Genomic DNA, 72,089 nt, shown 5'->3' with positions numbered 1-72,089 from the left:
GACTGTCTCCATTTGTTCAGTGATATGTCTGATGATGAACTCACTACCAAGACAACCCCCAAGAGAAGCACTTATGAACACAACAATCATCAGTGTCTCCATTTGAGATGATCTGAATATGATTACAATGACATCCATCTTCAGTTTAGTCTGTAGCATGTCATGTTCAACTGCCCCAACAATAGCACTTACTGATTCAACAATCAAGTCAATGCTAAAGTTAGAGTAATAGGAATGACTTAGAAAACATTTCAGCATTGTTCAACCAGTAAACAAGGATAATATCTTTTTACAACTTTCTTCTTGGAGGAAATCCTGGACTTCAGAGGTCAGCAAAACTACCCCAACAAGTAGCACTTACTGCATACATAACTCAAGTCAGTGCTTGTGTTTGGGTTTCGGGTGCCAGATGAATGCATTTTACTAGTGTTGGGAAGAATTGTGAAATAGCCTGTCTCTGCATTTGTTCACATATGTCTGATGATGAACTCACAACCAAGACAACCCAAAGAGAAGCACTTATGAACACAATAATCATCAGTGTCCCGTTTGAGGTGATCTGAATGTGATTACAATGACATCCATCTAAAGTTAGTATTTAGCATTGTCATATTCAACTGCCCCAACAAGTAGCACTTACTGATTCATAGTCAAGTCAATACTAAAGTTAGGGTAATAGTACTAACATTTTAGCATTGTTCAACCAGTAACCGGAAGAATATCCTTTTACAACTTTCTTCTTGGAGGCAATCCTAGAATTCAGAGGTCAGCAAAACTACCCCAACAAGTAGCACTTATTGCATACATGATTCAAGTCAGTGCTTGTGTTTGGGTAGTTTTGCTGTCAGATGATTTCATTTTACTAGTGTTGGGAAGAATTGTGAAATAGACTGTCTCTGCATTTGTTCAGTGATATGTCTGATGATGAACTCACAACCAAGACAACCCCAAAGAGAAGCACTTATGAACAACCCAAAGACAAAGAGAAGTACTTATGACCCATTAATTATCGTTCTCTATTTGAGATGATCTGAATGTGATTACAATGACATCCATCTTCATTTACAGTCTGTAGCATTGTCATGTTCAACTGCCCCAACAAGTAGCACTTACTGAATTCAACAGTCAAGTCAATGCTAAAGGTAGAGTAATAAGAATGACTTACCAAAACAATCATTTACCCAGAGACACAATCTAGAATGATTATATCACATTTTAGCATTGTCCAACTAGTAATACAACGTAAAATAGCTGTTACTGTTAAGTCTTTCGATAATATACTGGGAATCAGTTCTCAGAAAAACAACCCCATAGATTAGCACTAACTAAAATCAATCCAATGCCATGCTTGAGTTAGACCAACGTCAAAGTCTTACAGTAAGCAACCTTCTTTGCCCATGATCTTCTCCATAGTCCCAATGTTTCTTCTGGCATCTTCTGTGTTGTGGAAGTGGTTCCTTACACAGATGTGCCATCTTAAATACTGAATGCAGCCATTTTCACTCAACCACACCTCTTTTTGATCAAGTTTCAGTGGTCTTGTCTATTGTAAGTAAGGAATGGCTTCATGAATAGACAACCATCATCCCAACGTATGCCATTAACAGTCTATGAGTGGTCAATTAGAGTCCAATAACTTTCTTTGGGGCAACTCCTTTTTCCTCCAGATCGAGCTCATTCAGCATTAGAAAGTACCAGTTAGTGCTGAATATCTATTCCAAAACCCCCATTCTTTTATTTCTTTAGCTAGCGGTGGGACAACTGGTGAAATGTACTTGTTCTGCATGTGTTAGTGTTGGTGATGAACTCACTACCAAGACAACCCCAAAGAGAAGCACTTATGAACCCATTAATCATCAGTGTCTCCATTTGAGATGATCTGAATGTGATTACAATGACATCCATCTTCATTTACAGTCTGTAGCATTGTCATGTTCAACTGCCCTAACAAGTAGCACTTACTGAATTCAACAGTCAAGTCAATACTAAAGTTAGGGTAATAGTAATAACATTTTAACATTGTTCAACCATTAACCAGAAGAATATCCTTTTAAACATTTCTTCATGGAGGAAATCCTGGACTTCAGAGGTCAGCAAAACTACCCCAACAAGTAGCACTTACTGCATACATGACTCAAGTCAGTGCTTGTGTTTGGGTAGTTTTGCTGTCAGATGATTTCAGTTTACTAGTGTTGGGAAGAATTGGGAATAGACTGTCTCTGCATTTGTTCAGTGATATGTCTGATGATGAACTCACTACCAAGACAACCCCAAAGAGAAGCACTTATGAACACAACAATCATCAGTGTCTCCATTTGAGATGATCTGAATATGATTACAATGACATCCATCTTCATTTACAGTCTGTAGCATTGTCATGTTCAACTGCCCCAACAAGTAGCACTTACTGAATCAACAGTCAAGTCAATGCTAAAGTTAGAGTAATAGGAATGACTTAGAAAACATTTCAGCATTGTTCAACCAGTAAACAAGGAGAATATCCCTTTAAACATTTCTTTATGGAGGAAATCCTGGACTTTAGAGGTCAGCAAAACTACCCCAACAAGTAGCACTTACTGCATACATGACTCAAGTCAGTGCTTGTGTTTGGTAGTTCTGGTGCCAGATGAATGCATGTTACGAGTGTTGGGAAGTATTGTGAAATAGCCTGTCTCTGCATTTGTTCAGATATATGACAGGTGATGAACTCACTACCAAGACAACCCCAAAGAGAAGCACTTATGAACCCATTAATCAATGGTGTCTCCATTTGAGATGATCTGAATGTGATTATAATGACATCCATCTTCATTTACAGTCTGAAGCATTGTCATGTTCAACTGCCCCAACAAGTAGCACTTACTGAATTCAACAGTCAAGTCATGCTAAAGTTAGAGTAATAAGAATGACTTACAAAACAAGCATTTATCCAGAGACACAATCTAGAATGAATTATAACACATTTTAGCATTGTCCAACTAGTAATACAACGTAAAATAGCTGTTACTGTTAAGTCTTTAGATAAAATACTGGGAATGAGTTGTCAGAAAAACAACCCCATAGATTAGCACTAACTAAAATCAATCCAATGCCAAAACTCGAGTTAGACCAAAGTCAAAGTCTTACAGTAAGCAACCTTTGTTGCTCATGATCTTCTCCATAGTCCTAATGTTTCTTCTGGCATCTTCTGTGTAGTGATATAGAAGCAGTGGAAGTGGTTCCTTACACAGATTTGCCATCTTAAATACTGAATGCAGTCATTTCCACTCAACTCCACCTTCTTTTTGATCAAGTTTCAGTGGTGTTGTCTATTGTAAGTAAGGAATGGCTTCATGAATAGACAACCATCATCCCAATGTATGCCATTACCAGTCTATGAGTGGTCCAATAACTTTCTTTGGGGCAACTCCTTTTTCCTCCAGATAGAGCTCATTCAGCAATAGAAAGTACCACTTAGTGCTGAATATCTATTCCAAAACCCCATTCTTTTATTTCTTTAGCTAGCGGTGGGACAACTGTGAAATGTACTTGTTCTGCATGTGTTAGTGTCTGGTGATGAACTCACTACCAAGACAACCCCAAAGAGAAGCACTTATGAACCCATTAATCATCAGTGTCTCCATTTGAGATGATCTGAAAGTGATGACAATGACATCCATCTTCAGTTAGTCTGTAGCATTGTCATGTTCAACTGCCCCAACAAGTAGCACTTACTGAATTCAACAGTCAAGTCAATACTAAAGTTAGGGTAATAGTAATAACATTTTAGCATTGTTCAACCAGTAACCAGGAAGACTATCCTTTAACACTTTCTTCTTGGAGAAATCCTGGACTTCAGAGGTCAGCAAACTACCCCAACAAGTAGCACTTACTGCATACATGACTCAAGTCAGTGCTTGTGTTTGGGTAGTTCTGGTGCCAGATGAATGCATTTTACTAGTGTTGGGAAGAATTGTGAAATAGCCTGTCTCTGCATTTGTTCAGAGATATGTCTGATGATGAACTCACAACCAAGACAACCCCAAAGAGAAGCACTTATGAACACAACAATCATCAGTGTCTCCATTTGAGGTGATCTGAATGTGATTACAATGACATCCATCTAAAGTTAGTATTTAGCATTGTCATATTCAACTGCCCCAACAAGTAGCACTTACTGAATTCAATAGTCAAGTCAATACTAAAGTTAGGGTAATAGTACTACTTTAGCATTGTTCAACCAGTAACCAGGAAGAATATCCTTTTACAATTTCTTCTTGGAGGCAATCCTAGAATTCAGAGGTCAGCAAAACTACCCCAACAAGTAGCACTTATTGCATACATGATCAAGTCAGTGCTTGTGTTTGGGTAGTTTTGCTGTCAGATGATTTCATTTTACTAGTGTTGGGAAGAATTGTGAAATAGACTGTCTCTGCATTTGTTCAGTGATATGTCTGATGATGAACTCACAACCAAGACAACCCCAAAGAGAAGCACTTATGACAACCCAAAGAGAAGTACTTATGAACCCATTAATTATCAGTGTCTCTATTTGAGATGATCTGAATGTGATTACAATGACATCCATCTTCATTTACAGTCTGAAGCATTGTCATGTTCAACTGCCCCAACAAGTAGCACTTACTGAATTCAATAGTCAAGTCAATGCTAAAGTTAGGGTAATAAGAATGACTTACCAAAACAAGCATTTATCCAGAGACACAATCTAGAATGAATTAAAACACATTTTAGCATTGTCCAACTAGTAATACAACGTAAAATAGCTTTAACTGTTAAGTCTTTAGATAAAATACTGGGAATGAGTTGTCAGAAAAACAACCCCATAGATTAGCACTAACTAAAATCAATCCATGCCAAAACTTGAGTTAGACCAAAGTCAAAGTCTTACAGTAAGCAACCTTTGTTGCTCATGATCTTCTCCATAGTCCCGATGTTTCTTCTGGCATCTTCTTGTAGTGATATAGAAGCAGTGGAAGTGGTTCCTTACACAGATTTGCCATCTTAAATACTGAATGCAGTAAATTCCACTCAACTCCACCTTCTTTTTGATCAAGTTTCAGTGGTGTTGTCTATTGTAAGGAAGGAATGGCTTCATGAATAGACAACCATCATCCCAATGTATGCCATTACCAGTCTATGAGTGGTCCAATAACTTTCTTTGGGGCAACTCCTTTTTCCTCCAGATAGAGCTCATTCAGCATTAGAAAGGACCATTAGTGCTGAATATCTATTCCAAAACCCCCATTCTTTTATTTATTTAGCTAGCGGTGGGACAACTGGTGAAATGTACTTGTTCTGCATGTGTTAGTGTCTGGTGATGAACTCACTACCAAGACAACCCCAAAGAGAAGCACTTATGAACCCATTAATCATCAGTGTCTCCATTTGAGATGATCTGAAAGTGATGACAATGACATCCATCTTCATTTACACTCTGTAGCATTGTCATGTTCAACTGCCCCAACAAGTAGCACTTACTGAATTCAACAGTCAAGTCAATACTAAAGTTAGGGTAATAGTAATAACATTTTAGCATTGTTCAACCAGTAACCAGGAAGAATATCCTTTTACAACTTTCTTCTTGGAGGAAATCCTGGACTTCAGAGGTCAGCAAAACTACCCCAACAAGTAGCACTTACTGCATACATGACTCAAGTCAGTGCTTGTGTTTGGGTAGTTCTGGTGCCAGATGAATGCATTTTACTAGTGTTGGGAAGAATTGTGAAATAGCCTGTCTCTGCATTTGTTCAGTGATATGTCTGATGATGAACTCACTACCAAGACAACCCCAAAGAAGCACTTATGAACACAATAATCATCAGTGTCTCCATTTGAGGTGATCTGAATGTGATTACAATGACATCCATCTAAAGTTAGTATTTAGCATTGTCATGTTCAACTACCCCAACAAGTAGCACTTACTGAATTAACAGTCAAGTCAATGCTAAAGTTAGAGTAATAGGAATGACTTAGAAAAATGTCAGCATTGTTAACCAGTAACCAGGGAGAATATCCCATTTAAACATTTCTTTGTGGAGGAAATCCTGGACTTTAGAGGTCAGCAAAACTACCCAACAAGTAGCACTTACTGCATACATAACTCAAGTCAGTGCTTGTGTTTGGGTAGTTCTGGTGCCAGATGAATGCATTTTACTAGTGTTGGGAAGAATTGTGAATTGGCCTGTCTCTGCATTTGTTCAGAGATATGTCTGATGATGAACTCACTACAAAGACAACCCCAAAGAGAAGCACTTATAAACACAATAATCATCAGTGTCTCCATTTGAGGTGATCTGAATGTGATTACAATGACATCCATCTTCATTTACAGTCTGTAGCATTGTCATGTTCAACTGCCCCAACAAGTAGCACTTACTGAATTCAACAGTCAAGTCAATGCTAAAGGTAGAGTAATAAGAATGACTTACCAAAACAATCATTTACCCAGAGACACAATCTAGAATGAATTATAACAGATTTTAGCATTGTCCAACTAGTAATACAACGTAAAATAGGTGTTACTGTTAAGTCTTTCGATAAATACTGGGAATCAGTTGTCAGAAAAATAACCCATAGATTAGCACTAACTAAAATCAATCCAATGCCAATGCTTGAGTTAGACCAACGTCAAAGTCTTACAGTAAGCAACCTTCTTTGCCCATGATCTTCTCCATAGTCCAATGTTTCTTCTGGCATCTTCTGTGTTGTGGAAGTGTTCCTTACACAGATGTGCCATCTTAAATACTGAATGCAGCCATTTCACTCAACCACACCTTCTTTTTGATCAAGTTTCAGTGGTCTTGTCTATTGTAAGTAAGGAATGGCTTCATGAATAGACAACCATCATCCCAACGTATGCCATTAACAGTCTATGAGTGGTCAATTAGAGTCCAATAACTTTCTTTGGGGCAACTCCTTTTCCTCCAGATAGAGCTCATTCAGCATTAGAAAGGACCAGTTAGTGCTGAATATCTATTCCAAAACCCCATTCTTTTATTTATTTAGCTAGCGGTGGGACAACTGGTGAAATGTACTTGTTCTGCATGTGTTAGTGTCTGATGATGAACTCACTACCAAGACAACCCAAAGAGAAGCACTTATGAACCCATTAATCATCAGTGTCTCCATTTGAGATGATCTGAATGTGATTACAATGACATCCATCTTCATTTACAGTCTGTAGCATTGTCATGTTCAACTGCCCCAACAAGTAGCACTTACTGAATTCAACAGTCAAGTCAATACTAAAGTTAGGGTAATAGTAATAACATTTTAACATTGTTCAACCATTAACCAGGAAGAATATCCTTTTAAACATTTCTTCATGGAGGAAATCCTGGACTTCAGAGGTCAGCAAAACTACCCCAACAAGTAGCACTTACTGCATACATGACTCAAGTCAGTGCTTGTGTTTGGGTAGTTTTGCTGTCTGATGATTTCATTTTACTAGTGTTGGGAAAAATTGTGAAATAGACTGTCTCTGCATTTGTTCAGTGATATGTCTGATGATGAACTCACTACCAAGACAACCCCAAAGAGAAGCACTTATGAACACAACAATCATCAGTGTCTCCATTTGAGATGATCTGAATATGATTACAATGACATCCATCTTCAGTTAGTCTGTAGCATTGTCATGTTCAACTGCCCCAACAAGTAGCACTTACTGAATTCAACAGTCAAGTCAATGCTAAAGTTAGAGTAATAGGAATGACTTAGAAAACATTTCAGCATTGTTCAACCAGTAAACAAGGAGAATATCCCTTTTAAACATTTCTTTATGGAGGAAATCCTGGACTTTAGAGGTCAGCAAAACTACCCCAACAAGTAGCACTTACTGCATACATGACTCAAGTCAGTGCTTGTGTTTGGGTAGTTCTGGTGCCAGATGAATGCATGTTACGAGTGTTGGGAAGTATTGTGAAATAGCCTGTCTCTGCATTTGTTCAGATATATGACAGGTGATGAACTCACTACCAAGACAACCCCAAAGAGAAGCACTTATGAACCCATTAATCATGGTGTCTCCATTTGAGATGATCTGAATGTGATTACAATGACATCCATCTTCATTTACAGTCTGAAGCATTGTCATGTTCAACTGCCCCAACAAGTAGCACTTACTGAATTCAACAGTCAAGTCAATGCTAAAGTTAGAGTAATAAGAATGACTTACCAAAACAAGCATTTATCCAGAGACACAATCTAGAATGAATTATAACACATTTTAGCATTGTCCAACTAGTAATACAACGTAAAATAGCTGTTACTGTTAAGTCTTTAGATAAAATACTGGGAATGAGTTGTCAGAAAAACAACCCATAGATTAGCACTAACTAAAATCAATCCAATGCCAAACTCGAGTTAGACCAAAGTCAAAGTCTTACAGTAAGCAACCTTTGTTGCTCATGATCTTCTCCATAGTCCCGATGTTTCTTCTGGCATCTTCTGTGTAGTGATATAGAAGCAGTGGAAGTGGTTCCTTACACAGATTTGCCATCTTAAATACTGAATGCAGTCATTTCCACTCAACCCCACCTTCTTTTGATCAAGTTTCAGTGGTGTTGTCTATTGTAAGGAAGGAATGGCTTCATGAATAGACAACCATCATCCCAATGTATGCCATTACCAGTCTATGAGTGGTCCAATAACTTTCTTTGGGGCAACTCCTTTTTCCTCCAGATAGAGCTCATTCAGCAATAGAAAGTACCACTTAGTGCTGAATATCTATTCCAAAACTCCCATTCTTTTATTTATTTAGCTAGCGGTGGGACAACTGGTGAAATGTACTTGTTCTGCATGTGTTAGTGTCTGATGATGAACTCACTACCAAGACAACCCCAAAGAGAAGCACTTATGAACCCATAATCATCAGTGTCTCCATTTGAGATGATCTGAAAGTGATGACAATGACATCCATCTTCATTTACACTCTGTAGCATTGTCATGTTCAACTGCCCCAACAAGTAGCACTTACTGAATTCAACAGTCAAGTCAATACTAAAGTTAGGGTAATAGTAATAACATTTTAGCATTGTTCAACCAGTAACCAGGAAGAATATCCTTTTACACTTTCTTCTTGGAGGAAATCCTGGACTTCAGAGGTCAGCAAAACTACCCCAACAAGTAGCACTTACTGCATACATAACTCAAGTCAGTGCTTGTGTTTGGGTAGTTCTGGTGCCAGATGAATGCATTTTACTAGTGTTGGGAAGAATTGTGAAATAGCCTGTCTCTGCATTTGTTCAGAGATATGTCTGATGATGAACTCACAACAAGACAACCCCAAAGAGAAGCACTTATGAACACAATAATCATCAGTGTATCCATTTGAGGTGATCTGAATGTGATTACAATGACATCCATCTAAAGTTAGTATTTAGCATTGTCATATTCAACTGCCCCAACAAGTAGCACTTACTGAATTCAACAGTCAAGTCAATACTAAAGTTAGGGTAATAGTAATAACATTTTAGCATTGTTCAACCAGTAACCAGGAAGAATATCCTTTTACAACTTTCTTCTTGGAGGCAATCCTAGAATTCAGAGGTCAGCAAAACTACCCCAACAAGTAGCACTTATTGCATACATGACTCAAGTCAGTGCTTGTGTTTGGGTAGTTTTTCTGTCAGATGATTTCATTTTACTAGTGTTGGGAAGAATTGTGAAAAAGACTGTCTCTGCATTTTTTCAGTGATATGTCTGATGATGAACTCACAACCAAGACAACCCCAAAGAGAAGCACTTATGAACACAATAATCATCAGTGTCTCCATTTGAGGTGATCTGAATGTAATTACAATGACATCCATCTTCAGTTAGTCTGTAGCATTGTCATGTTCAACTACCCCAACAAGTAGCACTTACTGAATTAAACAGTCAAGTCAATGCTAAAGTTAGAGTAATAGGAATGACTTAGAAAAAATGTCAGCATTGTTTAACCAGTAACCAGGGAGAATATCCCTTTTAAACATTTATTTATGGAGGAAATCCTGGACTTCAGAGGTCAGCAAAACTACCCCAACAAGTAGCACTTACTGCATACACAACTCAAGTCAGTGCTTGTGTTTGGGTAGTTCTGGTGCCAGATAAATGCATGTTACGAGTGTTGGGAAGAATTGTGAAATAGCCTGTCTTTGCATTTTTTAAGAGATATGTCTGATGATGAGCTCACTACCAAGACAACCCCAAAGAGAAGCACTTATGAACACATAATCATCAGTGTCTCCATTTGAGATGATCTGAATGTGATTACAATGACATCCATCTTCAGTTAGTCTGTAGCATTGTCATGTTCAACTACCCCAACATGTAGCACTTACTGAATTCAACAGTCAAGTCAATGCTAAAGTTAGGGTAATAGGAATGACTTACCAAAACAATCATTTACCCAGAGACACAATCTAGAATGAATTATAACAGATTTAAGCATTGTCCAACTAGTAATACAACGTAAAATAGCTGTTACTGTTAAGTCTTTAGATAAATACTGGGAATCAGTTCTCAGAAAAACAACCCCATAGATTAGCACTAACTAAAATCAATCCAATGCCAATGCTTGAGTTAGACCAACGTCAAAGTCTTACAGTAAGCAACCTTCTTTGCTCATGATCTTCTCCATAGTCCCGATGTTTCTTCTGGCATCTTCTGTGCTGTGGAAGTGGTTCCTTACACAGATGTGGCATCTTAAATACTGAATGCAGCCATTTCCACTCAACCCCACCTTCTTTTTGATCAAGTTTCAGTGGTCTTGTCTATTGTAAGTAATAAATGGCTTCATGAATAGACAACCATCATCCCAATGTATGCCATTAACAGTCTATGAGTGGTCAATTAGAGTCCAATAACTTTCTTTGGGGCAACTCCTTTTTCCTCCAGATAGAGCTCATTCAGCATTAGAAAGTACCAGTTAGTGCTGAATATCTATTCCAAAACTCCCATTCTTTTATTTATTTAGCTAGCGGTGGACAACAGCTGAAATGTGTCTCCATTTGAGATGATCTGAATGTGATTACAATGACATCCATCTTCATTTACAGTCTGTAGCATTGTCATGTTCAACTGCCCCAACAAGTAGCACTTACTGAATTCAACAGTCAAGTCAATGCTAAAGTTAGGGTAATAGGAATGACTTAGAAAACATTTCAGCATTGTTCAACCAGTAACCAAGGAGAATATCCCTTTTAAACATTTATTTATGGAGGAAATCCTGGATTTCAGAGGTCAGCAAAACTACCCCAACAAGTAGCACTTACTGCATACACAACTCAAGTCAGTGCTTGTGTTTGGGTAGTTCTGGTGCCAGATGAATGCATTTTACTAGTGTTGGGAAGAATTGTGAATTAGCCTGTCTCTGCATTTGTTCAGAGATATGTCTGATGATAAACTACCTACAAAGACAACCCCAAAGAGAAGCACTTATGAACCCATTAATCATCAGTGTCTCCATTTGAGATGATCTGAATGTGATTACAATGACATCCATCTTCATTTACAGTCTGTAGCATTGTCATGTTCAACTGCCCCAACAAGTAGCACTTACTGAATTCAACAGTCAAGTCAATACTAAAGTTAGGGTAATAGTAATAACATTTTAGCATTGTCCAACCAGTAACCAGGAAGAATATCCTTTTAAAACTTTCTTCTTGGAGGAAATCCTGGACTTTAGAGGTCAGCAAAACTACCCCAACAAGTAGCACTTATTGCATACATGACTCAAGTCAGTGCTTGTGTTTGGGTAGTTTTGCTGTCAGATGATTTCATTTTACTAGTGTTGGGAAGAATTGCGAAATAGACCGTCTCTGCATTTGTTCAGTGATATATCTGATGATGAACTCACTACCAAGACAACCCCAAAGAGTAGCACTTATGAACACAACAATCATCAGTGTCTCCATTTGAGGTGATCTGAATGTTATTACAATGACATCCATCTTCAGTTAGTCTGTAGCATTGTCATGTTCAACTGCCCCAACAAGTAGCACTTACTGAATTCAACAGTAAAGTCAATGCTAAAGTTAGGGTTATAGGAATGACTTAGAAAACATTTCAGCATTGTTCAACCAGTAACCAGGGAGAATATCCCTTTTAAACATTTATTTATGGAGAAATCCTGGACTTTAGAGGTCAGCAAAACTACCCCAACAAGTAGCACTTACTGCATACATAACTCAAGTCAGTGCTTGTGTTTGGGTAGTTCTGGTGCCAGATGAATGCATTTTACTAGTGTTGGGAAGAATTGTGAAATAGCCTGTCTCTGCATTTGTTCAGAGATATGTCTGATGATGAACTCACTACCAAGACAACCCCAAAGAGTAGCACTTATGAACACAATAATCATCAGTGTCTCCATTTGAGGTGATCTGAATGTGATTGCAATGACATCCATCTTCAATTAGTATTTAGCATTGTCATGTTCAACTGCCCCAACAAGTAGCACTTACTGAATTCAATAGTCAAGTCAATGCTAAAGTTAGGGTAATAAGAATGACTTACCAAACAATCATTTACCCAGAGACACAATCTAGAATGAATTATAACAGATTTTAGCATTGTCCAACTAGTAATACAACGTAAAATAGCTGTTACTGTTAAGTCTTTAGATAAAATACTGGGATTCAGTTTTCAGAAAAACAACCCCATAGATTAGCACTAACTAAAATCAATCCAATGCCAATGCTTGAGTTAGACCAATGTCAAAGTCTTACAGTAAGCAACCTTCTTTGCCCATGATCTTCTCCATAGTCCCGATGTTTCTTCTGGCATCTTCTGTGTTGTGGAAGTGGTTCCTTACACAGATGTGCCATCTTAAATACTGAATGAAGCCATTTTCACTCAACCCCACCTTCTTTTTGATCAAGTTTCAGTGGTCTTGTCTATTGTAAGTAAGGAATGGCTTCATGAATTGACAACCATCATCCCAATGTATGCCATTAACAGTCTATGAGTGGTCAATTAGAGTCCAATAACTTTCTTTGGGGCAACTCCTTTTTCCACCAGATAGAGTTCATTCAGCATTAGAAAGTACCAGTTAGTGCTAAGTATCTATTCCAAAACCCCCATTGTTTTATTTATTTACCTAGCGGTGGGACAACTGGTGAAATGTACTTGCTCTGCATGTGTTAGTGTCTGATGATGAACTCACTACCAAGACAACCCCAAAGAGAAGCACTTATGACCTAAATAATCATCCGTGTCTCCATTTGAGATGATCTGAAAGTGATTACAATGACATCCATCTTCAGTTAGTCTGTAGCATTGTCATGTTCAACTGCCCCAACATTAGGGATGAGCGAGTACAGCATTATCTGTATCTGTTTACCACATGAATTATCTGTATCCGTATCCGTACTTGGACTGGGCGGGGCCTAACCCGAAAGTGGTCAGATTCAACCCGGAAGTAGGTCGGGTTGTCTTGAAATGGGCGGGGCTTTAACCGGTTTGTTATTTTAAGCATGCAATTGATATGGGTTGATCAGAAATTGTTATATTTTTTGCTGATTTGAAAACTATTTCCGTGACAGCATCAGCATTGAGCTTCAGACCAGTGGTGTTGTCATGGTAACAAACAAACTATATAGGCCTACAGTATATAAAAAGTTTTAAGTAAATTGTAATGAACAAGAGTTTTCATACTCAATAATATAACTTTCTTTTTTTAACTCTTAATCATTTTTTGGGGGGGGGGTTCTTTTTCATTTTCACAGGTTTGTGTGAGTGTGTGTGTCTATGAGTGAGTAAGAGATACAGAGAGAGAGAGAGAGAGAGAGAGAGAGAGAGAGAGAGAGAGAGAGAGAGGGGGGCGGGGGGTTGAATGTGTTTGTGTGTGTATCTTAATTTATAATATTATTCATTTATACCGCAACTGCCTTTTATTTTTTTTATAAAACACAGCAAGAAAGTTTCAGACACTCAAAAAAACTGGTTAGAGCATGCAGGCAGTTTAAAAAAAAAAAAAAAAAAAAACTCCGACGGCAGAGATGCGTTCTACCAAGCACTATGTCTGAACAAACCCTACGTTTACCAGAAATCTCCTGGTTGCTAGGTACTAGTTTGAACCGAAGTATAAAACAAACCTGAAGCTGAAGAAACCCTAAATGTTAACAGAAAAGCGCGCGGACCTGAGAAGAGAGACGTTCACTTCTCTGTGTCCTGAGCGTGTGTGAGCAGGGCCGGTGGGACACAACAACAGGAGGAATCTTTGTGTGTAGGGTGGGACGCTGGGACTAGCCTATCACAGAATAGTGTAGGGGAGGGACGCTGGGACTAGCCTATCACAGAATAGTGTAGGGGAGGGGCGCTGGGACTAGCCTATCACAGAATAGTGTAGGGGAGAGGCGCTGTGACTAGCAGTTTGACTAGCCTATCACAGAATGGAGACACAGTCAGTGGAGACTTATTCAATCCGAGCACGGATATTGACTCGTATTACTCGTATTATACTTCTACTCGGCAAAAGTGCTTTATCCGTACCGGATACTCGTTTCAGCCGAGTATTCGGCTCATCCCTAATATACACATCAACTTTCTTTAAGATTTATGGATATACACATCAAATTACTTTTAGATTTATGCATATACACATCACCCTTCTTTTTGATTTATGCATATACACATCAACTTTCTTTTCATTATATAACCCCCATTCCTTCTATCATCATCAAAATTCATCTCATTCAGCCTCTCCGGGAACCATTACCTTATCGTGCTGGAGAGGTTTGTGTGTCCCTATGAACCTGAGGGCTGTGTTGTCTGGAGCTTTGTGCTCCTGGTAGGGTCTCCCATGGCAAAGTGGTCTCAGGGGAGGGGCCAGACAAAGAATGGTTCAAAAACCTATTGGTCCGGTGGAAGCCCGGGGACCCCGTCTGGAGCCAGGCCTAGACGGCGGGCTCGTAAGCGAGCGCCTGGTGGCCGGGTTTGCCACGGAGCCCGGCCGGGCACAGTCCGAAAAAGCTACGTGGCACCTCTCCCTCCAGCCCATGGGCCCACCACCTGTGGGAGGAACCAATGGGGTCGGATGCGTTGCCGTAAGGGTGGTTGAAGGTCAGGGGCTTCGAAAGACCAGACCCGGGCGGCAGAGGCTGGCTCTGGGGACGTGGAATGTCACCTCTCTGTGGGGGAAGGAGCCGGAACTTGTGCGGGAGGTTGAGCGCTACCAGTTAGATCTGGTGGGGCTCACCTCTACGCACAGTCTCGGTTCTGGAACCGTACTCCTGGATAGGGGTTGGACTCTGTCCTACTCCGGAGTTGCCCATGGTGTGAGGCGCCGGGCGGGTGTGGGGATACTCACAAGCCCCCGGCTGAGCGCCGCTACGTTGGAGTTTACCCCGGTGGACGAGAGGGTCGCCTCCCTACACCTTCGGGTGATGGGGGGAAAACTCTGACTGTTGTTTGTGCATTCCTGCATGCATGCCTTCTTGGAGACCTTGAATGGGGTCCTGTATGGGGCTCCAGTAGGGGACTCCATAGTTCTGCTGGGGGACTTCAACGCACACGTGGGTGATGATGGAGATACTTGGAGAGGCGTGATTGGGAGAAACGGCCTCCCTGATCTAAATTAGAGTGGTTGTCTGTTGTTGGACTTCTGTGCTAGTCATGGACTTTCTTAGGTGCCTCAAGGGGCGGTAACCCACGAACACCCTGGTGGACACCGGTGGTCAGGGAAGCCGTCCGACTGAAGAAGGAGTCTTTCCGGGATATGCTAACCCGGAGGACTCCGGAGGCAGTTGCAAGGTAACTTTCTTTTAGATCAATGCAAATACAAATCAACTTTCTTTTTAATTATTGCATGTACACAACTTCCTTTTAGATTAATGCATATACACATCAACTGCAACTAGACCTCTGCAAACATGCCTAAGATTCACCCTGAGACTAAAGTTTGGATTATCAAGAGGCTGAAGACCAGATCCACTGCTGATGTGGCAGACACCTTCAATGTGTCTCAGCGTCAAGTACAGAGGATTAAAAAAACATTTGAAGACACTGGAGATGTTTTTGACAAGCCCAGGTCAGGCAGACCCCGCAAGACAACTGCTCGAGAGGACCGTTTGTTGGCTCGAAAATCCAAGGCCAGCCCGTTTTCCACTGCAGCAGAGCTCCACAAGACCTGGTCCCCGGAAGTCCCTGTGTCAACCAGAACAGTTTGTTGGATTCTGTCTCGAAATGGCCTCCTTGGTCGAATCAGTGCCCAGAAGCCAGCACTAAACAAAAGACAATTGAAAAACCGTGTGCTATTTGCCAAGGCCCACAGCCTGCTAAAAGGATGGACGCTGGAGAAGTGGAAGAAAGTGGATTTTTCAGATGAATCTTCTGTTGAATTACACCACAGTTGTCGCAAATATTGCAGGAGACCTACTGGAGCCCGCATGGATCCAAGATTCACCCAGAAAACAGTGAAGTTTGCTGGCGGAAAATCATGGTCTGGGGTTACATCCAGTATGGGGGTGTGCGAGAGATCTGCAGGGTGAAAGGCAACATCAATAGTCTCAAATACCAAGAAATCTTAGCTACCTCTTATATTCCCAACCATAAAAGAGGCCAAATTCTCCAGCAGGATGGTGCTCCATCGCATACTTCCATCTCCACTTCAAAGTTCCTCAAGGCGAAGAAGATCAAGATATGATCCATCCAGATCATCTCTCACCAGACATGAACATCATGGAGCATATGTGGGGTAGGATGAAAGAGGAAGCATGGAAGACCAAACCAAAGAATATTGATGAACTTTGGGAGGCATGCAAGACTGCTTTCCTAGCTATTCCTGATGACTTCATCAATACATTGTATGAATCCTTGCCAAACCGCATGGATGCAGTCCTTCAAGCTCATGGAAGTCATACAAGATATTAAATTTGAATCTCACAGCACCACTATTTAATTTGCTGACATATTTTAGTATTTGCAGTAAATTTGTTCAATTTCTGTATAGGCGACAAAACTTTTGTCTTGCCAAAATTTGACCTTTCTGTCTTGTTTAAATAATAAAGCTTGTTTCAGTGAAACTAATTTATTTCAGTGCATTGAACATCATTTGGGAGGGTTTTAGCTTTTCATATGAGCTATTTCTTACACCAACTGATTAATTAAAAGTCAGGTTAATAGCAGGTGTTTCTACAAAATAGATAAGCGACAAGACTTTTGTCAGGGACTGTATATAAACATATAGCCTATTTATATTGACAGAGACTGGGACTCCAGGTTAATAAGATTCTGACCGAGTAGCAAGATATGAATTCAAGTGTGATTTTGTGAGAAGTCTGTGTATGTTCCAATTTAATTAGATTACATTTTTTTTTTAAATAATGGTAACTCCAGGGAAATTATTTGAAATTTAGTGAGGACTAGATTAGAACTGGATTTAAAGCTAATTGTGGTTTCCAACTTCGGCCCAGGTGTGTCTGTTAAAACACAGACGGAGACAACTTCTCTCTGTTGATTTATTACAATCAATCATCAGTATAAACATGGGGGGGGGCAGCTCTGCTATGAATGTGTGTGTGGTAATAAATGAAATAAACAACATTGTAAAGGCTACCATACACAATGTATAGGAATCATATATGCTAGTAAATAATAACAATAAACCAACTACTAATTACATTATCTTAATGAGCAAGGATGTTCAACAATCGCCATTATATCGAATCAACAGCCAGGTGTATCCTAGCCAACAGTAGAAGAACGTAAACAAGGTAACTTTTAAATGTACCAGAACTACAGACCAATTCAACAACAGGCTTACATGAACTGACAACATCAGTTCTATGACTTACAGTTCTCAAAGACGCACACGATCTCAACTGGTTATCCTCCAGACAGCTAGTCTCTTTTTCTTTTCTCTCACTTTTGTCTCCGTGTGCCGTGCGCGCCTGCTCGTGGTGTGAGGCGCGTGTCCGCGCTATTCTCCGACATGGACTCACAATCACACCTGATAGACAACCTTTAGCACAAAACTAAAGTAACAAGCCAATTTTGTAAAATGTAGGGAGTAGAAAGTACCGATATTGTGGTAAAATGTAAGGAGTAAAAGTAAAAAGTCGCCAAAAAAATAAAGAGTAAAGTAAAAATATCCGCAAAATCTACTTGAGTACAGTAATGAAGTGTTTGTACTTCGTTATTTTGTTAACAAAGCATTTGTACTTCGTTACTTCCCATCTCTGATGACTGTAAAGATGACTATGTACATGGTTTCCAGAACTGTATCTTCTGATAGACATAAGGCTTTGGGTTATCTTTGGGATGCTCTATAGTCCCCTGAAGAAGGATAAATCCCAGAGTTGGCTCACTCCAGATTATTTAAGCAACAAACGTCCCTGGGTGGACTTGAACCACCATCCTTTCGGTTAACAGCCGACTGCGCTGACCTATTGCGCCACAGAGACTGCATATGTCTGATGTTTTTTTTATTTCTGATTCTGATGTAGAGATGGACAAACGACTCAAAAGCATAATACTTCTTGCCGTGACATAACAACAAACAGTAAAAAAAAAGAGGTCGGCGAGATAGAGTTCAAGACCCTTTTTTCAGGACACCCAAACTTTGTCGCTCAATATGGCAGGAATTCTATGCATCCAGGGCCAAATGTTTTACCATTTCATCCACTACGGGCCCCTAAGGAACTTTACATGTGTTGACAATAAAGACGCTCACAAAACGCTGCACTTGGAATTGCGTTTCTCATGCACATTCATGTCCTCTTAAATACAAAGAACTGCTAAGTTCTTTATTCCCAATATCAACTCTTAGACATTAGTTCCAAATGAAAATACTAGTTGTCAGAAGTGGGATTTGAACACACACCTCCAGTGGAGACTGCGACCTGAACGCAGCGCCTTGGGCCGCTCGGCCATCCTGACTGATCCAACAGATCTTCAGTAGGACCTGTCTCAAAAATTATTATATAGTAAATTAAACATGTCATGATATAGTAGGTTCTCAATCATGAGAACCTGCTATATCATGACATGTCTGACGGGGCGCTACCTATACCATCCAAAGACTGAGACTGCAGCAATATGTTCAATGCCCGTATATGTTTAATGTATTCATATTTTCGTTATTTTCACAATGTTTATTCTTCTCATCGGGTAGGATTGAATTTTTCTTAGGCGGCATATTCCCCTGGGCCTGGTGGTATCTGGCTGCACCAGAGCACCTGGGATGTCAGGCTTTAAATCCCCACCTCTGAAAAGTGCCGCTTCTTAGCCGGATTATGTCTGGCCATGTCATAAATAATAGAGGCGAGGCCTCAAAACTGAGAATATAGTGGGGCGTGATATTTAAATTACAATCGTTTCTAGCCGCTGCATTTATCAATGCACGATCATTCTTACGCTCTGATTGGTGTGATACGAACGTTTCATGAATCTCACGTGAAGCCTGTCGTACGTTAGGTTAATAAATGAGGGCCATTAGCTCTAAGGATGTGCTTCAATACATAACTGAAGTGGACCCACTAATGAGTAGCACAATGGTGCAATCTGTTTACCTTGTCATAAGCTAAAGCCTTTTCCCAAGCTAAAAGAAAACAAGGCACTCTTCTGCAAAAGCACAGCTGGGAGTGCTTGAGAGTCCTTTGAGGTGCAGCGTGATTTTAGGCTGAGATGCTTCAGGTGTGTTAAGGTGTGAGCCCAAATAGTCGTTGAGCGACAAAGACAAGACAGCGATCAGGTGATAGAACCGGGGTATTGATGTCCCATCCATGCAACCGATGGATATGATCAAAACCTTTAAACAGTCCAACCACATTACTACAGGATCCTGACAGGGTAGTGGATGTCAATTTTTTAATCTGCCAGAACATGACTTGCCACTTTTTATGGGCTGTCAACAACTTTTCCAGCATTTATATCATGATTCACCTTACCATGGAAATCAGCGTTAGCAGAGGATGGTTTCAATCCATCAACCTCTAGGTCAGAGGCCCAGGACGCTTCCATTGTGCCAATCTGCTGAAATTCACCCCAGATGGGACTTGAACCCACAAATTTACATCTCCAAAGCTCACCAGGTCAGGAGAAATGAAATGAAACAGTAACCTTGACCTTTGACCTCCAAAATCGAAATCAGTTCATCCGCGACTCCTAGTGGTTATGTATGCCAAATTTAAAGGTCTTCCCTCTAGGCGTTCAGGGATATTGCATTCACAAGAATTGGATGGACAGACATGAGGGCAGAGTCACCTTGACATTGAACCTTTGACCTCCAAAATCTCATCAATTGATTTGCGAGTTCAGATGAATGTTTTTGCAAACTTTGAAGAAACACAAACATGGGCGTTGTGATAAGATGGTGCTGTCTATCGTTGTTTCTGAGATCAACAATACCTTCTAAAGTTGAATAGCTATTGCGTACCCGGTAATATTAGAGAAGAGCTCTCGTTGGCACTGTAGGTGGACAATTTAGAAAATTAAGTTACTTTAAACTTTAAACTGTTACATCTCCTCTGAATCACCATCTGCAAATTTCCAAGCCTCGTTGGCATGCCGACCACCATCTACAGGAGGTAAATCACTGGCTAGCTATGCAGGAGTACCTCATACCTTTTACCAAGTTCAGCTGGTTAATAGTTATGGTCAAATGAAGCTTCATTAAGCTTTCTGAACAATGTTCTTCATTTTCTGAACACATTCACTCAGTAGTGTTTTATTATTGGTTGTGCATCTGTGATTGCCCTAGAGGTCTCTCAGTCCAGCACCTCTCCCGCTCACCTTTGTTAGTTTTACACTGTCCAGCATAAATCGCTGACACCATACCTCACACTCATCCATGCATACACCATGCATACATGTATACAACCTTTGCACACAGTCTTTTGTCTCCCCTTTTCATGGGGTCATGACAAAGCATCTAGTGTTGATCTTAGCCTTTGTGTGAGAACATAGGTCTCCACATACATTGTTTTTATTAAGATTGACGACCAAATTGTTAGTTTTTCTGAGATTTTCCCAACCATTGCAATGTCTTTTGTTGCCTCGTTGGCGCAGTAGGCAGCGCGTCAGTCTCATAATCTGAAGGTTGTGAGTTCAACCCTCACACGGGGCAGGTGTTTTAAAAAAACTAAAAAACACTACTGCTGCTAAAAATACAGTGAAAGGTGGTTGAACACAAGCACATGAATGAAATTTGTCATTCTTTGGTTATTTCTGAGATTGATACAATGAAAGGAATTATTTAAGAGTGGTAGCAAACCAATGAAAAGGGTTATAGAACATAAATGGTATGTCCTTGGACATACTATCCAAGCAGGGAGATGAGTACAGAGATTTGGGTGCTAGCAAGATGGATGTAGGTTGCCCATTGTTCATTTAGACTTACCAACAACATTGTTATGATACAAACCTGCTTGAAAAACAGTCACAATTCTTTTTAAAGACTTGCGCATGGAACACACATGATATGATAGTGTCTGAATTTGTCCATGTCCATACAAGCATGTCAAATGGACAACTCATCTAGCAGAATGTGCAACTCTACACCTGAACAGGGACTTGAACCCTGGACCCTCAGATTAAAAGTCTGATGCTCTACCAACTGAGCTACCCAGGCTTCAAAAGCAAGTGACTGTGGAAAAAACAATCTGCTGAACTACAGATTAAAGTGCAAGTAAATGAAGACCATTGAGCTGTTGCCATAATCACCGTCTTCTGGATAGCAGGAGGGTAGACCATAATTTGCACAATGCAACACCAAATGTTATTGCACAAACTGGTTGAAAATTGGCCAAAAAGGTTAATTAAAAAGCTCAAAGTCACAACTCATCATGGCGACTAGCAGACTGTGAACATCCAGCAAACCTGCATGACAGATGACAATAGCGAGCACTTCATACATATCCCAGAATCAAGCTGTTGCCTTACCAGGGACTTGAGCTGTGGTTTTCTTTTTCGCTGAAAACGTTGATAACCTAATGCAATTTTATGGCTCCAGACAAATAAACTTTACTGCTAGCCGGTACAATAAAACAACTCTCCCTCTTGATCAGCTTCCTCTTGACGGAAAAAATCCACCAGATGACTTGCCATCCAAGCAGGGAGATCAGCACAGAGATTTGGGTGCCATCAAGATGGATGTAGGTTGGCCATTGTTCATTTAGAGATAGCACCCGCATTGTTATGATGCAAACCTGCATGAAAAACAGTCACATTTCTTTTTAAAGACTTGTGCATGTTACTTACATGATACAGTGTCTGAAAGTGTTAAGGATTGCCAAAGTGTACAATTTATCATGGCATCAAGCAAAATGTGCAACTGCACGCCTGAACAGGGACTTGAACCCTGGACCCTCAGAATAAAAGTCTGATGCTGTACCGACTGAGCTACCCAGGCTTCTAAAAAAAGAGGGCTGTGGGAAAAACAAGTGCCGTTATTGCTTCCTAAACCCAACCGTCCCATTGTTGTCCCACATGTCATGGTTAACACAAATATGCCCGTTTCGTTATTTCGTTAATTATTTGGCTGCTGGCTTTTCCTCCTCTTCCTCATCCCAGTCAGTCGCCGTAGTTCTAGTGCCAGGCTGAGACTTCGCTCCCCAGTGTGACGTCATTGCCGAATTGACTTAATAAACCAGCGAATACTAAAAATTACCAAAAACTAACTTTTAACATTATTTGGAGACATTTAAAAAATGATATAAATACATATATCTTGAGTGCTTTTTGTACCCAATAATCAACAGTGGTGGTTAACCCGCAACATTCTGAGACCAATTAATGCAAAGAAAGGACTGGAGCATTTATTGGAGAGAATAAGTAGGCTGACACTAAAGTATTGAGACAACAGTGACTGAAAATCTAATTCAATCTACATATCGGTCTTCTTAAAGATCTAAATAGATTTTCTCACCTCAGAGTCATCTGGAGCACGTAACGATTAGCTTCTGTCCCTCTGAACCCTGAGTGACAATCACTCTGCAGTGAATGAGATGCAGTTCCCCCCCCCCCCCCCCCAGTCTAACCAAGACTATACTTTCAGGGATCATTTCTAGAGTTTCTGACTTGAGGAATGTGTATCTAAAGTGTTTGGTCTCGCTGACCACGATGATGAGTCGTGATATTCCTTTCTGAGCGTGAGGCTGACAGAGAGTAATGATTCACTTCATATGCTCTCTGTCATTGATGATCGTTCTTTGCTTCTTTATGGAGTATTGAAGAAGGGAATATTTTCAGAGTGGTAGTAGCAGATATGTGGAAAACTAACACGTGTGAAAGTAATAAAACGTACTAAGCTTTCTATTTAACTGAAGTTATAGTCAGTCTTGAAGAATGTCCAGTCCATGCTGGACAAGGTTACTTGAAAGGGTTAACACCTACTTTCTTGACTTTGTAATGCCTTTTTTCCGGTGTAAAAACGTAAACTGAGTTAAGCTATAATTTATTTTTATTTCTACCTTTGCTTTTCCTACTTTGACATGTAAAAAATTTTGCATTGTTTGAAAGCCTGTCTCTACACATCCATGTTTCACTCCCACAGGTGTTTCCACTTGACTAATCAGACTGTGTGGCCTTTACAGGCTCAGCTTGATTGACATGTATTAAAGGGGTGGAACGGTACACTGAAGTCCCGGTGGACGGGTTGGCATGTTGTAACGAGGTTTGTATACATACAGCAAAACTTGAAGCCAGGTTACTCTACGAGTGGATACGGGGCGTTGAAGGTGATGTGGAAATCCTGATTGATTCAGTGATTTTTTGGCCCTATTTGTATTTGTGTCTAAAGGCTGGTTAAGCACTGTAGGAAGGAGACGCTGGACAGCTTTTTTTGTCTTGTTCCAGTGATTTGAATCCAGGGTTTGAATCCAGCCTGAGGCCCTTTGCTGCATGTCACTCCCCCTCTCTCTCCCCTTTCATATCTTGAACTGTCCTCTCAATTAAAGGCCTAAAATGCCCAAAAAAAATCTTTAAAAAAATAAATAAATAAAAATCTGAACTTATATGTTTAAATTATAGCCGATAGAGAGAGATCCACCCATTACCTTAATTTATATGCGTTGTACTTTTCCCTTGCCAGGTGAGTTAGGGAAACTGTTACAGCATAGCAGAGTTTTCTGTCCACCTCCACACGCGTAGTCTTCTCTTCGAGCAGACTTACTGCCTCCTGGTCTTGTCTTGACCTGGTTACTACTTTCTCATTTTTGTGTGGCAGCACATCCAGCTGCAAGAGATTCTCAACAATCTGGAAGAGCTCCATGTTGGACGGAACAGTGGACGTCAGAAGGTACTGTTGCGGCCATAGCTGTTGCTCCACGATCCGTGCTGGGCTCTGAAACGTTCCCCCCCAGTCTGGTTCAAATGGTGAGTGTTCCATCTGGTGGACCGAGCTTCACTGGCTCTATGGGGGTGAGATGTGGATGATCAGCACCAATGGGAAGGAGTGGGCTGGCTTTCTCAAACTGCTGAAGGGAGAGACCTGCCAGGTACTTCTACCTCTTCTGCAGACTGACTGAATAGGATTGATCCGCCAAGCCTAGGCAAGCTAACCCGTTACTCCCATTACTGCTAGTCAGTATACTGTATGTTTAGCTTATACAAGGTAAAAGACAAATTAAGACTTAACAGGGTAGCTACTTGTGGAGGTGCTGTGGCTTAGTTGGTTAAAGTGCCTGTCTAGTAAACAGGAGATCCTGGGTTCAAATCCCAGCAGCACCTTGTTGTTGGAGAGATTACCTCTTTTGGTGTGTCATCATCAACCCAATCCCTGTGAAAGTACCCTGGTAGCAAATAAAAATTGCATGTTACATTTACTCAGAAACACTAATAACATGCCCAAAAGGTGTTCTATTTGCCTGATAACTAATGAAATTAATTAATAAATGCGCTACTTTGGCTCCATTACAGTTCTGTGTCAGTCAACTGCTCCATTTCACTCACCACTGAGTCAGACTTAATGCCCCGCCCACAACAACATCTGATTAGCAGGCAACTTAAAAACAAGTACAGGTAATCTCTGCAACAACAAGGTGCTGCTGGGATTTGAACCCAGGAACTTCTGCTGACTAGACAGGCACTTTAACCAACTAAGCCACAGCACCTCTGGGGATGAACACGGATGCATGGCCATTATGGAGGTACTCGGTGTAAACAACTGAGGTGGTTGGGTCATCTGGTAAGGATGCCTCCTGGGGGCCTTCGTAGAGAGCTGGTCCAGGCACGTCCAGCTGGGAGGAGGCCTCGGGGAAGACCCAGGACTAGGTGGAGAAAGTACATCTCCAACCTGGCCTGGGAACGCCTCGGGATCCCCCAGTCGGAGCTGGTTTATGTGGCTCGGCAAAGGGCAGTTTGGGGTCCCCTGCTGGAGCTGCTGGACAAAGATGGATGGATGGAGGGAACCCTTTTCACTAGCTCATTGTATTCTTGCAAGAAGGAATTTGCTGCAGGAGGCACTGTAGCTTAGAGGTTAAAGCGCCTGTCTCGTAAACAGGAGATCCTGGGTCCAAATCCCAGCAGTGCCTGGTTATCACTTAATAAAGTGTTTCCACATGGTTCCTGATACTTAACATGTGCAACAAAGTTATAGCCTGATTTTCTAGAGCACTAAAGTGACATGTGGTGTTGTTTTCTACCATAACATTACATGTGTCCATGTAAAGCGAATAGAGGTGTTGTTGCAACTTTAGTGTGAAGATTATAAAGTTTTTATTATCATGAATTCGGTCTTACCTTGGAAGCTTAGGGCTCCTGCACACTGCCTGCATGGCGTGAGCGTGTCAGCTGAGGTTAGAATGCCTACCGTATTGGTCAATACTGTTAACATGGGAGAAATAAAAACAGACACGCCACACAGCAAATGCTATTTTTACTGTTGAGGAGGACTAAATTAGGACTGTGTTTTAAGCTTTCCATGAGAAATGGCATGATAACAGCTGTTTTCAGTGTTGATGGAACATGGCCTGACCGGAGGGAGTGGTTAATGACCTTTGTGATGAGGGGACTCATGGCATGGAGGTTGGATTTACCAGGGCTGTGGGGAAAGGGTCTCTCATCTCTCAAGGTCCTTGCATAGGACTTCTGTTGTTCTCGGTAGGCCTGCCTATGAATAGTGAGTCCTGAGGCGATGCTCAAGGACACGTCCAGCTGTTTTCATTTGCCGGAGTTCGTAAGGGTCCCCTACTGGAGCTGCTGGACGAAGATGGATGGATGGAAGCAACCTGTTCATTAGCTCATTGTATTCTTGCAAGACAGGCTTATCTGTAGAAGGCGCTGTAGCTTAGTGATTAAAGCGCCTGTCTTGTAAACAGGAGATCCTGGGTCCAAATCCAGCAGTGCCTAGTTCTCACTTAATGAAGTGTATTGTATGCATATGACTAGTGATTCATAACAGGTGCAACAAAGTTACACTTGCCTGATTTTACAGAGCACAAAAGTGACATGTGATGTTGTCTTATAACATTATATGTGGCTGAAAACAGTCTATACCAGTGGAGTGGAATGCTGGCTTTAATAGGTGCAGGTGGGCTGCACGCTGTTAGGTCAGCCATTCTGGGAATCATTGGTTCAGACTTCCACCGATGACACTCATCAAGTGGGCCGGGGATGACGGATGGCCTCGCGCCCTCTCACCCATCTCACCCCGGACACAACCTATTCCAGTTTCTTCCTTCTGGTAAGCGCTACAGAGCACTTTACGCCAAAACCAACAGAGTCAGGACCAATTTCTTACCACAAGCCATCACTGTGATGAAATATTTGCACCGCTCTTCTATGGCTTCTGAATGAGAGTAAGTTTGTTGTTTTGTTTGTGAGTAGTTCTGGAACAATAGGTTGAAGTTGTAGGATTTTAAGATTTGCGGTCCTAAACTGTTAATTACAGTTCTAAAATGTTACATTGTAGTTCTAGAATGTTAAGCTGCAATTCTAGAACAATAGGTTGAAGTTTTAGAATTTGAACATGCATTGTCACCAGACTTTAGTTTGATCTGAGGAACAGGAGGTCAGCACAGGCCATGATTGTAGAATGCAGGCACATTTTAGACTGGTAAATTTCAGGGATTTTTACACTGGGATGGAACTGCTAATCTTGCAATTGACAGGCCCAATACAGCCATCTGATACTATGCAGAACTCAGGGATTCCCACTCTATAAAACACAACCGCCCAACATGGGGCTTGAACCCATGACCCTGAGATTAAAAGTCTCATGCTCTACCGACTGAGCTAGCCAGGCACTTCTCAAGTTTTGAGTTGCGGTCCAAAGATTTTACCCAAAACTTCTGAAATGTTACAGTTCTAGAATGTTACTTGGCAGTTCTAGAATGTTAGGTTGAAGTTCTAGAATGTTAAGATGCAGTTCTAGAAAGTTAAGCTTTCATTCTAGAAATTTGAGTTGCAATTCAAGAACAATATGTTGAAGTTTTAGAATTTTTATAAGTTGCGTTCCCAAAAGGTTGCTCATAGTCCTAAAAGGTTACATTGTAGTTCTAGAATGGTAAGCTGCAGTTCTAGAATGTTAGGTTTAATTTCTAGAACGGTAAACTCCAGTACTAGAATGTTATGTTGAAGTTCTGGAATGTTAAGATGCAGTTCTAGAAAGTTAAGCTTTCATTCTAGAAATTTGAGTTGCAATTCAAGAACAATATGTTGAAGTTTTAGAATTTTTATAAGTTGCGTTCCCAAAAGGTTGCTCATAGTCCTAAAAGGTTACATTGTAGTTCTAGAATGGTAAGCTGCAGTTCTAGAATGTTAGGTTTAAGTTCAAGAATGTTAAGCTGCAGTTCTGTAATGTTAAGTTGCAGTTCTGGAACAATAGGTTGAAGTTGTAGAATTTTAAGAGTTATGGTCCTAAAATTTTACTTACAGTTCTCCAATGTTATTTGTAGTTCTAGAATGTTAGGTTTAATTTCTAGAATGTTAAGCTGTCGATCTAGAATGTTAGGTCAAACTTTAAGAATGTTTACCTATAGTTCTGGAATGTTAAGTTGCAGTTCTGGAACAATAGGTTGAAGTTGTAGAATTTTAAGAGTTGCGGTCCTAAACTGTTAATTACAGTTCTAAAATGTTACATTGTAGTTCTAGAATGTTAAGCTGCAGTTCTAGAACAATAGATGGAAGTTTTAGAATTTGAACATGCATTATCACCAGCCTTTAGTTTGATCTGAGGAACATGAGGTCAGCACAGGCCATGATTGTAGAATGCAGGCACATTTTAGTCTGGTAGGGATGATGGAGATGTGCCACAGCCGGCAAGTGGAAAGCGATGGACGTCACAGACCTGCGAGGCTACCTCGGGCTGCTGCTCCTCGCGGGCGTGTACCGGTCCCGCAACGAGGCCTTGGAGAGCCTGTGGCACGAGGAGAGTGGCAGGACCATTTTCCGCGCCACAATGCCAATCAAGCAGTTCCACGCGTACTCTAGACTGTTGCGATTCGACGACCGCAAGTCAAGAGCTGCCCGCCGAGCCTCGGACAAACTGGCGGCCGTACGAGAGGTGTGGGACGAGTGGATGTGGCAGCTGCCTCGCCTCTACAACCCGGGAGCCGATGTGACGGTGGACAAGCAGCTGGTGCCCTTTTGAGGTGTTGTATTTGTTGCTTTGTTGTTGTTTTCGTTTTGTTTTGTTTTTTTGTACCATTGCCGTACAATTGTCTTAGTGTGTTTGTGTGTGTGTGTGTTAAATGTTTTCTTCCATCTCTTTCCATCATGTTCCATCTTCTTGTTTGGACACGCCACTTTCACACACCTGAGAGGAATCTGGGCGCCCGCGTGGTGCTGGACGTGACCGAGGGCCTGAGGGGCCCGCGTAACGTGACGTCCGACAACTTTTTCACCTCCTACGCGCTGGCCCAGTGGCTGCTCGTCGAGCGGCGCCTCACCGCGTGGGCACGATGCGCAAAAACAAGCCTGAGCTGCCGGGGGCGTTGCTCGCCACCAAGGGCCGCGCGGTCTTCTCGTCCAAGTTTGCCTTCATGCCCGTCCCCACTCTGGTGTCCTAGGTGCCCAAGAGGCACAGGAACGTGGTGCTGCTGAGCACGCTGCACACGGGGGATGTGCGCGTTGGCGCCGGCAGGCAAGCCAAACCCGACATCATCCTCCACTACAACCACACCAAGGGAGGCGTGGACAACCTGGACAAGCTCGTGGGCACGTACAGCTGTCGCAGGAAGACAGCACGGTGGCCCCTCGCCGTGTTCCCTAACATCCTCGACGTGTCCGCCTACAATGACTTTGTGCTGTAGCGAGAGCTCAGGCCCGAGTGGATGCTCGGCAAGTTTAACAAGAGGAGGGCGTTCCTTGAGCAGTTATATAACCGGGAAGGGCGCTTGTGACGGCAGCGGCGGCAGCGGCGGCGGTGGCACAGTCACAAGTGGCATGGAGGAGGACGGGGATTCTGAACCGGACACACCAAGGGTGCAAAGCAAAAGGAAGCGTTGTCAGCTCTGTCCAGAAAGAAAGGGCCGCAAATCACACATCGTGTGTGGTGGCTGCAAGAGATACATCTGCAGGAGCTGCACGCGAGCCTACTACTGTGCCGACTGTGTTTGCCTGTAGCCTCTTGGCCTGCGTGGACGAGGCCCCGACCAAACCTTGAATCTGTTTTGAATACACACACACACACACACACACATACACGTACACCCAAACACATGTACCCACACACACACACACACTCACACACACACACACACACACACACACACACACACACACACACACACACACACACACACACCACACACACACACACACACACACACACACACACACACACACCCCTTGGTCCCAGGGACCCAAATGGCGAGGCTGAAGCCTCAAGGGTAGTAGAAACATGACATTGAACAAGATTGGGTCTCCGAGACCCGAAGGATGAGGCCTCGAGGGCATTTGACATGACATGAAAGTGGTGTCTCAGGGACCCCGAAGCACAACGGCAGGCTAGTAAAAAAGGTCACATAAACTAAACATGTCCCTGTGACACAAAGAACAATACAAGGGTTAAGTTGGCCAGTAATTGTTTCTTTTTTCATCTTCGTTGTGATTGTTGTGTGCTTTCAATATCACACATGTGGATATTATGAAAGAAACTGTGTAGCAAACCCTTGTAACACATTTAAAGGTTCCATGGTGTAATGGTTAGCACTCTGGACTCTGAATCCAGCAATCTGAGTTCAAATCTCAGTGGAACCTGGTTTTAAGTCGCAGCACAGGTGAAAAAAATCAACCTTTCAACTTCACACATCTAGTTTAAAGTAAGCTTACACGTTTAATGTCATTGGCCATTTAGACTCAAAACAGTATGTTGGTGGGGGCATGTTGAGTAGTCACCTGGTCGTTAATGTAACTGGAAGGAGCTCCACTTTTGATAGAATTGACTGGAAGTGATAGGCTTTGAGTTAAATGGGGAATACACACTTTGCATTCAGTCTCGTAATCATCATAAAAATTAGGGATCCCTGAAATTTGAACTTGTGCTGATGCAGTCAGAGTATACAGTGCTCATCCTGAATGGGCCAGTATAGTGCATCAGAACTGCTTGTTGAATGGCCTATTAGCTTTGGAACATCCCTTTCCCCACAGCTTTGAATTGTCTTTGTATGGGTGGAGGAGTGGGCTCTGTGTCCAACCCTTTCTGAGTAAAAAAAAAACACTAAAGAAGTCTCTTGGATGAGAGACAATACTTCTGCGGAGGACATTTTACCAAGTCCAGTTGCCCTTGGCCTAGCTGTGGACTTTTGGGGTAACAGCATGGATCAGGGACCAAAACGGACACATCTGGACTCAATGTGGACATTCTACGGCAATATTTGACACGTTTAAACCATGAAGACAGTTATCAGTTTATTTCCCATCTGGCAGGGGCATTTTGGACTCAGTTGGACATTTTGAAGATAACGGCACAATGTTGTCAGTCTGGTTTCATTTTACCAAACCAGAGTGTGGATTATTGGAACAGTGGGAAGATGAAAAACAAACTATTTAAATAAACAGTTTCATCAAAAGCGATTTTGGGGTTTCATTTAACAAAGACATGGATTATTTTAGGATTTTGTCACCATTTGGCAAAAAAAAAAGACTTACTGAAGAATATAACAAGCAACTTACTTGAGTTTGAATCATTGCAAAATACGTGACTAAGTGCTGGAATTGATACAAATTAATAGCACTGAGACATTTCCCTTTATTTCTCTTTCCATTCAGGAGTGATTGCTGTTAGGCCTTTCTTTACTAATACACAAAATGTTCCAAAATTTGTCTTTGTCAACACAATCCATGAACAAAAGATGCATCATCATCCCAGCTGAAAAACACAAGTGTTATGATTTCATCTGTTGGACAGAGTTTTATTTTAAATAATGCCAGCACAATCTGGGGATACAGTTAAAAGGCTATAATCTCTTTGATAGGTTTCCCTTTACAGCCCAAATATATTTTTTTAATAATCTAATACATTTTCACTTTATGAGCAAAACAAAAGAATATTAAAAATGTTATCTTAATCACACTCAGATGGTTACAATGAAGAAAGCAGTTTGAGCTACATGGTAAACAGTGATATAGGCCAGAGCAGAATTGCAGAGAAGTTTTCAAATTTACAAATTCACCACTTTTTTATTTTCTGTAAATACACAAATTTAATCTTAGAAATTCTGAGTTTTTTCTCAGAATATTACTCCTCTCTCACGGGTCCGTAACGTTATTATTTTTCTACTATTTTCCTACTTCCTTTTGCCAACATCAAGCTGAAAAGAAACTCTGTGGCAGATACAGTTGCTGATCTTCCTGGAGTCGTTTACTAGCCCCCCCCCCCCCCAATAACTTGAGATCAAATTAAATTAACTAAATGAGTTTGACACCCCTGGGCTAGAGTACACTGGTAATAGTAATCATAATTCTTATTTCATTTGATGGATGCAATACAAATTGCTTCCCAAGTCAAAGCTTCCCATATATAATCTATCATCAAATTATCACATCAACGCACCCACATTAACAGAAACCCCAAACACCTTAATATTTAAAATCACTAAACCACAATTTAAATATTCACTTTAACTCCACTCCATGTGGGTAGTGTTTTATAGCGTGTCCTGATTATAAGGAATACACACAGAATAAACACAGAAGGCTAAATATCCCTGATAGCTGAATACAACATGCTTCAGTTTCATAACATGACATTTAAAGTGTGTTTAATAATTAAACAAAGATATGTGTCTAAACAAACTGTGTATATTGCCCAAACATGCAGTAATTTATCCTGGTACTCATTTGTTTTTGGGAGAAACAGTGTCAAGTACTGCACTGTGCTCATACTCACCTTATAGAATCAATCATAATTAGACAATAAGTTTATAAGTAATAAGGGAGTTTTTGATTTTGTTTCTCTATCTTCCAAAACGTCTGGTGGAGTGTTCTGGATATTTCCCCCACTGATGATTTATGGTGCTGCAGTGTCTCCGTTCTGCATGTAGATGAAGACAGAAGTGCATAGATAGATAGATATTGATCCCAAGAAAATTACAGTGTTACAGAGTATGACTGTGAGTGGTTCAGAGTGAGAGATTTGTCACTAGACTGATGTTTTTAGCTGATGGACAGAAAATAAATTGCAGTTTTGATGACTATATTTATGATCATTCAATCAAGACAAAATGCCTTAATCCAGGGTGCCTGGGTGGCCTGGTGGAATAGGGAGAGCCCATATAGAGAGGCTCTGTCCTTGATGTAGATGTTGCATGTTTGGTTCTGGCCTGCAGCAGTTTCTTTCTCCCCTTTCATGTCTTAGCTGTCATAAGCTAACTAGCTAGTGCTTTTTTGTGATGGTGCCTGAGGGCCCTACACAGCACTTGTGTTACGGGTAAGCAGAATAAGGACCCAATAGCAGAGATGATGGAGGCAGGCGGGTGCAGGTAAACATGGATTTATTGATTCCAAAGTCCAAGAAAACACAGGGAGCAAAAAATCCAAAAGCAATCAAAGCCAAATCCAAAAGGGCCCAGAAAACAGACAAGACAAAAACCAGGATTAAAGGGAGGGAAAAACTCATTGGGATACAAAGGTCACAGGAACAAACAGAAAAACTGTTAGGAAGACAAACAGCACAAAGCTACAACAATGATCTGACAAGAGACAAGGGGAGCACAGACACTAAATACACAGGGTAACGAGATAACGAGACGCAGGTGACAAGAGGACTGGGAAACAGGTGGAAGACCTCAGGTAATCACAGGACCCGGAAGACACAGGAAGTAAAACCAAAGACAAGACAAAAAAACCAGACTTCAACATAAAACAGGAAACAGAACATACATACATTCAAGGGGAACCCAAGACCAGGGAGGAAACACAGAAAAATAACAGGAAACAGGATGCAGAAACAGGATAAGAACTGAAACCATAAAGACCATAAAGTCCTACATATAACAGCCTAGATGTAAACATTACCTGAGATTCTGGGAAGCCCTTCTCTTTACACCACTTGGAGAAGTGCTTCCTGGCAGCCTCCACACTCTGCTCATCACTCTTCTTACTGTAAACCCTGATCAGCTGCTCAGAAAAGCATTCTGGGAGAAGCTTGGACACCTGACAAGAATGACAGCAGCCTGGAGTTGAGAATAATGTGATAACAGAGGCTGCCTTAGGGAGTGATTGCTAAATTTCTGACCTGGTCTCTGGTGATTGGTTTTGCTGTGTCAGGGTTTCTCTTGCCGTAGAAATATACATTATTGATGGGGTCCTTGTCTTTCATTCCATAGTCAAAAGTAGCAACCTGAAGGAGAGGGGGAGCAAGAAGCCTGTTTTTGTATTCACAAGTAAATTATGCCAATGGTGGAAAGTGACATCTTACACATTAAATGATAATTAACAAAACCCAAGATTTTAAAAAAATGGAGTAAAAGGAATTAGAATAAAAACTTACTGAAACTACAAAGTCCTCATGTGTCAGTGTGACACCCCCATTGCCCCCCTCAGGGACAGCTGCAGCCAATTCCTTTTGCCATTGAAGTTGGCTCTCCTTGGGGAGGAAGGAGAAAGGGAGAGAAGTGTTAAGCAGTTCAATATAAAAACATCATCTAAAACAGCGGTTTTCTCATCCCAAAATAGAGCTGTTCCAAAACTTTCTTCAGCGTGTATAAATCTTAAAACACCAGAAAGTGTGGACTAATGTGGTTGTTTTTACAATAAATAAGTATTCTCCAGCCTGCAGTCTACATAACTGAATGATCTATGATTTTGTTCACACTGCTATCACATCTTCTAAATTCAATTTCTAGAAATCTTGATCTTTTGTAGTAGCCCACATGAAATTGAGGTACAATACCCATGGAGACGATGTAAAATAAAAGAGAAAACCAAAGGAAAAAAAAACAATGTACACTTATCGACCACAAGAGGAGCATAATATCAACAATATCTAATGTTAACAATCAATTTCCCAATTCAGAATCTTCTCCATAGGGAGGGAGGAGAAAAGGTGAGAGATTTAAAATGCCTTCCATTTTGACAAGTCACAGTACAAGTACTTCCACATGACTTTGTTTTTTTCATATACGAAGGATTGTTTGGATATAATTTATAGTTCTGATAAATCTTAACTTATAGGTCTGGTATATCAAAGCTGTCCCCGAGGGCCGGAATGCCTACCGTTTTGGAAGTTATTATTAATAAAGTTAGTCTGTAGATCTCCCTACACTGTGCGACAACAGGCCAACATTATAATTCAATTAGCAGCATTTCCCAAGAGTTTTTTCCCGAGTTTTTTTGCTTTTTCTCCACCAGTTGTCATGATTCGGCGTAATGAAAGAATAACTGCCGGGGTCATTAACATATTTATCAGCATTCACAGGTGAATGGAGGTGTTTTGCATTGACTATTAATGATTAAAAATGGGCGTGGACAGGGCGGCATAAGAGGCTGATCCACGTACACACACCTGTGGGTCATCTCTGATTTATATTGGGGACGTTGCTTACAAATGTTCGTACAATCGGTTTTATAAATCAAACTTTTTTTTTGGCATAAGCCACTTTGGGCTTTTGGGCGTAGGTACATTTTTAGTAAGGATCCTAGGCTCCGTTTAATAAATGAGACCCCAGATATGTAAATATCAACAGCTACATTGTGACTCTGGCTGTATTAAAACGGGCCGCACAGACTGGCAGGGTAACCAGCAGTGTCTGTAACCCAGTCACAGACGGGACTCTGTGTGGCAGCAAAGTTAGAGGACAACTTAGTCATCTTCATTTTATCAGACAACGCAGCAACCATAAAAAGCACCTTACCAGATGTAGGCTGTAATGCACCTTGTGATTTGATACAGGTACACATAGACATTAATGCATACCTTGGTGGGGACTTGTCTAGGCTTGATTTCACCCAGAAACTTGTAGTGGTCTCGAGAGATGATCCTTTCTAGAATCTTCTTCGCCTCAGCCAGCTCCACGGAGGAAGAGTTGAGTATTTGTTCAAACACATGATCTACAGGACAAAGTGAGTGAAAGACAGCTGAGTAAAAACAAACAACGGAAAAGGTCACACATTCATTCATAGTGTTTAACAAATACATAATTGATTGTAAACAGAGGCATAACTCAAAGAATCTAGCAATTCAAATTTGCCTATGCAATAGAATTACTTTGTTAATTATGTTCTTGAAAAACTATTCTATTAAACTACTACTACCATAAAATTAATTTTATGTAAACAATTTTGATAAAAGTTAGCTCAATCTGGCATGTATATCACCTTCATAACTTTCTTATTTACAGGACCGGTTGTTATCCATTATTTAACATGTACATTGTGAATAATGGACACCTTCAAAACTTCAGCAAGTTGCTTCTACTCCTTATTGATAGGATGAGATGAGAAAAACTTTATTATCTGCTGCAAGGGACAGAAAATTCTCTTTGACAGGCAGGCGCAAGTGATTTAAAATACATAAGAACATGAAAGATACATATATAAACTGTATAAAAACAGTGACAGTGCAGACGTGCAAATAGCAAAAACATTGCAAGAAGAAGCTCGAGTGGAGCTGTTGGACGTCTGACTTTTGGTTGGTTTTTACACATGTTCTTCTTTGCAAATGGGACGCCATAGTGTCGACCTGATGACAGTAACTGAAAGGATGGGTAAAGGAGGTGTGTGATAATAGTGACTTTTCTGAGTACTGTCCAGGTGTGAAGTTCTGTTTGGGGGGGTTGTGGGGGAGCCTATTATCATACGGGCCTGATTTGGGATTTGCGACAATTTTTTAAATCAAAAAGCCCAATTGTAGATTAGCAACAGTAACTAGGAAAAGAAAGTTAAGGATGCTCCACGTGCTAAAGTGACTTGCGTGGAGCTACAGTTAAAGCATGGCTAGCATGTAGAGTTTGGAGGGATGTGTCTTTTATTTAGCCTTTACGAAATACCCTTACCTTTTCCAAAATATTCCTTATTATATTTAAGGACTAACTAGCCTCATGCTGAAACACTGTTTCCACGTCTTCTAGATAGATAGATGATTAAAACTTGAATAAAAAATCCTATCCTAACCCCATTGTATGCTTTCTGCCAAAGTAGTGCAACTGTGGCCTCAATAGTCCTTGTCCTTGTGTCCAGGTAAGCAATCAAAATCCTTAGAATAGTTCAAAACCTGTCAGTTGTTTTTAATGTTAAAACACAAGCTCACAGCACACAGTGGTATCTACATACCTGTCAGCTTGGTGTAGGCCTCCATGTCACCTATGGCTGTAGAGAGAGTGTACTCCTGGCCTTGTGAGCCTTTAATCTGGATATGCTTGTCTGCTTTTAAAAAGGCCTCCGCGATCCTGGATGACCATACCCAACATATTACCACTTTAATGCATACCACACAATAGAGTGAATGATGAAGCAAATAAAATGAGGTGGATCTGAAGAAGCTAATTGTTGTTAGAGGCCCAACGTGGGAAGGTTAGCTACTCACATATACTCTATGATCTTGTTCACTCTGTGCTGGTAGGCTCTTCTGTGGAGACAGTTCCTGGTGTAGAACATGTCATACAGATTGTTCACCTCCTGCAGAGGATTGCCTATAGTTTAGTCATAACTAATAAGACAAGGCAACTTTATGTATTCAGCACATTTCAACAAGACAATTCCAAGTGCTTTCCAACAAACAGTTATGGTGGCTGACAGGGGACAAACACACTACAACTTAATGAAATACAAGCAAATTAAGAAAACAACTTCATTAATTTGACAACACATGTGCAGCATTTAGAAAACGCACTTGAAATACTCAACCCACAACCAAATACACAAACGCGCTGCAAATACACAAACGATGCTAAAAGAAAAGCGCACAAACCCCGAAAAACACAACTATTTTATTGGCTCAGGTCACAGGTGATACTCAATCAGCAGAGACGTGTCTGTAAACTCGCGGTAATAAAAAGGTTGAGCTCTCTCCCCGTGGGGTCGAAGATCAAGCTGTTCCACTGAGCGCTCCCCCTAGAGGCCTGGAGAACTTCAGTTGTGTAATCTGAATCCAGTGGCGTTTTTTGGAGGGGGGGGGTCTGCTTTTCATTGCGTATTGCATCTGTTTTTGGGGTTTGTGTGCTTTTCTTTTTGCACCGTTTATGTATTTGCAGTGCGTATGTTGTCAAATTCATGAAGAAGTTTTCCTAATTTGCTTGTGTTTTGTCTAGTTGTGTGTGTTTTTAATTAAGTTAAAAACACAGTTAATGAGCAGTTAAAAGTATTAAAAACCTTTATTAAAGAGAATATAAAATAAAATAGAATAAGACAGGCATAGAATAAAACCATGGAGATAAAATACATAGATGCTGTTTTAAATTTGGATTTAACAAAAGCAGGAGTAATAATGTGAGCACCTTGTCTCTACTGCAGATGTGTTTCAGCCCTTCCACCTCACACACTCTGGCAAACTGTATGAAGCGGAGATGGTCAAAGTTGTTCTTCATGCCCAGGTGGTGGCAGTCCCTGAGAAGAGACAGAGTGAAGAAAGTTGTTGTTTAGCATACAGGGATGGGGGGTGCAGCTGGGACTCCCCAGTCAGCTTACTTGACCATTTTACAATTTGATTTAGGCGATTCTTGTGCTTAACTGAAACCCACCCAAACCATGACGCTAAGGAGAATGATATGATGGATTCAATAAAAGCATGATAAAACAATGCCAACATGGTCTTGTCGAGATGAAAATGGTAGTTTTCTCAAGCAGTCCGGACGCCTTTTTTACAGACAGTGACTCCTCACATCATTGGACAAAGGCTTCAATGATTGGTCTGTGGCCTTTAGCATTTTTATGGAGCAGACTGACTATAACGGAGTCATCCGCATATTTAATGATGGTCCTATTTACATTTTAGAAAGAGCTATAGAAATGGGTGAAAGCATTGGCAAGCTCAGCATCAGATTTAAACCCCTCTAGGTAGACAGGTCTGTTTTTACTCGGATTCTGCATGCCTGCTATGGTTTTCATACAGGACCAGGCAGAGCCAAGGGTGTTTTCAGCCAGACTTTTTTCAAGTTTAGACTTATATCTTTGTTTTGCTTTAGATGTCTCAACTTTAAGCTCCTTGGAGGCTACATGTAGATCAGATGCAGTTCCGTGCTTATGAGCATATCTTTATTTCCATACATTATCTTTTATGGACCTATTCACCCATGGTTTATTATTAGGGTATATCTTTACCTGTTTGCAGAGGATAATCATATCTCTACAGAAGGCCACATCTGAGCAAACAACATCAGTCATTTCATCCAAGTCCTTACAAGATTCTTTAAAAATATTCCAGTCTGTGCACTTCTTGAGGAATGTAACTGATTCCTCAGTCCATTCCTTATCACTCCGCATCAAACAATGACTTGCTCTACAGTTTCTGTACAAAAAGCCCCACCTGACAAAGTAGTCAAACTTGTCCACATCAATGCCGTTCCATTCGTTGGCCACGATTTCATAGAGGAAGGATTTTTCCTTGGTCCGACCCTTATATGGCCACTGTGGAGATAATAGCATTATAATGGAATTATAATCAATGATGATGATGACACTGACTGATTTCACTCAATTCACACAGGCAGGACTGACCTCATCTGCATTAGGTTTCTTCTTTCCTCCCTTAGGGTCTTTTGGTCCATTAATCATCTCTCTGATGAAATCCATGTCCTCGGGCAGCTTCAGCTCATCCAGCTTCAGATTATTAGATCTCACCAGATGATTGAACATCTCCACAGAGGCTTCTTCATGCTACAAGATACACATTATTAATATTATCATGAGACTTTAAAGAGAATGACTTAAAGAAGTTTCACAGGATAAACAGACTGAGGTCTTGTCTTATCTGCCATGTTGGCCAGACAACACATTATCGCTAACCTCTTCACCTCTCCCACTCTTCATATCCATTGAGAGTGACTCCCAGGATGTTGGTATGTTATGAAAGAGGGAGACAACATCTGACACCACACAAAAACCTCTTCTCTGATCAACCCTTTTCCATTAAGAGTTTGGCTTCAAAAGCGTTGCATCTGGTTTGAGCATCATTTGTCCACGCTCCTATGATCCTCTGCTGATCTGCCTGTTTTGCCCTTTTCTCCACGTCAACCTGTTTAGCCTTTTCTCCTCAAGTGAACTCGAGATGGAGTAGTGAAACAGAAAAGATTTCTCAGGATCTTCTCAAGCCTGCGCCTTGTTGACCCAAGGTTGATCTGGCTGAACGAACCAGACCACCTGACACTGAACCAGCAGAGACCCAGAATCTCTCTCAACTCCTGTGTGAGCCCAATTTCTGCCTAAACACTGAATATGCTGCTGTTCCCACCCTCTAGGCAATGTGAGAACATGCAATTTTAGTGGTAGGTCTACCAAAAAAAAATAATCACAAGTGTACATTGTGTACATTTCTACAAAATACTAATAATACACCTACATATATAGCAATGAACACAAGAATACTCATTTAATGTTAACCTACATTTTATGAATCACTGCACATGAATAATATCGCAAAATACAAGGAATGCCACGAATGAACTAATTGTTCCTTAAGGAATAGTTTTACATTTTATGAAATACAACAATAAGGTATAAAATTTGAATTCCTGAGCTGGTAGGGAGGTATTGTTACTATTGGACAGAGCCAGGCTAGCTGTTTTTATTGGCTTCCAGTCTTTATGCTAAGCTAAGATACTTTCAAACCAATTACTTCATACTGGACAAAGTTGAACTCCAGCAAAGCTAGGGAGAAATCTAGTATTCTACTACTACTTGGAACAAGTTGATTAAACTACTACTACTACAAGAGAAATTGACAATGTCCATATAATGCAAAAAATAAAACAATTTATAAAACATAAAAGTGAGGGGCAACTTGAGATTATTGGAAAAAGTGCCCACTTGTTCTCAGGTCATGTTCAAGTTCAGTTTTACAAGTTGTACTTTTAATACTCATTTATTATCTATTATTGAGGTCTATTTTTGTTTATTGTCTTTATCTGTTTATCTTCATTATTGTTGCCGTGTCTGCCACTATTATTGCAACCCATCCTACTAAGATTCACTGAACATGGAAAAACAAGGACTGAGGTATGTGCTGGTACAGATCAACGATTAATTTGATTAAAGAATGAATCATTTTTTTATTTTTCATTTTGGCTCACAAAGAAACAAGCCAGCACTACGTTACTTTGGCTCTTTAGTTTTGCTGCAACCTTGACTGCTAAACACAAACCTTTTGTTTATGTCTTTGCCCTGGCTGGTGGGTTAATATATCACACATCACACAACATAAATAATAATAATTTCTTACCTTCCACTTTCCCATTTTATCACCTAGTGGACCTGGTGGATGTGGTACTTTGGGTATGAACATTTGATCATACAGATGGGAAAAGGGCCCATGTCCTAGATATGGAGAAATAAATATAAATGAATCTTACAGACTGGTTTCTTTCAAAATTTCTTCCATGTTATTTGTTGATCTGATAATGTAAGGATGAGTGACATTTTATCCAGCGTTATTTCCCATCAACGCAACAACATAATGGCAGTCATGCCGAAGTCACAGCTTTGAGTCGTTCAGTGACACTCGCTACTTTTGTAAGACGCATTTCAACTGAATTTCTATCAAATTGAAGTTGTTAGTTAATCTAAACGAGTCTCAGATCTTGACTGCTCACTAAAAGAAACTATTGAGTTTCTATTGTATTAGTAGAGAATGATTGAACTAAAGTCACTTTTTGTGTGCCAACACTATGAATGCCTTCCAGGAGAAAAAGTTCATTGTATGAACCATTTGTATCATATTTGCCATGCAAGCTTCTGAAACCTCTATCTTATCAATATGAACTGCTGTCATAAACATAGGATAATGGACACAGGATGAATGCTGAAAACTAAAGATTTTCATTCTTAATCACACCCAGTAATAACCATTTAAAACATATGACGTGTTATAGTGAAAACATGTGTATCACTCACCCAGGTCATGGCAGAGACCAGCAATCTTCACACAAAGGACGTCTCTGTCATTGATGTTGAGTTCGGCTGCCTTGCACGCAGAGCTTCTACAAGTTGACCTGCCAAGTGCGCCACCCTTTATCAACACACACAATACACAGCAATTATGAATCATGAAACAATTACCACAAAGGATTCTGCTGAAAGACTGGAGATATTGCCTATCTTTTATACCTGTACTGATGTATGTAATGTGTTAACTTTGATTGTCTTAATGTTATTGGTGCTTTACTGCAAACTAGTCTTAAATTCATTTGGATTGTGATTCGCTTAAGACACAAAACTGTTTATCTGACAACACCCGAACGTACCCGATGGAGTGTTCAAAGCGGTTGTGGGAGGCTCCAGGGTAAACAAAGTAGGCCCCTCCAAGCTGCTTGATGTTTCGCAGTCTCTGGAACTGAGGTGTGTCGATGATTTTGATGAGAAGTGGGTGTAATATCACCGTCCCGTGGATGGGATCATTAAACACCTGAGGGAACACACAGATAGAGAGGGCAAAAGTACTCACTTCCCGTACTCAAGTAGAAGTACAGATACTTGTGTTAAAAAATAAAGTAGAAGTACTGTTTTAACTACTTTACTCATGTAAAAGTAACAAAGTACAGGCTTGGAAATTTACTTAAAAGCATGAGTAGCCTTATGAATGACAACCATTTTTTAGAGTACAGCTGAGAAACGTCTGTGAACATGGAGAAAAGGCTCTTTGTATAACGTTGACTACACTTAAATGGATGTCTGCCAACAGATTTAAAACATCCCGTATGTGATTATTGTGACAGAGAGTGGGACTCCAGGTTAATAAGATTCACACTGAGAAGCAAGATATTATTTCAGTAGTGATTCTGTGAGAATTCACAGATCCAGTTTCTCTTTTTAATCTTCCCCTTCACATTCAAAGGAATCTACATGTATGTGTGTGTGCTCATATATGGCTTCTGGAAAGATAATTAAGGATTAAATATGAATTACTAAACAGACATTAATGAAAAAGTTCCCCAGCACATTGGCCAGGAGTCCTTCTTGATGCCTACTGTCTCAAACATCTCTCAGATAAGGCTGAGGATGATGGGAATGTCTTTCTGCTTGTCTGCTGAATCTCTGGGATCTGTTTTCTTCATTTTCCATCATGTTGCCGTCCATACTACTATGTGCTAACATTAGCGCCATCAAGCTGCAATGATTTGCTGCGAATAAATGCAGAATGCCTCCGAATCTGTCGAGTAGTCTTGTAGTGGTGCGTCAAGTGTAACGTACTGTAGCCTACAGTATAGTCCCATCCAATTAGATGGAATTCGGTATTGATGACGCAAACAATAATAATGGTAACTCCAGTGAAATGATTGTAATCTTGTTAGTGAGGACTAGATTAGGACTGGATTTAAAGCTGATTCTGGTTTCCAATTTACAGCACAGTAACTACTCAGTAAACCCGGCTCCAGTTCTCCTGAGGGTAGCGGCGAGCTAGCTAGAGAATAAGAATAGGAAAATGTTCTTGCATGAGGCCCAATGAGCCCAAACATGAATTCAAAGCTACAAAGGAATAACATGCTGACGGATAAATGGCACCAGGTAAAAAACAAAACTGGGATGTAGTCCAGTTTACCAGTAAAAAGGTATTTTTTTTCTTCACATTTTTTCATGCTGCAATCTTCCTCATCTTCATTGTCCGTGCCTTGACGTCTCATCATCTCTTGCTGTAGACATAATCAATGTTGACTTAGTGACTGTGTAAGTTCACACTCCTTCACTGTTTATTCTACTGTACAAGCTCTTCAGCTTCCCTGTGTTTAGTCTTCCTCTTCTCTCCAGTCCAAAAATGTAGTGTGATGTACGGTTAGGCTTGATATCTTACCTTGCTATCGTCCATCTTCAATTTCTTCTGTGGTGTTTTGGAGCTGTCAGACATTGTATCTGCGTTGAACCGATGTTAGGATCACAGATGTCAGGATCACGTTGTTTATACAGCTGATCAGGGCAGACCTGTACAAAGATAACCCAGCCTGCCACACTTTTATATCTTCACCACACCTATCATATTGGTTCCCGCCCTCATAGTGAAATTCTTCAACTAAAATACCTGAACGTTAAGTTGCTGAATTAAATGCTAAATTAATATTTTGGCCACCATATTATCACCATTGTTCAGAGATGGGAAGCCATTAATCCCTCTTTGAAGACTATTGAAGTTAACAAATGTTGCAGTGCGAGCTGTACAGCCCCATGAATAAAAAATACAAACGCCCAACTCACAATTAAATAAGCCTGCCAATGTTACTACGACATCCTCTTGTTGTTTGTGTTCTTCACCTGTTACCTAAGTTACACCTGTTGATTTATAATGGTGATTGTTGAACCCCCCCTCGCTCACGTTTGTATTTTAGGTGCATTATTTACATGATGAAGTAGCTACTCTGCATTAAGATAACGTAATTAATAGTGGGTTTATTGTTATTTGTTAGCATTTATATGATTCCTAAGCAGTGTGTATGGTAGCCTTTACAATGTTTTTATCTTTACACACACACACACACACACACACTATTGTATTGAACAACAGTTGGTTGCTGGGTCCTGGGTTGGGTAACATGTTTGTGAATAAAACTCGCCCACATACACAGAAGAACAAATAGCAATAAATAGTAATATACAGACTATGATTATGCTAATTATGATTATGATGAAATCTCACAAATGTGGACAGATGTTATTTTATAAGGATGAAATTGACAAAAGGTTTTCTGGTTTCCTGCTTGGCCCCAGGTGTGTCTGTTAAAACATGGGTGGAAACAACGTCTCTCTGTTGATTGCTTTATACAATACAATCAAGCATCAGTATAAATATGGGGGGGGTAGCTCTGCTATGGCTGTGTGTGTGTGTGTGTGTGTGTGTGTGTGTGTGTGTGTGTGTGTGTGTGTGTGTGTGTGTGTGTGGTAATAAATAACATTATAAAGGCTACCATACACAATGCATGGGAATCATATACATGCTAGTACCTAAATGCAGTGTAACTACTGTAGCATGTAAATAATGCTCCTAAAATACAAACGGGAACAAGGACGTTCAACAATCGCCATTATATCGAATCAACAGCCAGGTGTAACCTAGGCAACAAGTGTAACCTAGGTAACAGGTGAAGAATATCACTACCTAACTTTAAATGTACCAGAACTACAGACCAATACAACAACAGACTTAAATTTAAAAAGTCTACAAAAAATAGATATCTCTATACAGTATATGTGTCATACCCTAACAGTTTTGGAAATACCAGTTTCATGTAGCTATTTCACTGGTGAAATGTGTGAATGTTCTTACAAAATTCTCAAAAGTTGTACATTAGAAATGTTTGGTTTTCACGGTGTGTGTTATCAGATATGAATCAAATGTACCAGTCATTGCATGGAACTATGGAGCAAATTCATTTTAGAGCTCCTCGAGTTTCATGGTTTTAGTCATTTAACGATGGACAAATTGGACTTTGCTCCCAAAAATCTCCAAACTTATTCAGTAGAAATGTTTGATTTTCAGTATGGGTGTAGTCGAAGAGGTCCTGTAATCAAGTATATCAGTCATTGTCTGGAATTATGGAGCCAAGTCCTTTTATAGCACCTTAAGTTTCATATTTTTTGTCGTCTAACCGCAGAAGTAGGGGATTTTGCTCCAAAAAATCTCCAAAATTATACAGTTGAATTGTTTGATTTTCAGTATGATTGTAGTAAGTGATGCCCTGTACTTATATATCAGTCACTGCCTGGAACTATGGAGCAAGTTGTATTTAGAGGTCCTCCAGTTTCATTTTCTTTCTCGTCTAACAGCAGGGACTTTGCTTCCAAAAATCTCCAAAATTATACAGTAAACATGTTTGATTTTCAGTATGGGTGTGGTCACAGATGTCATGTCCTAGATCCGAGTCTTGGCTGGCTTGATGCTCAACTTGCTCTCTATCTAACTAGCTTAGCTTTGTTCCACAACACATGCAACATTGTCTTACCTGATGTGTTTGATCCACTGAAGTGTTTTCAGCAGATAGGCAGAAGAACAAGCAGGATCCGCTTCTGATTAGAGTCCCATTACATCCGGTACTAGGATGATGTGAGCCTCGCCTGTAAAGTGGACTAGAGCAGGCGGCAGCAGCCAATGGGGGGGGGGGGGGGTAAAAAGCTGCGGTACAGTTGGACAGTTTCCAGCAGCCTTCAGACGGAACAGGAAGTGACAAAAACACTGTGGTGCGATTCCGATTTAACAAAATCTAATAAGACCCACATATCAGCTGGTACCCAGTCTCTAGTTGTTTTATTTATAACAGAGTAGCTCTCAGAATGTTCTACATGCGATCTGTTGCTAATTTTAATTAACAACGGACTGGAGATAATCAGTGATCTGATCAGATTTAGTCTCTCTGACTTATAAATTTAACTATCAGCTACACAACATGTGTTCTGTACATAATAAGTCTTTAAATCAGACAAATAGCAGTTAAAATCCCTCCGATTCAAAAACAATAAAAAGTTTAAAACGTCATCATGTTGAGTCAATTGTGAACCAATCAGACTACAATTCTCTATTGTTCCAAGACAGCTGGGCAAATTGTTAAAGGTCCCATGACATGGTGCTCTTTAGATGCTTTTATATACATACCTTAGTGGTCCCCTAATACTATATCTGAAGTCTCTTTATATAGACCTTAGTGGTCCCCTAATACTATATCTGAAGTCTCTTTATATAGACCTTAGTGGTCCCTAATACTGTATCTGAAGTCTCTTTATATAGACCTTAGTGGTCCCCTAATACTGTATCTGAAGTCTCTTTATATAAACCTTAGTGGTCCCCTAATACTGTATCTGAAATCTCTTTTATATAGACCTTAGTGGTCCCCTAATACTGTATCTGAAGTCTCTTTATATAGACCTTAGCGGTCCCCTAATACTGTATCTGAAGTCTCTTTATATAGACCTTAGCGGTCCCCTAATACTGTATCTGAAGTCTCTTTATATAGACCTTAGCGGTCCCCTAATACTGTATCTAAATCTCTTTTATATAGACCTTAGTGGTCCCCTAAAACGGTATCTGAAGTCTCTTTTATATAGACCTTAGCGGTCCCCTATTACTGTATCTAAATCTCTTTTATATAGACCTTAGTGGTCCCCTAAAACGGTGTCTGAAGTCTCTTTTATATAGCCCTTAGAGGTCCCCTAATACTGTGTCTGAAGTCTCTTTTATATAGACCTTAGTGGTCCCCTAATACTGTATCTGAAGTCTCTTTTATATAGAGGGGAAAGGGACGGCAACCTTGCCCCTTATGACCTCATAAGGGGCAACATTCCAGATCGGCCCATCTGAACTTTCATTTTCACTAAGACAGAGCAGGATACCCTGGGCTCGGTCTACACCTATCTCCATTTCTAGCCACTGGGGGGCCATAGGCAGGGTGGGGGAACTCATATTCATGTGAAAAAACCTCATTCAGTAAAATTTTGCCATGGGACCTTGAACTTGTTACAATGTAATTTAAAATATGCTTTGAAAATAAACATATGTTTATTTAGCGTGTTTGTTTAGCCCATGTGTGCTCATGCTGTGTTCCGCAAGTGGTAGGCCTGTTGCACGAAAGTAGAATAAAGATATCCAGGATAAATGACAAAGCGCAGCCTCACTTAGGCTTAATCCCTTATCCTGGTTTTGTGCAACAGGCCCCTGGTGTGAAAAAAAGAACCCCCCCAAAAAAATTGATTAAAAGTTAAAAAAATAAAATTATATTATTGAGTATGAAAACTCTTGTTCATTACAATTTACTTAATAATTGCAACCACATTGTTGTATTTATTTTTGCAAAACTTGTTATATACTGTAGGCCTATATAGTTTGTTTGTTACCATGACAACACCACTGGTATGAAGCTCAATGCTGATGCTGTCACAGAAATAGTTTTCTAATCAGCAATAAATATATGGAGATGGAGAGGGACTGGGAATGGAGAGGGACTGGGAGACCTCACCGGAGAGGGTGAGGGGCTGGGGCTCCTCCTAGCCACTAAATTAGGCTTTAGTGTGGCAGACTGTGATCCACCAAAGCGTGATTCAGTGAACTGCAAAGACAAACAATATTAATGTGATTACATACAAATATTATATGTATGTAACAAATACAAAACCACTATACATACATATATATATATGAAATATGAGTTATTTAATAAATTAATCACCACTGACAAACTTGGAGGGGGGCGCAGGAAGGATGGTGGCACAGGAGCCGTTGCACCAGCTGTAATGGGTTTGGTTGGACCCAGACACAGAAACAACACAGGCTCAGACAATGAGGGTAACGAAAAAGGTTTAATCCAATAAAACACACAAAGGAGGTACAGGTGGTGGAGGTGAGGATGAGAGTCACAAGGAGCGGGTCTTGAGGTAGCTGCATACACTGACGACAGGAGACAAACACTGTGACGGGAACAAAACAAAGTTAGTCAAATAGCTTAAGCACGTGAGCAACGTGCACTATTGACTGGCTGAGTTACCACTTAGGGGTTAGTAACGAACTGGGGCTAAAGAGGTGGTCAGCCCGGGTCCATATACTGTGGAGATGGGATGATGGAGATAGATTGCAGCTGTGGAGCTGGAGTAATGAAGATGGGTTGCAGCTGTGTGGCAGGCGGATGGCAGAGTGTGGTCACGCCTCCGGACCAGATTCCTCTATGGCGACCCCTAGTGGAAGACAGGCGTACAGACAGACACACAAGGGAAAGGGAAGACAAACACAGACAGCAGCGGGCCCATGACACCAGCGGTCGAGACCAGAGCAGCAGACTGCGAGGCTGCGGCAGGAGGCTGAGTGGTGGGCTGCTAAAGCAACAGCATTGTGATGTGTGATATGACAGCAACAGCATTGTGATATGTGATATAACAGCAACAGCATTGCAGCAGACATGAGATGAGAGATTAATCATAATGATACATCATTTTAAAACAGATCACCTTAGTGCCGTGAAATCCACAATAACAGGCCACTGACCCCCCAAACAGAGTGGTCTGTCCACGGGCCTGCATGGGACATTTCTCAATCTGAAACAATCACAACCCTGTTTAGACTGGCGTATACAGTAATTTGTTTTATTCATAGCATCTGCACTATTGTATGGTACATTTTTTGAAGTTATCATTATATATTGCTATATTTTTCCTTCTGATAGAGGTCATGCCACTTCCGCTGCTTAGGGGCTGGTCCTTTGCCTCCAGAAGGCCAAACCCCTGAGCCGGCATACGCCCTCAACCTTGCCATCCACTCTCCTTCCCCCATGGACTTGTGGCTTTTAGGCTTATTGCTCATCTTAAGGTAACATGAATATGGACAACAATAAACAATGAGCATCCTTTGGACAATACACTGTGACACTACCGCACAAACGCACACCTACTATGACAGCTGCATTATCACATCAATCAAGTTACTATTAAATGGGTAGTAATCTACCTAGATGATTAGCATAGACTAGGCTATGTCATAGCAAGTTAGTTACATACAGAGCTGCCAACTTTTCCCAAAACCTTGGAGTGAGATTTGGGGGGGCCAACCCATATTTTGCCGCGTCCAAAGCAATTTCTTTGGGTCTTTTTCCTTGAGGGTTTAAATTGGGATTTGTTATATGTGGGGGGGATGGGGCTCTCCCTAGGGGGGTCTGGGGGTATGCCCCCCCAGGAAAAAATTTGGAAAAATAAACCATTAATTGGCAGTTTCTGGAGAGTTTTTTTGCAAAAAAAATGTAGAAATCAAGTGTTAGCTACATGATATGTGCAAAACTGTAGGGTTAAGAGCCTTTGCATTGTTGTAGTATCAACAGGTTTTAGGGCATTCAGCATTTACATTATTTGCATTATTAACTTCTTATGATATAAGAACTGACCCACACAATGTGCCAAACATGATGAACCACATGAAGAGACAGTAGCATATGTCAGCAACAGCTGAGAAGATCTGGGTCTGTGGTGAACAGGTCCAGGGGTCCCTGGTGTAGGGACCAGGGACCCAAAGTCAAATTAATGTTGATGGATCAACTAAGACCACTGAAATTCTAAAGATTGAGAACCACTGTTTTACATAAATTCTAATCATTTAACCTTTGTGCCAAGGCTCAGTAATGTTTGGCCCTCATCCTCTGTGCCCCACTTACTGTATTTACTTTTTTGTGAAAATAAAGACTATTTGTTCATTTTATAAAACATCAAATTAATTATTTACAGTTACATTTAGAGATGCACCGAGGTTAGAGAAGCACTATAGTGGCCCAACGTTGCAGTATCGCATATATAGTATAGTATATATAGTATAGTATATATAGTACAGTATATATAGTATAGTATACATAGTATAGTATATATAGTACTGTATATATAGTATAGTATAGCTCAGATGTGTTTCATCAGATTTCTGCTCTTGTTTACAACTTTGTGCACATTCAAAATATAACTCCTCCCATCTCTGTTGTCCGAGATTTGGAGAGTTGTAATATAGTCTGCTGTGCATGTTATTGCTCCGCTGATATGGTAGATCTCACTCAGACCGTCTGACAGACACAGAGGCGCATTTGGGTCTCTGACAAAGTTTAGAGGAGGCTGTACGCTGCTCTTCATTGGAGGACTACACACAGATGTAACGCGTCACTGCCCCCCCCCCCCGAGCGAGTACACTAAAATGGACTGAAGTTGCTACGCTACCAGCCGCGCTGCTCACCTCTATTTTACAGAGTGGACACGAAGCGACGGACGGGTCTGTGATACTCAAAGCACATACCTGAAGCCGGGAAGCGCTCTTGAACCCCCTCACAGTCTCTGAAAGCACAACTAGTCGATCATAAGTGGTTCAACAGCTAAATTTATAGATAAACTCATCTTTCAGAATTTTGACCGACCGGGTTGACACTTCAGCGTGAGAAATCGGGGGTGTGGCGTGTGAGCGTGTGAAACCAGTCAAATGCGTGTGTCTCACGGCCAATGCGTGAGAGTTGGCAGCCCTGTACATATTGTTTCTCTAGTCATAGTAACATTAAGTATAATATGTTGATTGTAAAGTTAGTTTGTTTACATGACACAAACTAGCCATAATACAATAGTTAATTTAGCTACAGATTGCAATTTACCAGGTGCAGGTGGTTAGCTAAGAATAGTAATAACATAGTAGTTACATGGCTTTTTCTATTTATATCAATATTTCACAAGTTACGTTTATCAATAGTAACGTTAATGTCAGTTAGTTTACATTTCACGTGACACAAACACTCATATTAGCTAGCCTACCGCTACAGTTAGCATTAGCGATTGTTAGCTATGATGCTACGGCCATATAACAATGTAACACCTGGCAAAATTATCAGAACACTTTGTGTGAAGGTATTAAATAAACTGTATATGCCTATTTAAGAAGGAAACGCATGTTAATGGTTACTTACCATTGAAGTTTATCTCACTGTCAGCTTAAGTGCGATGACAACAAACCGTTACTAGGCACGCTGGGGACGTTAGCGTCATGAACGTGAAACGTCAGCGTCATGTACGTGGTGCGTCATCCAATCTTTCCAATGACTCAGCGTTACGATTGGCTAGATCCATTGTCATCCCGCTACGTGATTGGACGGGGGTGAATCTCACTTTGGACATTCAATTCAATTCAATTCAATTTTATTTATAGTATCAATTCATAACAAGAGTTATCTCAAGACACTTTACAGATAGACCACACTCCAGAATTTACAAGGACCCAACAGTTCTAATAGTTTCCTCCAGAGCAAGCAACAGTGCGACAGTGGCGAGGAAAAACTTCCTTTTAGGCAGAAACCTCGGTCAGACCCAGGCTCTTGGTAGGCGGTGTCTGACGGGCCGGTTGGGGTTAGAATGAAGAGTGGCAATAAAAATAGAAAAAATTAGTAGTTTGTAGAAGTTCTTTGTAGTAGTTCATGGCATAGCAGGACGCTGTGCGGCATTACAAGGCACAGCAGGACGTTGCAGGACGTTGCAGGACGTAGCAGGGCACCGCAGTGTAGCAGTTGAACATGGCATCAGAGAACATGGAGCGGGACCATGGCGACAGCTGCTACCCTGATTTTGGAGCCCCTCTGATCCAAGGGAACATGCTGGGGAAAAAAGAACATAAGGACTCCGGGGAATGACTCCCCAGAGCTAGGTTAGTAACAAGCATTTCTGGGACATGGATGCACATAAATGAAAAGATGGAAAGATAGAGGAGAGAGGAGCTCAGTGTATCAAAATAAGTCCCCAGCTGTCTAAAACTATTACAACAAAACCAAGAGAGACGAGGTAAAGAGAGCTCCAGCCCGGCCGGGCCAGAACTCTCCCCAACCGGATCGGGCTGTATGCCAAGTCTCCCTTTGGTTCTATTATATTCTTGATTATATGTTAGATAAATCTGAAAACTATGTGACTAGCTACTACTCCCTAACAATATTCGATTCTATGCCCTAACTAGTGTATCAAAATAAGTCCCCAGCTGTCTAAAACTATTACAACAAAACCAAGAGAGACGAGGTAAAGAGAGCTCCAGCCCGGCCGGGCCAGAACTCTCCCCAACCGGATCGGGCTGTATGCCAAGTCTCCCTTTAGTTATATTATATGATAGATAAATCTGAAAACAATGTGACTAACTACTACTCCCTAACAATATTCGATTCTATGCCCTAACTATAAGCTTTATCAAAAAGGAAAGTCTTAAGCCTACTCTTAAATGTGGAGACGGTGTCTGCCTCCCGGACCCAAACTGGAACCTGGTTCCACAGGAGAGGAGCTTGATAGCTGAATGCTCTGGCTCCTGTTCTATTTTTAGAGACTCTAGGAACCACCAGTAACCCTGCATTCTGGGAGCGTAGTTCTCTCCTAGGGTTGTAAGGTACTATAAGCTCTTTAAGATAAGATGGAGCCTGACCATGAAGAGCTTTGTAGGTGAGAAGAAGGATTTTAAATTCTATTCTAAATTTTACAGGAAGCCAATGCAGAGAAGCTAAAACAGGAGAAACGTGATCTCTTTTCCTGGTTCCTGTCAGAACACGTGCCGCAGCATTCTGGATCAGCTGTAGAGTCTTTATGGATTTTTTCGAGCAGCCTGATAACAGAGAATTGCAGTAATCCAACCTAGAAGTAACAAATGCATGGACTAGTTTTTCTGCATCATTTTTAGACAGGATATTCCTGATTTTTGCAATATTACGTAGGTGAAAAAAGGCGATCCTTGAAATTTGCTTTAAATGGGAATTAAAGGACATGTCCTGATCAAAGATGACTCCAAGATTCTTCACTGTGGTGCTGGAGGCCAGGGTGATGCCATCCAGAGTAACTATATCTTTGGATAGTGCGTCACGAAGGTGCTTGGGTCCGAGAGCAATAACTTCAGTTTTATCGGAGTTTAACATTAGAAAATTACAGGTCATCCAGGTTTTAATATCTTGAAGGCACGTTTGAAGTTTAGCTAACTGATTAGTTTCATCCGGCTTGATTGAAAGATATAATTGAGTATCATCTGCATAACAATGAAAGTTTATGGAGTGTTTCCTAATAATACTGCCTAAAGGAAGCATATATAAAGTGAACAGGATTGGACCGAGCACAGATCCTTGTGGGACTCCATGACTAACGTTGGCGTGCACAGAGGATTCATCGTTAACATTAACAAACTGAGATCGATCTGATAAATAAGACATAAACCAGCTTAGAGCAGTCCCTTTAATGCCAATTAAATGTTCCAATCTCTGTAATAAGATATAATGGTCAATGGTATCAAATGCAGCGCTAAGATCTAATAACACAAGTACAGAGATAAGTCCTTTGTCTGAAGCAATTAGGAGGTCATTAGTAATTTTCACAAGTGCTGTCTCTGTGCTATGATGAACTCTAAATCCTGACTGAAAATCCTCAAATAAGCTGTTGCTATGCAGAAAGTCACACAGCTGTTTGGCGACTGCTTTCTCAAGAATCTTAGAGAGAAATGGAAGGTTGGATATAGGTCTATAGTTGGCTAAAACATCTGGATCAAGGTTTGGCTTTTTCAGAAGAGGTTTAATTACAGCTACTTTAAAGTGCTGTGGTACATAGCCTGTTAATAAAGACAAATTGGTTATATTCAGTAGTGAAGTGTTGACTAATGGTAAAACTTCTTTAAGTAGCCTAGTCGGGATGGGATCTAAGAGGCAGGTTGATGGTTTAGATGAAGAAATAATTGAATTAAATTGATAAAGATCAAGTGAAGCAAAGCAGTCAAAACATGTATCTGGTTTTACAGCTGTTTCTAACGTTCCTGAGTTTAGAGATAAGCCAGTTAAAGGCAGGTCTTGGTGAATTTTGCTTCTAATAGTTATAATTTTATCATTGAAGAACCTCATAAAGTCGTTACTACTAAGAGCTATGGGAATACTTGGCTCAGTAGAGCTGTGACCTTCTGTTAGCCTGGCTACAGTACTGAAAAGAAACCTGGGGTTGTTCCTATTTTCCTCTATCAATGACGAGTAGTACGCTGCTCTGGCATTACGGAGGGCCTTCCTATACGTTTTAAGACTATCTTGCCAGGTTAAACGAGAATTTTCCAGTTTGGTGGAGCGCCAGATCTTCTCAAGTTTCCGCGATATTTGCTTTAATTTGCGAGTTTCAGTGTTATACCATGGAGCTAACCTTCTTTGTTTTATTATCTTCTTTTTTAGAGGGGCAACAGAGTCTAGAGTCATTCGTAGCGAGCCTGCTGCACTATCAACAAAATGATCAATTTGGGAGGGACTAATAGCACAGGAGTCCTCCGTTACTTTGGGACTTGGTAATGAATTAAATGCTAACGGAATCGCATCCTTAAATTTAGCTACAGCACTATCAGATAGACATCTTGTATAGGATGTTTTGCCTAACGGCGTGTAGTTCAGCAGTATAAACTCAAAAGTTATCAAACAGTGGTCAGATAGGAAGGGATTCTGTGGGAACACTATTAAATGTTCAATTTCAACACCATACACCAGAACAAGATCGAGGGTGTGGTTAAAACGGTGAGTCGGTTTATGTACACTTTGAGAGAAGCCAATAGAATCTAATAGAGAGATAAACGCAGTGCTAAGGCTATCATTCTCATCGTCCACATGAATATTAAAATCCCCTACAATAATAACTTTGTCCGTTTTTAGCACTAAGTTCGATAGAAACTCTGCAAATTCGGATAAAAATTCAGAGTATGGACCAGGTGCTCGGTACACTATAACAAATAGAACTGGTTGCATTGATTTCCAACTTGGGTGTGAAAGACTAAGAACAAGACTTTCAAATGAGTTATAATTTAGTTTAGGTTTAAATGTAAATGTGCTGTATTTATATAGCGCTTTTCCAGTCTTAACAACTGCTCAAAGCGCTTTTACATCTACAGGAGACATTCACCATTCTCACACATTCATACACTGTGGCCGGGGCTGCCGTACATGGTGCCACCTGCTCATCAGATACACACTCATACACATTCACACTCCGATGCGCAGCACCGGGGGCAACTCGGGGTTCAGTGTCTTGCCCAAGGACACTTCGACAATGACTGCAGGGGCAGGGATCGAACCACCAACCTTCCAATTGGCAGGCAACCGCTCTACCACTGAGCCACAGCCGCCGTTTAGAGCTAATTAGTAGACTAGAATCAAAGATAGCTGCAACTCCACCTCCTCGGCCTGTGCCTCGAGGAATGTGAGTATTAATATGACTGGGGGGGTGGACTCATTTAGGCTAACATATTCTCCATTACCCAGCCAGTTTCAGTAAGACAAAATAAATCAATATTAGAATCTGATATCAATTCATTTACTAGTACACCTTTAGAAGAGAGAGATCTGATGTTTAAGAGTCCACATTTAATTCTCCTATTCTTTTGAACTATTGCACTTGTGGTTTTAATTTTTATGAGGTTTTCATGCACTGCTCCTCTTCTGTTTACCTTTGATTTAAATAATTTTAATGGTCGGGGGGCAGACACCGTCACTATGGGATTTTTACTAGGTAACACCTGGAATAAAGGAGCAGAGAAGTGTGTTAGACTGGGACTCTGCCTCCTGGTCCCAACTATGGATTGTCAAGGATTAGGTCCACCAATAAACTTGTCAATGTTTCTAGAAATGAGAGCTGCTCCAGCCCAAGTGGGATGAATGCCGTCTCTCCGAATCAGACCAGGTCCTCCCCAGAAAGACTGCCAGTGATCCACAAAGCCCACATCATTATCTGGACACCACCTCGATAGCCAGCGGCGAAATGACGACATGCGGCTATACGTGTCATCGCTGGTTAGATTTGGCAGGGGTCCAGAGAAAACTACGGTGTCCGACATTGACTTCGCGTATGTACACACCGATTCAACATTAATCTTAGTAACCTCCGATTGCCGTAACCGGGAGTCATTAACGCCAACGTGAATAACAATCTTGCTGTATTTACGTTTATCCTTAGCCAGCAGTTTCAGATAAGACTCAACGTCGCCCGCTCTAGCCCCCGGGATGCACTTAACTACGGCCGCCGGCTTCGCTAACTTCACGTTTCTCAGAATGGAGCTGCCGATAACCAGAGTTGGTTTCTCAGCGGGTGTGTTGCTGAGTGGGGAAAATCTGTTAGAAACGCTAACAGGCTGGTGGCGGTCCGACGTCTTGGAAAGCTTACGACTGTCTCTTCCTCGTCCTCGCACAGTAACCAACGCACTATGTCCTGGCTGCTCCGGAGTTCGCGAGGAACGGCTACCAGAGGCTAACTCAGGCCGGCGCGTGCCGACTACCGGGGGGGGGTTAGCTACAGTAACTGACGACTGATCTGTCATGGTGCGGATCCGGACTTCTAACTTACTAAGCCTCGCCTCCACGTCCAAAAATAAACTACACTTGTTACACACGCCATCACCGCTAAAGAATGCAGAGGAGTAACTAAACATCTCACACATCTAGCAGGAGAAAGTCGGAGAGGGGGCCGACATAACTAACTGCTAGGCTAAAGTCGTTAGCGGCTAAGCTAAAGTATGGTAGCGTTAGCTACCAAGCGTTAAAACAGCTGTTATTTAACAAAAGTCGCTAAAAAAATGAGAAGATATGTGAGTGCTTAGGCAGAACTGCTATAAGAATAAGTGTTTAGCGGACAGATAGCCGCTGTAATAGCAAATCTAACAACCTGAACTGGTATGTCGTGAGCAGCAGAGCTACCAACACGCAAACAACACAAAGGCACAGGAAACGGAAATGAGTCAGGTACGCTTACCGTAATGCCTCGTGAATGCAAATGTTCAAAAAGCTACAAAATAGAGATTTTAAACTAGATTCAGTCACAGATGCTTTGTCATGGATTTGAATGATAGCAAATATGTAGTAAACCTAAATATTTCTACATGCATTGACTGTGGTCTGAATGTTGGAATAGCGCCACCTATTTTTTGATGTGCCAAATATTTAGCTTGGGCATTCCTCGTTAGTATAATGGACAGTATCTCCGCTTGTCACGCGAAGATCGGGGTTCGATTCCCCGACGGGGAGATTCTTCTACCAGCTAACCGATGCAAGGCCTCGAGGAAGTCCCGGCGAACGCGTGGGACTGCTCGGGAAAGTGGGCCTTGGCTCAAGCTGTGTTCAGCATGGAAGGAGAACTCCTGATCCTAAATGGGAATATTTTCAAGCGATTGAAAGAGCACAACTCCTGGACGTGAACAAAACGTCACAAGGTGCCGCAGGAGTTGGGAGAGTGTCAAGTCTAGCCACCTTGGAATTCCATTTATGCTCTTTGCAGACTATGTGGTTCATTTGGCTTTATCAGGCATTGATCTACAGCTTCCACGGGGGTGAATCATGAGGGGGAAAGCGTGCCTTGGCTCAGGCTGTGTTCAGCATGGGAGGAGAACTCCTGGCCCTAAATGGGAATATCGTCAAGCGATGGAAAAAGCATATCTACTGGACATGAACAGCACCTCACAAGGCGCAGCAGAAGGTGGGAGAGTGTCAAGTCTGGGCACCTTATAATTCCTCTTCTGCTCTTTCCAGATTATGTTGTTCTGTGGGCTTCATCAAACAGTGATCTACAGCACCCACTGGGGCAGATTGAAGTCCAGTGTCAAGCATTCGTAATCAAAGTCAGCCCCTCCAAATCTCAAAGCTCAGGATTTCTCCCATCGGGTTGGGAGTCAATTGCTGTCCCAAGTGAAGACGTTCTTGTATCTCAAAAGCTTATTTCAAACAGTGCAACTTGTTCCAACACAAAAACCACAATACTACTGAAACTTTGGATGGTCGCCTCCGCCTCTCACACGGAAGACTGGGGTTTTATTTCCCGATGGGGAGATCTGTCTACCAGCTGCTAATTATTTCCCAAGGCTAAATCGACACTAGTATCATCTGCCAGAGTAGTTTGGATACGAGGCCCAACCATAGCAAAAGATATGACATTTTTTAAGAATGTATTATAGTGGATATACTCCAAGAAAGACAAAGGTTTTACAAAAGGATTGAGAATGATCCTGCTATCAAAGATATGTTTTCAGTGACGATATGATCACCTACTTCAGGATCCAGGAACGTAGGCAGACGGCAGGAACCTAAGACGGATCCAAGAATGTAAAACATCAACTATTATGTCTTTTCCACCAAGGCGGTTCTGGTGCTGGTTCGGAGTCAGGGCCAGATATTGAACCGGTTCTTTGCTTTTCCACACAAATAAACCTGGCTCTGGGCCAAGAAAACGGGTTCCAACTCAGCACCAACTTAGCGCTGGTCCAGAGATAAGAACCGGTTACGTCTGGTGCTGGGGGGGGGGGGCGTGGTTATCATGACGTTCGAAAACAAAAACTTCGGACCGCCATTTTTAAAACACCGATCAGCTGTTAACTATAGACAGCTGTTAATGTTAGCTTTGGCAATGGATGGGAAACAAAAACAACCGTGGTCTGTGGAGGAAACCAACTGCTGTCTCTGTGGTCCTCCACAGAAATTCAACATAAACTGGATGGAGCTGTACGGACGAAACCCGTCTTCGAAAGGCTTCAAATGAGATGTCTGTTGCGGGTTACCAGAGAAGTACGGATCAGCTGATAAACAAAATTAAAAAATTAAAAAAGATTATCGGGATCAAAAAAGGAGCTTGGGCGAAGTGGTAGTGGCGGTCAGCAAAGAAGATCGCCATATTTTTACGTCCTGGACTCCATCCTGGGGGACCGACCGGCATGCCAAACCACCGGGGCGCTCAACTCCGCCACAGCGTTGTTAGAGGCGATGGTGAACGGAGAGGCAGACTGTCCCAATGCTTCAGGTGGGTCTTAAAATGTTTCAATTTCAATTATGTATTTTTAACTGTGTTGCCAGCTAGTGTTATGTCTTGTTTCTATGTTATATTCGCATGGTTAACATTAGTTCGGTGACGACAAGCAAAGTTTAGCAAGCTATTGCTAGCAAGCTTAGCTAGCTTGTTACCGTAGCTAAACGTTAACGGCGTATTAACGTTAGGCTACGGGTTGAAGCCCGTTAACGGTCGGTAGCTGGTTAACGTTAGCAGATAAGCCCGTTTACAGCGACGTTATTGTTCATGTTCTGGCACAATGTTTCTGACAGTAGTAGTAGTAGTAGTAGTAGTAGTAGTAGTAGCTAGAAGGCTTATAGTGACTGAAAGTGTGATGTGAGATGCTGAACAAAAACTACAGGCTGGTTTAAAATAACGTTAATTCTTTTAGCCTATGCTTCAGATTTTGATTTGAGCGTTATTCACCAACTAAATGTTTGGTTCTGCAACACTTTTAGTCAGCAGGGAGGTTTGCTCACTGATAAAATAATAAATACATCAGGGGACGATTACGGGAGCAAACACAACCGCTTTTATTTACTGTTATGGCGAATTTGAAGATTCTTTTTTAAATTTATGAAACTTAACAGCAGAGGTCTTACTGTGTATTTCTGTCTTGAATGAGCATTATAAACTAAACCTGCTCCCTGTGTTGGTTGTTTATAGAGTTGTCTGTTACTGGTGAGGATGATGAAGATGATGACACAGAGCTACCACCACCATCACCCCCCCCACAGGACTGCAGCTCGCCGTCCCATCTGCCTCCGTGTCATCACGGCAAGCCAGACGAGGTAAGCTATTTTGTGCTGTGTATAAAGCGTTTCCTTAATGTTTACATGTTCTACGTTGCCTTATAGGTTCCATTTTGTCCAACAAGCATTTAACCTGGCCTCTTTAAATGGTCAGTGTGTCCTACTGAAACCATCGGTAGGTCCACTATGGTCAGCATGCAGGCGCTTGGTTTGTTTGCAGTTAGATTAAATGATGGCAGCCAATATAAAACCAACTGGAGCTTGTCTGCAGCGATGTGTGGACTTGTACTGGTAGTGCACAGGTATATAGATAGTTGACATTGTCATATAATACACACTGTAGCTGTAGCCACCGGGATTTCCGGCATTACGGTAAGCGTACCTGACTCATTTCCGTTTCCTGTGCCTGTGTGTTGGTTGCGTGTTGGTTGCTCTGCTGCTCACGACATACCAGTTCAGTTTGTTAGATTTGCTATTACAGCGGCTAACTGTCCGCTAAACACTTATTCTTATAGCAGTTCTGCCTAAGCACTCACATATCTTCTCATTTTTTAGCGACTTTTGTTAAATAACAGCTGTTTTAACGCTTGGTAGCTAACGCTACCTTACTTTAGCTTAGCTGCTAACGACTTTAGCTTAGCAGTTAGTTATGTCGGCCCCCTCTCCGACTTCTCCTGCTCGGTGTGTGAGATGTTTAGTTACTCCTCTGCATCCTTTAGCGGTGATGGCGTGTGTAACAAGTGTAGTTTATTTTTGGACGTGGAGGCGAGGCTTAGTAAGTTAGAAGTCCGGATCCGCACCATGACAGATCAGTCGTCAGTTACTGTAGCTAACCTCCCCCCGGTAGTCAGCACGGGCCGGCCTGAGCCTGAGTTAGCCTCTGGTAGTTCCTCGCGAACTCCGGAGCAGCCAGGACATAGTGGCTGGGTTACTGTGCGAGGACGAGGAAGAGACAGTCGTAAGCTTTCCAAGGCGTCGGACCGCCACCAGCCTGTTAGCGTTTCTACAGATTTTCCCCCTCAGCAACCCCCCGCTGAGAAACCAACTCTGGTTATCGGCAGCTCCATTCTGAGAAACGTGAAGTTAGCGAAGCCAGCAGCCGTAGTTAAGTGCATCCCGGGGCTAGAGCGGGCGACGTTGAGTCTTATCTGAAACTGCTGGCTAAGGATAAACGTAAATACAGCAAGATTGTTATTCACGTTGGCGTTAATGACTCCCGGTTACGGCAATCGGAGGTTACTAAGATTAATGTTGAATCGGTGTGTACATACGCGAAGTCAATGTCGGACACCGTAGTTTTCTCTGGACCCCTGCCAAATCTAACCAGCGATGACACGTATAGCCGCATGTCGTCATTTCGCCGCTGGCTATCGAGGTGGTGTCCAGATAATGATGTGGGCTTTGTGGATCACTGGCAGTCTTTCTGGGGAAGACCTGATCTGATTCGGAGAGACGGCATTCATCCCACTTGGACTGGAGCAGCTCTCATTTCTAGAAACATTGACAAGTGTATTGGTGGACCTAATCCTTGACAATCCATAGTTGGGACCAGGAGGCAGAGTCCCAGTCTAACACACTTCTCTGCTCCTTTATTCCAGGTGTTACCTAGTAAAAATCCCATAGTGACGGTGTCTGCCCCCCGACCATTAAAATTATTTAAATCAAAGGTAAACAGAAGAGGAGCAGTGCATGAAAACCTCATAACATTAAAACCACAAGTACAATAGTTCAAAAGAATAGGAGAATTAAATGTGGACTCTTAAACATCAGATCTCTCTCTTCTAAAGGGGTACTAGTAAATGAATTAATATCAGATTCTAATATTGATTTATTTTGTCTTACTGAAACCTGGCTGAGTAATGGAGAATATGTTAGTCTAAATGAGTCCACCCCCCCCAGTCATATTAATACTCACATTCCTCGAGGCACAGGCCGAGGAGGTGGAGTTGCAGCTATCTTTGATTCCAGTCTACTATTAGCTCTAAACCTAAACTAAATATAACTCATTTGAAAGTCTTGTTCTTAGTCTTTCACACCCAAGTTGGAAATCAATGCAACCAGTTCTATTTGTTATAGTGTACCGAGCACCTGGTCCATACTCTGAATTTTTATCCGAATTTGCAGAGTTTCTATCGAACTTAGTGCTAAAAACGGACAAGTTATTATTGTAGGGGATTTTAATATTCATGTGGACGATGAGAATGATAGCCTTAGCACTGCGTTTATCTCTCTATTAGATTCCATTGGCTTCTCTCAAAGTGTACATAAACCGACTCACCGTTTTAACCACACCCTCGATCTTGTTCTGGTATATGGTGTTGAAATTGAACATTTAATAGTGTTCCCACAGAATCCCTTCCTATCTGACCACTGTTTGATAACTTTTGAGTTTATACTGCTGAACTACACGCTGTTAGGCAAAACCTCCTATACAAGATGTCTATCTGATAGTGCTGTAGCTAATTTAAGGATACGATTCCGTTAGCATTTAATTCATTACCAAGTCCCAAAGTAACGGAGACTCCTGCTATTAGTCCCTCCCAAATCGATCATTTTGTTGATAGTGCAGCAGGCTCGCTACGAATGACTCTAGACTCTGTTGCCCCTCTAAAAAAAGAAGATTAAAACAAAGAAGGTTAGCTCCATGGTATAACACTGAAACTCGCAAATTAAAGCAAATACGCGGAACTTGAGAAGATCTGGCGCTCCACCAAACTGGAAAATTCTCGTTTAACCTGGCAAGATAGTCTTAAAACGTATGGAAGGCCCTCCGTAATGCCAGAGCAGCGTACTACTCGTCATTGATAGAGGAAAATAGGAACAACCCAGGTTTCTTTTCAGTACTGTAGCCAGGCTAACAGAAGGTCACAGCTCTACAGAGCCAAGTATTCCCATAGCTCTTAGTAGTAACGACTTTATGAGGTTCTTCAATGATAAAATTATAACTATTAGAAGCAAAATTCACCAAGACCTGCCTTTAACTGGCACTGACTTATCTCTAAACTCAGGAACCTTAAAAACAGCTGTAAAACCAGATACATGTTTTGACTGCTTTGCTTCACTTGATCTTTAACAATTTCAATTATTTTTTCATCTAAGCCATCAACCTGCCTCTTAGATCCCATCCCGACTAGGCTACTTAAAGAAGTTTTACCATTAGTCAACACTTCACTACTGAATATAACCAATTTGTCTTTATTAACAGGCTATGTACCACAGCACTTTAAAGTAGCTGTAATTAAACCTCTTCTGAAAAAGCCAAACCTTGATCCAGATGTTTTAGCCAACTATAGACCTATATCCAACCTTCCATTTTTTCTCTAAGATTCTTGAGAAAGCAGTCGCCAAACAGCTGTGTGACTTTCTGCATAGCAACAGCTTATTTGAGGATTTTCAGTCAGGATTTAGAGTTCATCATAGCACAGAGACAGCACTTGTGAAAATTACTAATGACCTCCTAATTGCTTCAGACAAAGGACTTATCTCTGTACTTGTGTTATTAGATCTTAGCGCTGCTTTGATACCATTGACCATTATATCTTATTACAGAGATTGGAACATTTAATTGGCATTAAAGGGACTGCTCTAAGCTGGTTTAAGTCTTATTTATCAGATCGATCTCAGTTTGTTAATGTTAACGATGAATCCTCTGTGCACGCCAACAGTTAGTCTGGAGTCCCACAAGGATCTGTGCTCGGTCCAATCCTGTTCACTTTATATATGCTTCCTTTAGGAGTATTATTAGGAAACACTCCATAAACTTTCATTGTTATGCAGATGATACTCAATTATATCTTTCAATCAAGCCGGATGAAACTAATCAGTTAGCTAACTTCAAACGTGCCTTCAAGATATTAAAACCTGGATGACCTGTAATTTTCTAATGTTAAACTCCGATAACTGAAGTTATTGCTCTCGGACCCAAGCACCTTCGTGACGCACTATCCAAAGATATAGTTACTCTGGATGGCATCACCCTGGCCTCCAGCACCACAGTGAAGAATCTTGGAGTCATCTTTGATCAGGACATGTCCTTTAATTCCCATTTAAAGCAAATTTCAAGGATCGCCTTTTTTCACCTACGTAATATTGCAAAAATCAGGATATCCTTTCTAAATGATGCAGAAAAACTAGTCCATGCATTTGTTACTTCTAGGTTGGATTACTGCAATTCTCTGTTATCAGGCTGCTCGAAAAAATCCATAAAGACTCTACAGCTGATCCAGAATGCTGCGGCACGTGTTCTGACAGGACCAGGAAAAGAGATCACGTTTCTCCTGTTTTAGCTTCTCTGCATTGGCTTCCTGTAAAATTTAGAATAGAATTTAAAATCCTTCTTCTCACCTACAAAGCTCTTCATGGTCAGGCTCCATCTTATCTTAAAGAGCTTATAGTACCTTACACCCTAGGAGAAGAACTACGATCACAGAATGCAGGGTTACTGGTGGTTCCTAAGTCCTAAAAGTAGCACGGAGAGAAGAGGTTCAGCTATTCTCTCTCCGGGTGGAACAAGGTCTCCAGTTGGGTGTAGGAACACAAGACCGTCTCCACATTTGAGGAGTACTTCTCCTGGACTTTAGGGATAAAGCATTATAGTTAGGAATGACTATATATGTTAGGGGGTAGTAGTTAGTCCATTTGTTTTCAGAGATGTATCTATCATTAATATACTAAAGGGAGACTTGGCATACAGCCTGATCCGTTGGGGAGAGTTCTGGCCTCCGGTGATCTCTCTTAGTTTGTCTCTCTTGTGGTTTGTTTGTAATAGTTTTAGACTGCGGACTGATTTTGATACACTGAGCTCCTCTCTCCTCTATCTTTCCATCTTTTCATTTATTGGGTCCATGTCCCAGAAATGCTTGTTACTAACCTATTTCTGGGGAGTTCCCCGGAGTCCTTATGTTCTTTTTTTTGCATCACCATGTGGATCAGGAGGGAGGCTCCGAAATCAGGGTAGCAGCTATGCCATGGTTCCGCTACACTTTCTGTGGAGCATGTTCAACGGCTACACTGGGTGCCTGCTACGCCTGCTAAGTCCTGCTGCTGGGCCTGTGTAATGCTGCACAGCGTCCGGCTAGGCATGCTGCCATGACTGCTACCATACTACTAATTTCTTCACAACACTAATTTTTGTTTATTGCCACTCTTCACCCCCCCCCCGTCAGACCCGCCTACCAAGAGCCTGGGTCTGACCGAGGTTTCTGCCTAAAAAGGTTTTTCCTCGCCACTGTCGCACTGTTGCTTGCTCTGGGAAACTAGAACTGTTGGGTCCTTAAATTCCGGAGTGTGGTCTATCTGTAAAGTGTCTTGAGATAATCTTTATGAATTGATACTATATATAAAATTGAATTGAAATTGAATATAATCACACATTTTGGTTTGGTTTTTTTTCTACACAGGAAAAAGCGTGAACATGAGGAGCTGTGGACTACATGGAGAAGGCTGACGATAAGTTCCTGCAGCTCAACAAAACATGGTGGCAAAGATGGGGCACCCCCGCTCTGCTGGGGCTCATGGGGCGCATGGTGGCAGTGATGGAGGCGCAAGCACAGAAATAATTAACATGTTTTATTATTATTTTTATTTGTAACTATTTGATTGTCTGACAATAAACAAATGTTTTTATTTAACAAATTCTCACCCTTCCTTATTCCAACAAGTCATCACCAGACTGGTTATTCATTAAAAAGATAAAATAACAGTTTTGAAAATGTGAATGTGAAGTGCAAACAATCCTTATTTGCCACACACACAGGCCACAACGAGTTAAAAGATAATTTAATGATGTATTCCACATTACTATCTATCCAAAGTACAGGATTATCAACAGATACATATACTATACACAGGTAAAAACTTGAACAAACATGTGAAACTCCCCAGTTTGATTACTGACATTTTTTTGTATTGCGTTTTCTGAAATTTTCTCCTGTCAGAAAATGAGGCTTTTACTACTGTAAACTTTCGGTGCATTTAGAAACAGGCAACTGGCAGTAATGATGTACAACAATCACTGTAAAAACTATCACTCCTCTCTACTGAAATAGTTGATTAAGGCTGCTCTAATATCTGCCCCTTCTGGCTCACCATGCTCAGGTAGTGCTTGACCTGGAGGCTGAATGTGTAACTGCCTGTCTACACGCTCCTCCATGAAATTGTCACCATGCTCTTCACAAATATTATGAAGCACACAGCAGGTTAACGTCATTTTCTTGCTGAGCTCCAGCTTGCAGTCATTTCTTTTGAGGAGACATCTCCAACGGCCCTTCAACCTTCCAAAAGCCGTCTCTACAACCGAATGTGCACTCCTCAGTCTGTGACTGTAGGTGTGTTGTTCAGGTCAGAGTCTTCCAGTGTCGGAGAAGGCTTCAGAAGCCAGTTCTGCATTGGGTAAGCAGGTCCCCGATGAGGTAGTGTCCAACATTAATGCCAGAGATGATCTTTTTGTTTTGTCCAAGTAATTCACCATCACTTAGTGCTCCCATAAATGTGACTGCCTTAGCACTCATGACGCACTCTCTCTGTGCGTCATGCACACTCCCTGCATAGCCCACACACACATCCCAAACAGGCCTCTGCCGTCCACAACTCCTTGCAATATAATCGAGTGCCACCCTTTCCGGTTAAAGTATAGTCCGGGGATACTCATCGGGGGCAATGATTGGGATGTGGCTTCCATCTATTGCACCAACAACCTGTGGTATTCTCCAGCGGTTATGGAAGAAGGTGGCAATTTCAACCAGCTTAGCAGCATCTGGGGTGGTGATGTGTTGAGGGAGCAAGACCTTTATAACGGAGTCACAGAAATCCTGAACACAGTTAAAACTGTGCTTAGACCTACCCCAAAAAGGTGGCTAATGGTCCTATACTCAATGCCAGTAGCCAGCTTCCACAGAGCAATTGCAACACGTTTTCTCACTGGAACAGCCAGACGGTAGGTGTGTTTCATTCGGCCCATGAGAGGCCTGACCTGACCACATATGTATTCTAATGACTCCCGGGACATTCGAAAGTTTTGAACAAACTGTGAAGGGGTCAAATCCGGCACAACTGTGTCCCACCAATAGTGTGATCGGTGGTATGCCCAGACCACATGTGTCCTCCTCTGCCTTGCCCTCAGCCATAATACAACCTGCAAAAATAAAAGTCAGTTGGTTTGTTAACATGTATGCTTTGTATTGTACAGTATTACATCCAACAATAATAACAGGGGTTTTTACAAAACAATTAACAAAATTGCAGCAAAAAAAATTTCAGATTAGTGTAAAGATTTATGTTGAGATTTTATATAAAAAAGATTGCAAAATATCAAATTCTTTTTGTTTACATTTCTTATATTAACTGATAGGGTTTCCCCCCTTAACCCTGCTGCCCAACATGTACATGCACGTCCTTGGCTAGCAATATCACCGTTAACATGACAGAGAAGATGAGACACAATGGTTACAAATATACATTGTAACGCTGGCTGCACAGATTATGTCGACGATACGCTACGATTGACACACACACAACACACACACACACAGTTATAATCATATGCTGGATGTATGGTGTATAGTTCTACATGAGTTAAATGACCGGGCTATAATAAGATCCCTTCTGCTATGTAATCGACAACCAGGACAATTCCATAGTGGTTGGTAAACCGGAACATTTTAGAGTCCCGATAGGCTTTTGTCGGAAAAACTGGGACTGCCCTGGTCAAACCGGAACGTCTGTTCACCCTAACGGTGTTTTGCTTCACGCTACTGCTGTTACCATCGCTAGCTAGCAAATATGATAATAAATGTTAAATCATGGGAGATAATGAACGTGTCCTCTGTCCATAGCGGTCACGAAGAGCTGTCAAGGCCCGTCTTTGAATTCCAGTGTGAATTTGTAAAGCCAGGAGCAAAAGTATCGGTATGTAGTCCTCCATTATTGTTGATAGCAGGGCTGCCAACTCTCACGCATTGGCCGTGAGACACACGCATTTGACTGGTTTCACACGCTCACACGCCACACCCCGATTTCTCACGCTGAAGTGTCAACCCGGTCGGTCAAATTTCTGATAGATGAGTTTATCTATATTTATCTGTTTAGCCACTAGTTGTGCTTTCAGAGACTGTGAGGGGGTTCAAGAGCGCTCCCTGTCTGTGAAAGTTTCGAATTGTCGCAAACTGAGAACATTTTTTTACGATCCATCCCATTTCCCCGGCTTTAGTATGAGCTCTGAGTATCACAGACCGTCCGTCGCTTCGTGTCCACTCTCTGTAACAATAGAGGTGAGCAGCGCGGCTGGTAGCGTAGCAACTTCAGTTCATGTTAGTGGACCTGCTCTGCTGTGGACAGTGACGCGTTGCATCCGTGTAGTCCTCCGATAATGCGCAGCGTACAGCCTCTTCTAAACTTTGTCAGAGACCAGAGACCCGAATGGCGTCTGTGTCTGTCAGACGGTCTGAATGAGATCCACCATATCAGCGGAGCAATGACATGCACAGCAGACTATATTACAACTCTCCAAATCTCGGCCAACAGAGATGGGAGGAGTTATATTTTGAATGTGCACAAAGTTGTAAACATGGGCAGAAATCTGGTGAAACACATCTGAGCTATACTATATACACTATACTATATATACTATACTATATATACTACATATATACACTATACTATATATACTATACTGCAACATTGGGCCACTATTGTGGTTCTCTAACCTCGGTGCATCTCTAAATGTAACTGTAAATAATTAATTTGATGTTTATGAAATGACAAATAGTCTTTTTTTCCCCAAAAGTAAATCCAGTAAGTGGGGCCCAGAGGATGAGGGCCAAACATTACTGAACCTTGGCACAAAGGTTAAGGATAAGAATTTATGTAGATCAGTGGTTCTTATTCTTTAGAATTTCAGTGTCTTAGTTGATCCCTCAACATTAATTTAACTTTGGGTCCCTTGTCCCAACACCAGGGACCCTGGACCTGTTCCCCACAGACCCAAATCTTCTCAGCTGTTGATGAGATTTGCTACTGCTCTTCATGTGGTTCATTATGTTTGGCACGTTGTCTGGGTCAGTTCTTATATCATAAGAAGTTAATAATGTATATAATGTAAATGCTGAATGCCGTAAAACCTGTTGATACTACAACAATGCAAAGGTCTTAACCCTACAGTTTTGCACATATCATGTAAGACTTGATTTCTCCATTTTTTTGCAAAAAAACTCTCCAGAAAGTGCCCTTTAATGGTTTATTTTTCAATTTTTTTTCCTGGGGGGGCATACCCCAGACCCCCCTAGGGAGAACCCCACCCCCCCCCATATCACAAATCACAATTAAAACCCTGAAGGATAAAGAACCCAAAAAATTGCTTTGTACGTGGCAAAATATGGGTTGCCCCCCCAAATCTCACTCCAAGGTTTTGGGAAAAGTTGCAGCCCTGTGATAGTCATAACGCGTTGCTATGACAACAGAGGTGCTTGCAGTGACGTTGTGACGTAGCCCTACTCTGGCTCTCGAAAATCGAGCTGGTTCCTAGATAACTGGCGAGTAGAACCAGCACCGAACTAGCACTAGCACTAGCACCAGCCCAGAACCAGCACCTGGTTAGCCTTGGTGGAAAAGACATATCACGATCTCTACAGCCCCTGAAGATTTTCAGATTTTTTAAACTTTTTTTTTGTTAGACGGAATAAGAGAAGAAACCTGGGTGGAATATGTAATGTTAATGTTTGTATATGGCTTCAAAACCTGGTGGTGGCTGGAATCAAACAATGGCAAAATGCTTGCACTGCTATTGTATAAATCAAAGTTAAAAAGTAACATGACTCAAAGAAAGCTACTGCGATGGCTGGGAATCCAACACCGGTCATTTGCTTGGAAGGTACTATGCTCACCACTAAACCACCATCGCTGGACAATGCACTGTTGACTGCAAATCTTGCAACACATCTGGTCATTGAGACAGATTTTTGCATTAATTACCATGAACACAAGGAGGTCACTACAACCCACCACACTGTGCTATACAAATTTGCTCAATGTCAAAGGAGTAAGCAGGACATGGGTAAAGTGCAGAGTTGGTAGACACACTTGTTAAGTTAAACATACAATTTATTGTTTTTTAATTCATGACATTATTTCATATCGGAATAAGAGCTCTTCGAGGTCTCTTACAGTCAGGACAACATTTGTTGGAGATGCCTGGGATTGAACCCCGGGGTCTCATACATGCAAAGCATGCGCTCTACCACTGAGCTATTCCCCTAAATGCTCTCTGATTTGTTGTGATTTTTGTGTGCCTTCAATATCACACATGTGGATATTATGAAAGAAACTGCCAGCAAACACTAGCAACACTTTGAAAGGTTCCATGGTAATGGTTAGCACTCTGGACTTTGAATCCAGCAATCTGAGTTCAAATTCAGTGGAACCTGTTTTTAAGCCACAGCACAGGTGAAAAAGATCAACCTTTCAACTTCCCACATCTAGTTTAAAGTGAGCTTACAGGTTCAAAATGGAGCTCAACACGGAGGAGGATTCCTCCCTAACGGCCGCTCTGCTCTGCTCCGTGCCCCTGCCGTCCGGTATAGTTAAAGCAGATAAAAACCAAAGAACACTCAAGCTTCAAGATAAAACTTTTTAAGAAGCTTCTTCACGTTCAAGAGAAGGCCTAGTTCGAGCCAGCCTATGACTTGATTCATGAAATCATTTCCCTGTTATTAATATGTGGTCAGTCCCTATGGTCTAGCGGTTAGGATTCCTGGTTTTCACCCAGGTGGCCCGGGTTCAACTCCCGGTATGGAATCAATGTCTAGCCGATGAAGGTCTGTGGCAAGATCTGTGTCATTGGTCCTGTATTAACTGAGAGCTGTATTAACCTTGAGCTGTATATGCCCTGATATGCATTTCCCCAAACCTAACTCATGTAATGATAATAAATAGACATAATATATGTCTCAATGATCAACCATTGTTAAACTTTAACTAGACATGGTGGTGGAGAAAAGGTGACAATCTGAATCCTGAATCCTGACTACCAGACTTCTTGCAGTGTTTTATCAACAAGTCATATATGTATTTATTTGCCCTGTTCCTGGCATATCTATGGATGTATTCATGAAATCACTGTTATTATTCAACGTGTCAGTCCCATATGGTCTAGAAGTCTGGATTCTGCCTAAATAACTTTACATACATTCTTAAGGAGTCCTCTGGAGACTACAATCAGTAGATCTGAGAAAGCGTTCAGTTAGTTTGATTTTACATTCATTTGGCCTAAGTGATGTCCAAAAGGTCTTGGTTGCTGCTCTTAAAGACTTCTAACAGTAAGGAAAACCTGGTTTTCACCCAGGTGGCCCTGGTTCAGCTCCCGGTATGGGAATTGGTATTTAGCTGGTGAAAGATCTGCACGATCTCTGACATTGGTCCTGTATTAAATCAGAGCTGTAGTTACGTACGTAAAAGGCAAAAAAAGTGGAAGGTTAACTCAAGAAGTGTTTAATAAAGATTAGCATGTACAGCTGTATCTGTATCTGTTAACCATATGAATTATCTGTATCTGTATCTGGCCAAACCAGAAGTGGACAGGATTTAACCTGGAAGTGGTTAGGTTGTCAGAAATGGGCGGGGCTTTAACCAGTATGTTATTTTAAGCATGCAATTGATATGGGTTGATCAAAAATTGTTATATTTATTGCTGAATGCTAGGGACCCGAATGGCGAGGCTGCGGCCTCAAGTAGTAAAAAGATGACATCAAACAGGGATGGCATTAAAAATAAAACAGGGGGCTCCAAGACCCTAAGGATGAGGTCATGATGGCATTTGACATGAAATGAAAGCGGTAGGCTAGTACAAAAGGTCACATAAATAAACATATCCCTGTGACACAAAGGACAATACAAAAGGTTAAGTTGGCCAGTAATTTTTTGCTATTTAATTTGCGTTGTGATTGTTGTGTGCATTTAATATCACACATGTGGATATTATGAAAGAACTGCCTAGCAAACCCCTGCAACACTTCTAAAGGTTCCATGGTGTAATGGTTAGCACTCTGGACTCTGAATCCAGCGATCTGAGTTCTAATCTCAGTGGAACCTGTTTTTAAGTTGTATGTCTGCATTAGCTTAAGTTAAGTGTATGGTCTTGTTTGTGTTGTAGTATGGAACCATTTTCCTGTCTTTAATGTATTATGAAACTTATTTCCCTGACAAGAGTTACTGTAGTCTCATGGGATTGTTCCTTGTTAAATAAAGGTTAAATAAAATAAAATTAATCTTAATATATCCAAACATTCCTCTATTCATTACCGACATACTGGAAGTCGGCCATGTTTAATTGGATGCTCTCCAGTTATTGTTGTTTGGTAAATTAACATTATATTTTCTTACTTTGGGGACTTTTCATTTCATATTCTTTGGTCTGATTTTTCTATTCCCTGTTTGTATTTTCTGACTGCATGTGGTTTTAAATCTGTTGGAGTTTCTTCAACTAAAGCAAAGACACTGATGATGTCATCCAAAAGAAACATAAAGGACAGCAACCGTTTCCAGAGGACACTAAAGAATGACGGAGCAGCAGGAAACAGAGCA

The 72,089-nt window shown here is 41.2% G+C and overlaps 1 protein-coding gene and 9 non-coding genes across 10 annotated transcripts; 6 read left to right on the top strand and 4 right to left on the bottom strand.

The window, feature by feature from the left end:
- Positions 1 to 18,309: 18,309 nt before the first annotated feature.
- Positions 18,310 to 18,383, bottom strand: trnan-guu (transfer RNA asparagine (anticodon GUU)). The gene has a single exon. It is a non-coding gene; the product is annotated as a tRNA-Asn (tRNA).
- Positions 18,384 to 20,973: 2,590 nt separating this feature from the next.
- Positions 20,974 to 21,046, top strand: trnam-cau (transfer RNA methionine (anticodon CAU)). The gene has a single exon. It is a non-coding gene; the product is annotated as a tRNA-Met (tRNA).
- A 431-nt stretch (positions 21,047 to 21,477) lies between these two features.
- trnak-uuu (transfer RNA lysine (anticodon UUU)) lies at positions 21,478 to 21,550 on the bottom strand. The gene has a single exon. It is a non-coding gene; the product is annotated as a tRNA-Lys (tRNA).
- A 1,409-nt stretch (positions 21,551 to 22,959) lies between these two features.
- Positions 22,960 to 23,175, top strand: LOC116680816 (small nucleolar RNA U3). The gene has a single exon (XR_004329908.1). It is a non-coding gene; the product is annotated as a small nucleolar RNA U3 (small nucleolar RNA).
- Positions 23,176 to 24,574: 1,399 nt separating this feature from the next.
- Positions 24,575 to 24,648, top strand: trnat-agu (transfer RNA threonine (anticodon AGU)). The gene has a single exon. It is a non-coding gene; the product is annotated as a tRNA-Thr (tRNA).
- A 730-nt stretch (positions 24,649 to 25,378) lies between these two features.
- On the top strand, positions 25,379 to 25,451 carry trnat-cgu (transfer RNA threonine (anticodon CGU)). The gene has a single exon. It is a non-coding gene; the product is annotated as a tRNA-Thr (tRNA).
- A 1,639-nt stretch (positions 25,452 to 27,090) lies between these two features.
- On the bottom strand, positions 27,091 to 27,163 carry trnak-uuu (transfer RNA lysine (anticodon UUU)). Its single transcript has one exon. It is a non-coding gene; the product is annotated as a tRNA-Lys (tRNA).
- Positions 27,164 to 30,048: 2,885 nt separating this feature from the next.
- trnaq-cug (transfer RNA glutamine (anticodon CUG)) lies at positions 30,049 to 30,120 on the top strand. Its single transcript has one exon. It is a non-coding gene; the product is annotated as a tRNA-Gln (tRNA).
- Positions 30,121 to 31,866: 1,746 nt separating this feature from the next.
- Positions 31,867 to 43,507, bottom strand: LOC116680815 (deoxynucleoside triphosphate triphosphohydrolase SAMHD1-like). The gene is given in 15 exon segments (XM_032509534.1): positions 31,867 to 32,395; positions 33,379 to 33,516; positions 33,599 to 33,703; positions 33,854 to 33,949; positions 35,279 to 35,412; positions 36,634 to 36,749; positions 36,887 to 36,978; positions 37,797 to 37,905; positions 38,825 to 38,925; positions 39,016 to 39,174; positions 40,736 to 40,830; positions 41,407 to 41,469; positions 41,472 to 41,521; positions 41,757 to 41,917; positions 43,301 to 43,507. Coding segments are annotated over 15 exon segments (1,497 nt in total). The 5' UTR covers positions 43,355 to 43,507; the 3' UTR covers positions 31,867 to 32,371.
- Positions 43,508 to 70,233: 26,726 nt separating this feature from the next.
- Positions 70,234 to 70,305, top strand: trnae-uuc (transfer RNA glutamic acid (anticodon UUC)). Its single transcript has one exon. It is a non-coding gene; the product is annotated as a tRNA-Glu (tRNA).
- The last annotated feature ends 1,784 nt before the right edge of the window (positions 70,306 to 72,089 follow it).

This window comes from Etheostoma spectabile, unplaced genomic scaffold, assembly GCF_008692095.1.
Source record: "Etheostoma spectabile isolate EspeVRDwgs_2016 unplaced genomic scaffold, UIUC_Espe_1.0 scaffold00018492, whole genome shotgun sequence".
Classification (NCBI taxonomy): Eukaryota; Metazoa; Chordata; class Actinopteri; order Perciformes; family Percidae; genus Etheostoma; species Etheostoma spectabile.
This window is presented reverse-complemented; position numbering and strand designations above follow the sequence as displayed.